Source organism: Salmo salar, chromosome ssa24 (assembly GCF_905237065.1).
Source record: "Salmo salar chromosome ssa24, Ssal_v3.1, whole genome shotgun sequence".
Lineage (NCBI taxonomy): Eukaryota > Metazoa > Chordata > Actinopteri > Salmoniformes > Salmonidae > Salmo > Salmo salar.
Genome location: NC_059465.1, coordinates 43801186 through 43872919, shown reverse-complemented (window position 1 = coordinate 43872919; position 71734 = coordinate 43801186). Strand labels below are relative to the sequence as shown.

Below are 71734 nucleotides of genomic sequence, written 5' to 3'. Positions count from 1 at the left end.
GAGACAGATGGGAGAGAGATGGGAAACAGATGGGAGAGAGATGGGAGAGAGATGAGAAACAGATGGGAGAGAGATGGGAGAGAGATGGAGACAGATGGGAGAGAGATGGGAGAGAGATGAGAAACAGATGGAGACAGATGGGAGAGAGATGGGAAACAGATGGGAGACAGATTGGAGACAGATGGGCGACGGAGAGAGATGGAGAGAGATGAAGAGAGATGGAGGCAGATGGAGAGAGATGGAGAGAGATAGGAGACAGATTGAGAGAGATAGGAGACAGATGGAGAGAGATGGAGAGAGATGGAGAGAGATGGAGAGAGATAGGAGACAGATTGAGAGAGATAGGAGACAGATGGAGAGAGATGGAGAGAGATAGGAGACAGATTGAGAGAGATAGGAGACAGATGGAGAGAGATGGAGAGAGATGGAGAGAGATGGAGAGAGATGGAGAGAGATAGGAGACAGATTGAGAGAGATAGGAGACAGATTGAGAGAGATGGAGACAGATTGAGAGAGATAGGAGACAGATTGAGAGAGATAGGAGACAGATTGAGAGAGATAGGAGACAGATTGAGAGAGATAGGAGACAGATTGAGAGAGATGGAGAGAGACTGGAGATAGATGGGAGAGAGGGGAAGACAGATGGGAGACAGATGGGAGAGGATGGGAGACAGATGGGAGACTAATGGAGAGAGATGGGAGACAGATGGGAGAGGGGGGAAGACAGATGGGAGACAGGTGGGAGAGAGGGGGAGGTGGAAGAGAGCAAGACAAGGGGCTGTCTGCTAGGGGTAAGGGAGAGGGGTAGTAGGGACTACTGGGGTAGGAGCTAGGGGCTGTCTGCTAGGGGTAAGGGAGAGGGGTCCTACTGGGGTAGGGGCTAGGGGCTGTCTGCTAGGGGTAAGGGAGAGGGGTAGTAGGGACTACTGGGGTAGGGGCTAGGGGCTGTCTGCTAGGGGTAAGGGAGAGGGGTAGTAGGGACTACTGGGGTAGGAGCTAGGGGCTGTCTGCTAGGGGTAAGGGAGAGGGGTCCTACGTTGTGGTAGGAGCTAGGGGCTGTCTGCAAGGGGTAAGGGAGAGGGGTCCTACGTTGTGGATAGGAGCTAGGGGCTGTCTGCTAGGTGATAAGGGAGAGGGGTCCTACGTTGTGGTAGGAGCTAGGGGCTGTCTGCTAGGGGTAAGGGAGAGGGGTCCTACGTTGTGGTAGGAGCTAGGGGCTGTCTGCTAGGGGTAAGGGAGAGGGGTCCTACGTTGTGGTAGGAGCTAGGGGCTGTCTGCTAGGGGTAAGGGAGAGGGGTCCTACGTTGTGGTAGGAGCTAGGGGCTGTCTGCTAGGGGTAAGGGAGAGGGGTCCTACGTTGTGGTAGGAGCTAGGGGCTGTCTGCTAGGGGTAAGGGAGAGGGGTCCTACGTTGTGGTAGGAGCTAGGGGCTGTCTGCTAGGGGTAAGGGAGAGGGGTCCTACGTTGTGCTGAGCCGTCTGTAGGTGTTCCTCCCGACAGATCTTCTTCAAGCTCCAGTTCCTCCTCATCGCCCAGAGAGCTCTGTAGCTCCTCCCCTTCCCCTGAGGCCAATGCCCCCGTCACATGGCTCAGCCCTGCTGAGAACGTCACTGAGGATCCCAGGACACCTAGAGCGCTGAAAACTACAACCAGACCACACCAGTCAAACGCAGAGCACTGAAAACTACAACCAGACCACACCAGTCAAACGCAGAGCACTGAAAACTACAACCAGACCACACCAGTCAAACGCAGAGCACTGAAAACTACAACCAGACCACACCAGTCAAATGCAGAGCACTGAAAACTACAACCAGACCACACCAGTCAAACGCAGAGCACTGAAAACTACAACCAGACCACACCAGTCAAATGCAGAACACTGAAAACTACAACCAGACCACACCAGTCAAACGCAGAGCACTGTAAACTACAACCAGACCACACCAGTCAAACGCAGAGCACTGAAAACTACAACCAGACCACACCAGTCAAATGCAGAGCACTGAAAACTACAACCAGACCACACCAGTGAAACGCAGAGCACTGAAAACTACAACCAGACCACACCAGTCAAATGCAGAGCAATGAAAACTACAACCAGACCACACCAGTCAAACGCAGAGCACTGTAAACTACAACCAGACCACACCAGTCAAATGCAGAGCACTGAAAACTACAACCAGACCACACCAGTCAAATGCAGAGCACTGAAAACTACAACCAGACCACACCAGTCAAATGCAGAGCACTGTAAACTACAACCAGACCACACCAGTCAAATGCAGAGCACTGAAAACTACAACCAGACCACACCAGTCAAATGCAGAGCACTGAAAACTACAACCAGACCACACCAGTCAAATGCAGAGCACTGAAAACTACAACCAGACCACACCAGTCAAACACAGAGCACTGAAAACTACAACCAGACCACACCAGTCAAATGCAGAGCACTGAAAACTACAACCAGACCACACCAGTCAAACACAGAGCACTGAAAACTACAACCAGACCACACCAGTCAAACGCAGAGCACTGAAAACTCCAACCAGAACACACATATCAAACTGCACACACAACAGTATATGTAAATCATGTACACTAAATAATTGTGCTACACTCATTATGCAAAAGAAAGAAAGAAAAAAGTAATCTATAACTAGACCACACCAATCAGACACAGACCAGAGTACTGAAAACTACAACTAGACCACACCAATCAGACACAGACCACAGTACTGAAAACTACAACTAGACCATACCAATCAGACACAGACCAGAGTACTGAAAACTACAACTAGACCATACCAATCAGACACAGACCAGAGTACTGAAAACTACAACTAGACCATACCAATCAGACACAGACCAGAGTACTGAAAACTACAACTAGACCACACCAATCAGACACAGACCAGAGTACTGAAAACTACAACTAGACCACACCAATCAGACACAGACCAGAGCACTGAAAACTACAACTAGACCACACCAATCAGATACAGACCAGAGCACTGAAAACTACAACTAGACCACACCAATCAGATACAGACCAGAGTACTGAAAACTACAACTAGACCACACCAATCAGATACAGACCAGAGCACTGAAAACTACAACTAGACCACACCAATCAGACACAGACCAGAGCACTGAAAACTACAACTAGACCACACCAATCAGATACAGACCAGAGCACTGAAAACTACAACTAGACCACACCAATCAGACACAGACCAGAGCACTGAAAACTACAACTAGACCACACCAATCAGACACAGACCAGAGCACTGAAAACTACAACTAGACTATACATATCAAAAACAGACCAGAGTACTAAAAACTACAACTAGACCACACCAATCAGACACAGACCAGAGTACTGAAAACTACAACAAGAACTTCCCCAATCATACATAGCAACCAAGGCTGCACGCAGACCAAGCGAGTCACACAGACAGTGCAGACTACAACCCAATAACACACACAGTAGACTAGGGCACTCAATACTTCCATTTGGCATCAGACAAACAGACCCAAAGAGCAGAAAACAAGAGCTGAACATTCTTTAACTTTGACCTAAATAGGATAAGCATACCGTCCAGGCTTCTGACAAGTCTTAACATGTTTTGAAACATTTCTCTCTTCTCTCTGTTTCAATCTGCATATCTCTTTCTCTCTATCTCTCTCCTCAGTCCATCACTCTACTTCCCTCTAAACACAAGGCTTCTGTCCTCTACTTCCCTCTAAACACAAGGCTTCTGTCCTCTACTTCCCTCTAAACACAACTCTTCTCTCCTCTACTTCCCTCTAAACACAACTCTTCTCTCCTCTACTTCCCTCTAAACACAAGGCTTCTCTCCTCTACTTCCCTCTAAACACAACTCTTCTCTCCTCTACTTCCCTCTAAACACAACTCTTCTCTCCTCTACTTCCCTCTAAACACAAGGCTTCTCTCCTCTACTTCCCTCTAAACACAACTCTTCTCTCCTCTACTTCCCTCTAAACACAAGGCTTCTGTCCTCTACTTCCCTCTAAACACAAGGCTTCTGTCCTCTACTTCCCTCTAAACACAAGGCTTCTGTCTTCTACTTCCCTCTAAAAACAAGGCTTCTGTCCTCTACTTCCCTCTAAACACAAGGCTTCTGTCCTCTACTTCCCTCTAAACACAAGGCTTCTGTCCTCTACTTCCCTCTAAACACAAGGCTTCTTTCCTCTACTTCCCTCTAAACACAAGGCTTCTCTCTAAACCAGCTCACCCTTCTATCCATTCCTGCTCAAACTAAACATAACACAACAGCCAATCATGATATTGTAATTACAAGCCCAGTCTACTTACCCAAACACAGCAGAGAGGAGAGGATGAGAGTGTTCATGTCCTAGGAGTGTGTGTGAGTGGTTGTGTTGGCGCGTGTTTGTTCCCGACAGACAGACAGTGAGTGTGTGTGTGTGTGTGTGTGTGTGTTTGTGTGTTCTGCGCTGACAGACTAGTCTTCTGTCTCTCCTTCCTCTCCTTCTTATGGGTTGGTTGGCTGCTTTTATAGACAACGCCTCAGTGGAGTGTGTGTGTGTGTGTGTGTGTGTGTGTGTGTGTGTGTGTGTGTGTGTGTGTGTGTGTGTGTGTGTGTGTGTGTGTGTGTGTGTGTGTGTGTGTGTGTCTTTCAGTAATGTAATGATTAACTTGCCCAAACTTTGGGGATGTATTAATGCAGGTCATGTTCTTTACACTTGGCTTCCGTTGGGAATAATAATGAGCAAGATCCTCACACTTTGTTCCATACAGTCAACACACACACACACACACACACACACACACACACACACACACACACACACACACACACACACACACACACAACAATTTTTGTATTCTGTCCAGTCACTACATGTCATTAACACACAAAAATAAACGTTCCACTTCCACTTTCGCTAATGTTCCTACCTTCGGGCCTTGTCTCTTTCGCTAATGTTCCTACCTTCAGGCCTTGTCTCTTTCGCTAATGTTCCTACCTTCGGGCCTTGTCTCTTTCGCTAATGTTCCTACCTTCGGACCTTGTCTCTTTCACTAATGTTCCTACCTTCAGGCCTTGTCTCTTTCGCTAATGTTCCTACCTTCGGGCCTTGTCTCTTTCGCTAATGTTCCTACCTCCGGGCCTTGTCTCTTTCGCTAATGTTCCTACCTTCGGGCCTTGTCTCTTTCGCTAATGTTCCTACCTTCAGGCCTTGTCTCTTTCGCTAATGTTCCTACCTTCGGGCCTTGTCTATTTCGCTAATGTTCCTACCTTCAGGCCTTGTCTCTTTCGCTAATGTTCCTACCTTCGGGCCTTGTCTCTTTCGCTAATGTTCCTACCTTCAGGCCTTGTCTCTTTCGCTAATGTTCCTACCTTCGGGCCTTGTCTCTTTCGCTAATGTTCCTACCTTCGGGCCCTGTCTCTTTCACTACATATATTTGCTGAGGGTCAAGCCCATTGAATAGAGCCATAAAAGACTAAACAACAGCTGCATAATCTTTCCACAGACACACACACACACACACACACACACACACACACACACACACACACACACACACACACACACACACCTGTAGAGTCATTGTCGTTGTAGAGGTCAAACAAGGGGCTGTAATATTATAGTGTTGTCCAGGCGATTGAAAGTTGTTTGATAAGTCATTAGGGATGTAATGTATCCCATATTCGACCTGATCTTTTACAGAACATTATGTGTAATTGCTTTGACGACATTCTGGGAAAGTATACAATACGTTTTCTTTCATGTGATCTTCAGGGTTGTGAGTGTGGGTTACATTACCTTGTTCCCAGCAAACTGACAACATTCCCAGGACATTAGTTAACGTTCCCATTAAGTTGTAGTTAGGGTTTGATCAAACATTAGGTTGATAACGCTCCAAAAACATTCAAATAATGTTTTTGATGTTTTTTTGATGTTTTTTTCTTCAGACAATGTTTTAAATTAAAAATCCTTGGAATGTTCAGAAGTTATTTACTAAAATGTTGTTAATAAAATGCAACAACCGCCACAAACCATTCCCCTAATTCAGAGGGTTAAATGCGGAAGACACATTTCAGTTGAATGCTGACTAGGTACCCCCCCTTTCCCCCAAGGTTCCTTTTTAAAAAAAAAAACTTTTATTTAACAAGGCAAGTCAATTAAGAACAAATTCTTATTTACAATGACGGCCAACCCCGGCCAAACCCTAACCTGTGCGCCGCCTTATGGGACTCCCAATCATGGCCGTTTGTGATACAGCCTGGAATCGAACCAGGGTCTGTTGTGACGCCTCTAGCACTGAGATACAGGGTAATAAAGGAAATTATATATATATATATATATATAAAAAATATATGTGTATATATATGTATGCCTTTATGTATGTATTTTTATATATATGTGAATGTATGTATGTGTAAGTACATATCTATATATAAGTGGCAGGTAGCCTAGTGGTTAGAGCGTTGGACTAGTAATCGAAAGGTTGCAAGATTGAATCCCCTGAACAGACGAGGTAAAAATCTGTCATTCTGCCCCTGAACAAGGCAGTTAACCCCACTGTTCCTAGGCCGTCATTGAAAATAATAATTTGTTCTTAACTGACTTGCCTAGTTAAATAAAGTTAAAAAATATGTGGGGCGTTGTAAGTGATGCAGACAATTACATTGATGGAAGCTTTAAAGCTGATCTACCCCTAAAAAACAATAAAACTAATTTTTAAAACAATATGACTGTAAGGTTTTAACTTTAGGATAACCTTCAGGGCCACAGATAGAACAACGAGCCAGACGTTTCACTGGATGGATAAATCAGAAGAATCCGGTTAGCATCCGGTTGGCATCCGGTTAGCATCCGGTTGGACCTCGCTACATATTCGTCGCCAGACCCACTGGCTCCAGGTCAGCTATAAGTCTCTGCTAGGTAAAGCTCCGCGTTATCTCAGCTCACTGGTCACCATAACAACACCCACCCGTAGCACGGCTCCAGCAGGTAAATCTCACTGGTCATCCCCAAAGCCAACTCCTCCTTTGGCCGCCTTTCCTTCCAGTTCTCTGCTGCCAATGACTGGAATGAATTTCAAAGATCACTGAAGTTGGAAACTTATATTTCCCTCACTAACTTTAAGCATCAGCTATCTGAGCAGCTTACCGATCACTGCAGCTGTACATAGCCCATCTGTAAATAGCCCACCCAACTACCTCATCCCCATATTGTTTTTATTTACTTTTTTTTGCTCTTTTGCACACTACATGCTCATCATCATCTGCTCATCTATCACTCCAGTGTTAATCTGCTAAATTGTAATTACTTTGCTACTATTGGCCTATTTATTGCCTTACCTCCTCACGCCATTTGCACACACTGTATATAGATTTTTATATTGTGTTACTGACTGCACGTTTGTTTATTCCATGTGTACCTCTGTGTTGTTGTTTGTGTCGCACTGCTTTGCTTTATCTTGGCCAGGTCGCAGTTGTAAATGAGAACTTGTTCTCAACTAGCCTACCTGCTTAAATAAAGGTGGAATAAATAAATACAATTTAAAAAAATTCCACTCACTACCAAATATGGTTATGAGAGGAAACCCTGTGGCCAGGAGTGGAAGAAGACGGGTGAATTTTGGCCGACATTCTGAAAATGTTTCTCATCATTTTAAACATTTGATCTCAATACTAAAATCTGTTCCTAACAGAGTAAGACTACATTTTGTAGACTTTACCCTTTGCCAGAGTTTAAATAAATTCTGTTGTTTAGAAGGAGTGCAAAGGGACAATTGAGTTATTGCACACGCCCACTTCACAGAGTAGGCGTTTCCTAACGCAAATATATACAAATACATGTTAGAAAGGGCCAATAGGATCTCGCTAGCTCGTGCTTGGCTCTGCCCACCTCTTTGCTTGTTCTTCCCCACGTTTATTAATTTGCTCCGATTGGAAATGACAGGTTGTGGTCTGTCCTTGGTTAGTTACACAAATCTTTGACAGGGTGTGGTGGGGGGGGGGGGGGGGTGCTGTTCAGTTTGCTTGATGTGATAATTTATGACCTGCAGCGATAATAGAGTGAGGGTGTGGATACTTCGTTACCTTGTTGTGTCTGTCTTCTCTGTTTCCCTCCATTCCTCTCTGGATGGAATCCCGGTGGATAGAAACCCTGGGAATGTTGGCCATGCAGGCAGCATTGCACTGTGGTCCGCCGTGACATGGATAGATTCCCGTGACGGAATATTCACCAACCTTCCGAAGAGAATGTTAGGAATACCTGACATGTCATTGAGGAGAGGTCAGAGACAGTGCTTATTGGTAACTATGACAGCAGTCTGGGAAAAAAAAGAGCATAACACAATAACAGAGATCTAGAGATCTAAACATCATGAAGGTAACTAGTTATAGAAGCACCCCGTATTAGAGTCCTAGAGATCACATCATTATAACAATACTGGAGGTAGATACTACGCCTCACAAGTCCTCAACTGGCAGCTTCATTAAATAGTACCTGCAACATATTAGTTGCAAAAGGGTTTTCTAATGATCAATTAGCCTTTTTAAAATGATAAACTTGGATTAGCTAACACAACGTGCCATTGGAACACAGGAGTGATGGTTGCTGATAATGGGCCTCTGTACGCCTATGTAGATATTCCATAAAAAATCAGCTGTTTCCAGCTACAATAGTTATTTACAACATTAACAATGTCTGCACTGTATTTCTGATCAATTTGATGTTATTTTAATGGACAAAAAAATGTGCTTTTCTTTCAAAAACAAGGACTGTTGTCTTTTGTGTCTGTTGTGTATTTTTATATTGTAGGAAAAGAGACCAAGGTCTCAATATGTCTTCTCTGTCATATTTTTATTTATTTAAATAAACATCATTTGTACAAATTAGCATAAAATAACTCACTAACAATAACTCTTGAACCTGTTACATGCTTTTTCCCCCATTGATAATTCCAATTTGGATGTTAGCACGTCGGGGGAACTGATCGGGTGTGTGTGTGTGTGTGTGTGTGTGTGTGTGTGTGTGTGTGTGTTATCCCCGTGCTGGCGTGACATCTCGTTAGTCAGAAGGTGTTTCACAGGTGATACTTAAGAGCAGCTGGCCCAGTGCTCCAGATGGTATGAGAGATCTTGATAACACTGTATTTTTTTTTTTAAAGTTGATAAAACCAAAACTTTGTCTTGTATCTCCCCAGGTTTTTAGTTTAGTCCACTTATTTTTCCTCCATATTATACATTGGTGTGGGTCTTTGTTTTTGTCTGTGTTGTCTGAGGTAAATTTGGGTGTCATTTGGATCCCACTTTCCTGTTGCTTAGCAACATTCAGTGGACCCCCCCCCCCCCCCGTGAGTGTCTTTCAGAACCTGATATTTTATTTTTGGGGAACGTAACAAACCGTTCAAGCTAGATACACCAAAACAACTTTCACATGCTCAGGCTATCCTAAAATTTAAATTCTTTACTTTTTAAAATCAACTAAATGATTTAGTTGATTTAATGTATGCCGTCCTTTTAGGGACAACGTGAGCGCCTGTTATCTATCTGGGCCAGGTCCAAACGTGATCTGGTACCGACAGAATCAGCACCTCCTGGTATAGTCCAAAAGAGAATGGAGGGAGGGAAGTAGTAGCGGTGTGACTGTGGGTAGTCATATATTCTCATAACTATTTCACCCAAGCAAGGTTTTACGTCATAGAATATTCATACATTAGCATGAAAAAAAAAGAACTCAACAACAGTAACTGTTCAACTGCAAATTCTTTTACTTTTTTAATCAAACTTTTAGCGTTTTGTGTGTTGAAATCCAGGTTTACCCATCCAGAGGTATGTACGTGTGTGTGTGAACTAATGATTATGTGAGTTAATGGTCACTCATTAACATGGTGTGTTTGTCTAATGAGCCATTTACTACAGGTCATTACCTCTGGACAATGTAATGAGGAGGAAGGGGTGTGTGTGTGTGTGTGTATATATATATATACGCTTGCGTGTACAGTAATCAACCGAATCGCCAAATAAAAGGCTAACCCGTGGCATAACTGGAGTTCCTGAATTATGCCATGTGTTGCCGAATCTTAGCTGTCAGTCAAAAGCCGCAAAAAGGGAAACTAAAGTGTAAGTTTATTCATTTATTCTGTGTGGTTAAGGGTTAGCGATAAGGTTAGGCTTCAGTTTATGATTTCATTCTGTGTGGTTAAGGTTTGGATTGAGACTTAAAACAAATAAAACAACAAGCAACCTTCTGAGCCTTGCGGCTTATAACCCCCCCCCCCCCACCATCCCACCATCCACCACCCCCACCACCATCCCCCACCATCCACCACCCCCACCACCACCACCATCCCCCCCCGCCATCACCACCATCCCCCCCCGCCATCACCACCATCCCCCCACCATCCACCACCCCCACCATCCCCCCGCCATCACCACCATCCCCCCACCATCCCCCCCCGCCATCACCACCATCCCCCCCACACCATCCCCCCCACCATCCCCCCACACCATCCCCCCCACACCATCCCCCCACCATCCACCACCCCCACCATCCCCCCCCACACCATCCCCCCACCATCCACCACCCCCACCATCCCCCCCCACCATCTACCACCCCCACCACCATCCACCACCACCCCCACCATCCACCACCCCCACCATCCCCTCCACCATCCACCACCCACCCCCCACCACCATCCACCCCCCCGCCATCACCACCATCCCCCCACCATCCCCCCCACACCATTCCCCCACCATCCCCCACCATCCACCACCCACCCCCCCACCATCCACCCCCACCACCATCCACACCCCCCCCACACCATCCCCCCCACCATCCCCCCCACACCATCCCCCCACCATCCACCACCCCCACCATCCCCCCCACCATCTACCACCCCCACCACCATCCACCACCACCCCCACCATCCACCACCCCCACCATCCCCTCCACCATCCACCACCCACCCCCCACCACCATCCACCCCCCCGCCATCACCACCATCCCCCACCATCCCCCCCACACCATTCCCCCACCATCCCCCCACCATCCACCACCCACCATCCACCCCCACCACCATCCACCACCACCATCCACCCCTCCCCACCATCCCCCCCACACCATCCACCACCCACCCCCCCCACCATCCCCCCACCCCACCATCCACCCCCCCCACCATCCACCCCCCACACCATCCACCACCCACCCACCCCCCCATCCACAACGCAAATAGCAAGTCTGTTAGAAGATAACAGGCGCTCACGTTGTCCCTAAAGGACGGCATAGCTTCCGCATTTGGGCCAGGTCCAAACGTGATCTGGTACCGACAGAATCAGCACCTCCTGGTATAGTCCAAAAGAGAATGGGGGGGGGGGGGGAAGTAGTAGTGGTGTGACTGTGTGTAGTGGTGACCAGATATAGAACATATCTAGACCCACATATATTCTCATAACTATTTCACCCAAGCAAGGTTTTACGTCTGCCATTTTTCTTGTGTACATTCCTGTTGTAGTGGAATGTGGAGAATATTTACTTACTCTGAAGTGTTGAGTTATGATTTCATCACATCAGACTTCTAGGATTTCATAACATAGCTGAAGTTTCAGACGGGGGACGGGGGGGGTCCAACCAGAGTTAAGCACACGGGAAAAACAGTAACATACTCTATCTTCTTTCCATTGAATACAAGCGTCAATAGTCAAGCTCCAACTACTCCAGGAATTTTCATCTTGATCTTCTAAGCCCCAACTTCTACAGAAACTCCAGAAATCACACCCTTGATTGATGCCCTGCAGACACCTCGCTCTCGCCTTGATTCTGGTGAGGCACAAGGCAGTCACCTCGCTCTCGCCTTGATTCTGGTGAGGCACAAGGCAGTCACCTCGCTCTCGCCTTGATTCTGGTGAGGCACAAGGCAGTCACCTCGCTCTCGCCTTGATTCTGGTGAGGCACAAGGCAGTCACCTCTCTCGCCTTGATTCTGGTGAGGCACAAGGCAGTCACCTCTCTCTCCTGGATTCTGGTGAGGCACAAGGCAGTCACCTCGCTCTCTCCTTGATTCTGGTGAGGCACAAGGCAGTCACCTCGCTCTCTCCTTGATTCTGGTGAGGCACAAGGCAGTCACCTCGCTCTTTCCTGGATTCTGGTGAGGCACAAGGCAGTCACCTCTCTGTCCTTGATTCTGGTGAGGCACAAGGCAGTCACCTCTCTCTCCTGGATTCTGGTGAGGCACAAGGCAGTCACCTCTCTCGCCTTGATTCTGGTGAGGCACCAAGGCAGTCACCTCTCTCTCCTGGATTCTGGTGAGGCACAAGGCAGTCACCTCGCTCTCGCCTTGATTCTGGTGAGGCACCAAGGCAGTCACCTCTCTCTCCTGGATTCTGGTGAGGCACCAAGGCAGTCACCTCTCTCTGTCCTTGATTCTGGTGAGGCACAAGGCAGTCACCTCGCTCTCTCCTTGATTCTGGTGAGGCACAAGGCAGTCACCTCGCTCTCTCCTTGATTCTGGTGAGGCACAAGGCAGTCACCTCTCTCTCCTGGATTCTGGTGAGGCACCAAGGCAGACACCTCGCTCTCTCCTGGATTCTGGTGAGGCACAAGGCAGTCACCTCTCTCTCCTTGATTCTGGTGAGGCACAAGGCAGTCACCTCGCTCTCTCCTTGATTCTGGTGAGGCACAAGGCAGTCACCTCGCTCTCGCCTTGATTCTGTAGCCGTCACTTTCTTCACCATCTTGGCAACATCAAAATGGATCTCCCAGGTACATCACAGCATTCCTACTACAAACTGTGAAGTAGATCAGTCGTGAGCAGTAGGCTTACTAGACACTGTTTAAACACTGATTCTAGCTCTCTTTAGCCATCCCTTAGTGACTGTAGTCCATCCAGTATTCTCATCACCGTGATCCTCATCTTTGCTAGCACCATCATATTAAAAACTCAGCATCCGCTTCCGCCATTCTCTCTAGCTCCGAAAAACAAAATACATTTTGTATGGATTTTAAAAAATAAATGTAAAAAACGCACGCTGCTCCCAAAATAAAACTCCCAAGTCACACAAGTGAAATATTTGGCTGCATTTGGTCACACTTCAGAGCCCTGGCTGTAGAAGTGTTTGTTTATGTTCAGAGCTAAAAGGACCAAGGATGAGATTCAGATGGCCTAAAGACACAACTAGAAAGAAGAGGACAAGTTTTATTAGAAATTTCATAAATAAGAAAAAAAAACTAATATTTGTATAATTTAAAATACTGCATATAAAGTTCAATATAGCCCAAAACTGGATCAAACCAAACAGGATAGTAAGCTATTCTAACACGAAGGAGACTGCCATGCAAAACTTACTCCTGACAAAAATACATTTTCAGTTTGAGACACACACACACACACACAGTAGAAATGCTGGAGTTGTCTTCAGTAGGCACAGCACGGAAGAAACGTGAGTGAAACATTTTCCTTTACAAAACAGTTTTAAAATGTTTTCCCATTGCGTGCCCTAAGTAACAGAATTACAGTATATTATATAACATAATGATTGAACATATGGCTGCTGTCAAACACACACATCACGCCATCTGCACCTCCTGGTACGTCTGCTGTTTCTGTTGCGGTGGACATCTATTTCTCTTGTACCTGGAACAGTAGGAACAGAAATTACACACACAGACACACAGACACACAGACACACAGACACACAGACACACAGACACACAGACACACAGACACACGAGGCTGGTGGGAGGAGCTATAGGAGGATGGGCTCATTGTAATGGCTGGAATAGAATCATTGGAACGGAATCAAACAGGTTCCATACATTTGATGTGTTTGATAACGTTCCATTTCAGCCATTACAATGAGCCATCCTCTAGCTCCTCCCACTAGCTTCCTCTGACACAGATGCATGCTCTCTCTCTCTCTCTCCCCTCCCCCCCCCTCCACTGTCTCTCACCATCGGCAGAAGAAGTAGAAGGCTCCAACGACGCCTATAAACAGAAGCCCCCCACATACCACCATCAGGATGACATGCTCTTCTTTCATTGGCTGAAACACCATCTCCAGGTGAGCACACCTGGGCCCGTAGTAACCCCTCTCACACCTGGAGAGAGAGGGACATGTCACACACACACACACACACACACCTGGAGAGAGAGGGACATGTCACACACACACACACCTGGGTCCGTAGTAACCCCTCTCACACCTGGAGAGAGAGGGACATGTCACACACACACACACACACACACACACACACACACCTGGAGAGAGAGGGACATGTCACACACACACACACCTGGGCCCGTAGTAACCCCTCTCACACCTGGAGAGAGAGGGACATGTCACACACACACACCTGGGCCCGTAGTAACCCCTCTCACACCTGGAGAGAGAGGGACATGTCACACACACACACACACACACACCTGGAGAGAGAGGGACATGTCACACACACACACCTGGGTCCGTAGTAACCCCTCTCACACCTGGAGAGAGAGGGACATGTCACACACACACCTGGAGAGAGAGGGACATGTCACACACACACACACACACACACCTGGAGAGAGAGGGACATGTCACACACACACACACACACCTGGAGAGAGAGGGACATGTCACACACACACACCTGGGCCCGTAGTAACCCCTCTCACACCTGGAGAGAGAGGGACATGTCACACACACACACACACACACACACACACCTGGAGAGAGAGGGACATGTCACACACACACACCTGGGTCCGTAGTAACCCCTCTCACACCTGGAGAGAGAGGGACATGTCACACACACACTCCATCCCATTACTGAGCACCCCCCACACACAATACAGAGCTGTATCACAAAACACACACCAGGTAAACTACACCTCTATGTGATAATAAATCAGACATTTATTTTTTTCTATCTTACTTGCAGTGGTGTTCGTTGAGATCCAACAATAGGAGACATTCTCCGTTGAGACAGTAGCTCTCCACACTGGAGTCACATTTCTGGCTCATCACCTTCTCCATGTGAGGACGGGACTGCTCCTGGTCTGGATAAAAACACCAACCAAAATCAGCCATAGATTTAGATCCTTCAAAATAATACTACTACTATGGTCAGTCAGTAGTGCCAGTCCTGGAAGAGTCTACCTGCTGTTGTTTCTGCCTCACAGTGGGAGGAAGCAGGGCTGGTTGGGGCTGGCTGTGTGGAGGAGAGGACATCTGTAGAATGTACATCAGGCCAGACCAACAACAGAGCTGTGTGAGAGACAGACAGAGAGAGAGAACAAACAAAATACCCTTTTAGCAAAGCAGTTATACCCTCCATCCTTCACATCACCCCACGGGCCATGGCTGTTATACCCTCCATCCTTCACATCACCCCACGGGCCATGGCTGTTATACCCTCCATCCTTCACATCACCCCACGGGCCGTGGCTGTTATACCCTCCATCCTTCACATCACCCCACGGGCCATGGCTGTTATACCCTCCATCCTTCACATCACCCCACGGGCCATGGCTGTTATACCCTCCATCCTTCACATCACCCCACGGGCCGTGGCTGTTGTCTGATCTCTACTTGATGAATGTCATCCTGAAACTCTTAATTAAAGGATTGAGTTAAATTCATGTTTTATTTTACCATGCAGGCCAATTAAAATAACTTATTATTTACAATGATGGCCTGGCAATGACCGTTACTGTGCCCAGCCTGTCATTCTATCCATATGACGGAGGAGAGAAGTTGATGTGAACGTGCCTGGCACATGGAGCTTGGCACTGCCAGTCTATGCCAAGCAGATGGGGTATTGTGTTGCCAAAAAGGACCCGGGCGTTAGCATGGATGCCAGTCTATTTCTGCCCTCTTGCCAACTCCTGATGAAATTGTCATGTTTAGCATGAGAAGATATGTAAACAGACTGGTACAGTAGCTACCCCGACATGGCTCTGTTTGTCAACACCACATTCCTGACACATGGCGTAATGTCTCCATCCCCAAGGCACCAGAAATGCAGGTTGGCATTTATTGGGATGACTCATGTAGTGAAGGCATCTCTGTAGATTGGCCACTAGAAGGCACTGCCAAAAAGTTACAATATCTGATTTTAAAAATCCAACCTTAACCACGTCGCCAACCCGGATGCCTAATCCTACATTTCTGATTTCATTCATTTTTACCATATGGTAGGGCATCCAATCAAAAAGGCATTTGATTGAAAACCCATCATCGGACAAAATGGTTAAGACATGTTAATTGTGTATGAACTCCTCTAAGAAAAATGGATTCAAATCATAATCCGTTGAACTCGTCATCTTTCTCAAATCCGGAAGACATAAAACAATAGATTTTGGAGACTTGACATGCAGTTCATCAACTACACTGAACAAAACAAATATATATATATATATATATATATATATATATATATAAATAAAACGCAACATGTAAAGTGTTGGTTCCATGTTTCATGAGCTGAAATAAAAATTCCCAGAAATGTTCCATATGCAGAAAAAGTGTAATCTCTCAGATTTTGTGCACAATTTTTGGGGGGTTTCTACATCTGTTAGTGAGCATCCAAAAACCTGACAGGTGTGGCATATCAAGAAGCTGATTAAACTGCATGATCATTACATAGGTGCACCTTGTGCTGGGGACAATAAAAGGCCACTAAAATGTGTAGTTTTGTCACACAACACAATGCCACATGTGTCAAGTTTTGAGGAAGCGTGCAATTGACATGCTGACTGCAGGAATGTACAGCGGAGATGTTGCCAGAGAATTGAATGTTCACTTCTCTACCATAAGCCGTCTCCAACCTCATTTTAGAGAATTTGGCAATACGTCCAACCGGCCTCAACCGCGTGTACGGCGTTGTGTGGGCGAACGGTTGATTGATGTGCCCCATGGTGGAGGTGGGGTTATGGTATAGGGCAGGCATCAGTTACAGACAACGAACACAGTTGCATTTTAGCAATGCCAATTTTACTGCACAGAGACACTGAGCTCCTGAGGTCCATTGTCGTGCCATTCATCCACCACCTCATGTTTCAGCATAATAATGCACGGCCCCATGTCGCAAAGGATCTGTACACATTTCCTGGAAGCTGAAAATGTCCCAGTTCTTCCATGGCCTGCACACTCACCAAAAATCATGGGTTGGGATGCTCTGGATCGACAGCGGGTTTCCAGTTCGCGCCAAAAATCCAGCAACTTCGCACAGCCATTGAAGAGGAGTGGGACACCATCCCATAATCAACAGCCTGATCAACTCTATGCAAAGGGAAATGTGTCGCGCTGATTTTTAGAAGGTGTCTGTGACCAACAGATTCATATCTGTATTCCCAGTCATGTGAAATCCATAGATTAGGGACTAATGAATTTATTTCAATTGACTGATTTCCTTATGATCTGTAACTCAGTAAAATCTTTATATTTTTTTGTTCAGTGTATTACAGAGCTCGGTGCTTATTATGGGATGTATTAGTAGGACTTCGTAACCTATTACATGAAGAATCATATTTTGTCTCAGTAAAATGTATTAGGAAGTGAAATTGCAACAGCAAAGCACATTTTTCACCCACTCCGGGCAGACACCCAGGGCTGTCCAACCCTCTTCCTGTAGATCTGTGGGTTCTCAGTCCAACCCTTATGTAACACACCCGTTTCTACTAATTAGCTGCTCAACAAGACCTTATCTGCTAAATTAGGGTTGGACTGAAAACCTACAGGGCGGTAAATCTCCAGGAAGAGGGTTGGCCAGCCCTGCCCTAGATATACAGTACCAGTCCAAAGTTGGACACACCTACTCATACAAGGGTTTCAAATTTGAGATTCTTCAAAGTAGCCACCCTTTGCCTTGACAGCTTTGCACACTCTTGGCATTCTCTCAACCAGCTTCATGAAGTATTCACATGGAATGCATTTCAATTAACAGATGTGCCTTGTTAAAAAGATAATTTGTGGAATTTCTTTCCTTCTTAATGCGTTCGAGCCAATCAGTTGTGTTTTGACAAGGTAGGGGTGGTGTACAGAAGACAGACCTATTTGGTAAAAGATCAAGTCCATATTATGGCAAGAACAGGTCAAATAAGCAAAGAGAAATGACAGTTCATCATTACTTTAAGACATGAAGGCCAGTCAATGTGGAAAATGTAAAGAACTTTGAAAGTTTCTTCAAGTGCAGTCGCAAAAACCATCAAGCTCTATGATGAAACTGGCTCTCGTGAGGACCGCCACAGGAAAGGAAGACCCAGAGTTACCTCTGCTGCAGAGGATAAGTTCATTAGAGTTACCAGCCTCAGAAATTGCAGCCCAAATAAATGCTTCAGAGTTCAAGTAACAGACACATCTCAACATCAACTGTTCAGAAGAGACTGTGTGAATCAGACCATCATGGTCGAATTGCAGCAAAGAAACCACTACTAAAGGACACCAATAAGAAGAAGAGACTTGCTTGGGCCAGAAAACACGAGCAATGAACATTAGACAGGTGGAAATGTGTCCTTTGTTCTGAAGAGTCCAAATGTTTGGTTCCAACCGCTGTGTCTTTGTGAGACGCAGAGTAGGTGAACGGATGATCTCTGTATGTGTGGTTCCCTCCATGAAGCATGGAGGAGGAGGTGTGATGGTGCTTTTCTGGAGACACTGTCAGTGATTTATTTAGAATTCAGGGCACACTTAAACAGCATGGCTACCACAGCATTCTGCAGCGATACACCATCCCATCTGGTTTACGCTTAGTGGGACTATCATTCGTTTTTCAACAGGACAATGACCCCAAACACAGCTCCAGGCTGTGTAAGGGCTATTTGACCAAGAAGGAGAATTGGAGTGCTGTATCAGATGACCTGGCCTCCACAATGACCAGACCTCAACCCAATTGTGATGGTTTGGGATGAGTTGGACCGCAGAGTGAAGGAAAAGCAGCCAACACAGTGCTCAGCATATGTGGGAACTCCTTCAAGACTGTTGGAAAAGCATTCCAGGTTAAGCTGGTTGAGAGAATGCCAAGAGTGTGCAAAGTTGTCATCAAGGCAAAGGGTGGCTACTTTGAATAATCTAAAATATATTTTGATTTGTTTAACAGTTTACTACGTGATTCCATAGTTTTGATATGTTCACTATTATTCTACAATGTAGAAAATAGTAAAAATAAAGAAAAACCCTTGAATGAGTAGGTGTTCTAAAACTTTTGACTGGTACTGTAGACAATTTTGACTTTGCAGCTGGCCCATCTAGCGGAAAACGCTCAGTTCTGCCTCCAGGGAAAGACTCATGACTATAAAGGTCAGCCTGCAACAATAGAATAGAATAGAATAGAATAGAATAGAATATGCCTTCGTCAGACAGCCAGACAGACTGTGAGAAAGTATTGTAACCAGGTAACAAAATACAGTACCATAGTAGCCAAAACAAATCGACAGGTAAATATTTCTCTGCTCTCCCTGTGACCATGGCAACCAACATATTTTTTAAACAGCTGAGTTGGTGAGGCCAATAAAAAACAGAGGCATTATGATAATACCCACTTGTCACACAATGGTTGAATCAACGTTGTTTCCACATCGTTTAAATGAGGTTGAAGCAACGTGGAATAGATACTGATTTGACGTAGGTGCCCGGTGGGTAGGTTGTTATGAGCAGAGAACACCGGAAGAAATATAAAACTTTTTTTTTTTAAATCACAGAATTATTGCAATGTTTGTTTATGTGTAAATGAATCCCATAAGGGATGGGTTGCCAACATGCGATTTTGACAAGAAAATTTAATTTATTCATTCATTCAAATGTCATTAATTTATAACATCAGGTAGATGGGTTAAATGGAATGAGCATGTTTAATGTAACAGTGTGGACGCACAACAAGCCTTGTTGTATGTATCGTTTATGTAGCCAGTCCATCCCCACAGTTCCATTTGAGACAGGAATGTCTCAGAGAAGTCCTAGGTATGAGGAAGCACACTTCTACAGTACACCATGCTCTGAGACGTGATGTAGTCCCCTATGGCGTCTACCAGTCTATACAGCCATGTCGCAAAGCAATGGATTAGTATACATCACTGCATTCTTACAAGATTAGGGTGTTAGGCTATTTCACTTTTCACACCTTCAAAAAAAAATAGTTTTTTTTATTTCTCTATATCTATTCTTTTCTAGAAACAACTCGTTTAAAAAGTGCGCAGTCAGGGGACATACAATCCCATAGGTTGAAGCTATTCGTTTTCTGACGCGCCTCTCGTACTTTTACACAGTTGCGTTATACTCGTCCATTTACCTGAGACTAAATGTAACTTTTAAAAAATACAACTTTAAGCCATTAACTCACCGAGAAATGAGAGCAGGATGGCCGGTTGTGGGTTCCTCATTGCTGTTTTAGCGGTCAGAGATGGAGAGAGACCGTCGCAGAGAGGATGGGCCGCTTTTAAGTGGGTCATGCAGGAAACCCAATCTGCGGGTAGACAGGTATGCACCTATCGTGGTGGACTACGGGCATTTCCGACCTGTCAAATACATCTATTACCACGGGCTCAAAACCAGACAAGTAACCACATTAGTCCTCTGCTGTTCCGGATAAAAAGACACTGTAAACAATCAGGTTTGGTTTAATACAGCCACCATGGACAACCTGCTTTGCTTTTATTCATATATCCTTTACAAAAAAGCTTTTATTGGCCTAGACCTCCAGTATCATTTACGGTAAAGAGGCCAGTAAACTAGATCAAACGCTCTTAATGTCAAACCTGCCATTCAAAGGTCCTTTTCATTTACAAAGAAATGTCGAATACGGATTATTGTGGTATGTTGATTACAAGGTTTGGTCTGGGAATCAGGTGTTAGGATAGGAGATGTAGAATCTTTATTGTCCATTTGGTGAGATCATAGTTTTTATATATCCCCCCTGTCATTTTGAATCGTGAATAGCTAGCTCCCTGTGTGTTTATGCTAGAGATTTACCCTTTATTGTACTGGATGCCATTCAATCCACTCTTTCAGACGTTATAACGTTTGCACCTTTTCCATAACATGGGGCTTGTGAAAGAATACTTTTTCTACACATGAGAGGATCCGGACAACAAATCGTCTGTAAAAACCGTGTGAGTTACAAACGAATATTTCACCAATATCGTAAAGGTGAGACTCACAAGCGCGACAGTCGGTTGTTTGGCTCTATGACATCCACACGATTTACGGCAGTCGTCTGAACGCTTTGTAGCACAAATCCTCATTTAGAAGAGGTCCTTTCACAAAATCAACTGTCCAGATCAAACCTTGGGAGCTACAAACTAATATGTCACCCATAATAAAAGGGGATACTCTCACGAACATGACGGTGTTCGATTATCTGCTCTACACCGCAAACAAGCTTCAGGGGAGTTTATCTGAATTTAACCCAGGACCCGGATGTCCAAATTGCAAAAAAGTGAATAGGGGGTAAAATGAGCCCAAAATAACGTGACAAAACATGGGTATTTTATCACCTGAATTTTCTTATATCTCTCAGATAAGGGACAGACACTTCAAAATCTTGTTCCTTATGATTTATTTTTTGACTGTTTTGCCTTTTCTGAATGTGTTATTCAATGTGTTTCTATGGGCTATAGCAGTAAAGGCCAAATTAAATGTTTCGTCCCCCCCTAAAAGTATATATTTTTTTTTTATACCCAGAAAGGGACTAAAATTCTAAATGCTAAATCATACATTTAATGACCATCTTAAAACAATTACATATGTTAGCTTAGTAGTTATTGTTATCTAAGGGCTTAGACCTACAGGGGTTTAAAAGTATTTTGATTGAAATCTCTATAGACTACTGTTTAACATCCAACTGCCCCAAAGCCTTTGATTTTGGATGAGTCCCAAATGGCAGTGTGTGTGTGTTTGTGTGTGTGTGTGTGTGTGACATTGTAAGCTCGCCAAATTCATGAACTGTGTACCCTTCATTTTTCACTTAGTTTGCGACCAGAATAAGACGTCATAAAAATATATTGTATTGATGTCTTTTCAACCAGGTTTTGCACACTGAGACTGGTTCTTTGGCCATCCCAAAGAACCAGACAACCCTTTTTGGTTCCAAGTAGAACCCTTTTGAGATCCATGTGTAACCCACTGTGGAAAGGGTTCAACATGGAACAAAAGCGGGTTCTTCAAAGGGTTCTCCTATTTGGACAGCCAATTAACCTTTTTAGGTTCTAGATACTGTAGCACCTTTATTTTCGGAGAGTGTAAGATTAGGCAGTCATGGGAAGCTGACAAGCATGTCTCCTGGGGAATCGAGTCTCAGTGAGACCAGATGCAGAGATGAAACATTAATGATCATCAGCATGGCTAGTACAAACCTAGCTATTACAAAGCTGGCTATTAGGAATCAATACACATTGAAGATAAGAGTGTCAAACAGAACACAAAAAAACAAACATTCAAGGATCCCTGATGAATCAAACGTTTCACATCCATATTGGAGGGGTACACGTTTCAAGAATTATGCTTGCTTACAATGTCTCTCACACACACACACACACACACTCTCTCTCTCTCTCTCTCTCTCTCTCTCTCTCTCTCTCTCTCTCTCTCGCTCTCTCTCTCTCTCTCTCTCTCTCTCATCAAAATGTCAAAATGTTAGCTGGATAGCTACAACCAATGCCTACAACAGGTCACAATTAAAGCGTACCATGTCCATGGAGGATTAGCCAGAGTGATAATGTTAGCTAGCTAAAATTAGTCAGTTAGCTAACGTTAGCTAGCTAGCTAGCAAATCTTTTCTTGATGTTCTTCTCCCCAACAAACCACCACTTTACTTACAGAAAACAAGAATGCAGGAAAACAGGGACCACCACTTAGCAGTCAAATCTTTTAGAAGTTTTCTGTTAACACTTCCTTTTAATGGGTCCTTGTTACAGTGTAATTACACTGTAACAAGTATTATAGTTACAATATAATAACAATATGTAAATGATAGTAGTCGTGGTCTGTAATTACAGAAGTGTAACAATGAATGCTTGTTACCATGCTTGTTACAAATGGGCAGATTTCTACTAAATTTCACCAACTTATTTTTTTTTTCTCGCTTCTTCTCAGCTGCATTCAATTGATTTAACAACCTGTGGAAAAAAAAAAGGTTTGGATCTCTTGTGGATACACTGGTTGTTCTGATGTTCTGTGGGTTTTGTAAAGGTCTTCCTGAGACATTTCAGTCTCTCACTTTAGAGAACGGAAGGGAGTTGGGCTGCTGTCTTATAATTTACGATGGGCATGAGGTCATAACCACCCACAACCCCCCATCAATCCCTCTATACCTCTTCCCCCTCTCTGTAGAACTGTGATCCACTGTAACCTGATCCTCACAGGCCAGTCATGACAAAGAATAAGACGCTATTTCAAAGCATGTAATGTTTGCCTAAGTACATCCAAGTGGGACAATAAACACATTAGTACACAATAGAGTACATGTAATATTTGCACAAGTACAATGAAATTACTAGTTGTTACACAGGATGTATCTAGTTCAAATGAAGTGTCTCTTGAGAGGTGAAGTTACTTTGTCATTATAGTGTACCTACAAAAGTACATTTCAGAAGCTGACGATTAGATTGTCAGGATCTGTAAATGCCATCGACATCGTTTTTCAGAGTAGCCCAATTTGGTTGAAAACCATGGACATAGCAACCCTGCTTGCCTTCCTAAACATTGCTTCTTTAAATTATTTTTTTTTTTTAAACTTTGGTAAAGGGAGTCCACTCTCTAAATATTTTAGTTTTGAGAAAAGAAAAGTGTATTGAGATCAAATGGTTCATTGATGAGAACATCTTGAGAATGTTCCATCTCGCTCCAAACTCTTCCCCCTGCCAGCCACTGAGCTTCCCGTCCCCACCATATTCGGCGGGGAGAGGAAACTCCAACCAGATGCTTGACATTTATACTTCTGGTGAAACATCTGGGCCATTTGTTCTACAGTTCATTCGGAAAGTATTCAAACACCTTCACTTTTTCCATTACAGACTTATTCTGAAATTGATTAAATTAATCATTTTCCTCATCAGTCTACACACAATACAAAATAATGACAAAGCGAAGAAAAAAAACAGGTATTTAGACATTTTTGCAAATGTATTAAAAATTAAACTGCCTCTGATGGGAAAATGAGCATATGGTTTTTTTTTTTTATGCAGATTTTAGAATATTTGTTATGAAAATCTGTTGCCAAATGTATGGAAACGTAGCTATAGCCACCCTAAAGACTCTGGCAAGTTCTCTAGTCCAGTGTCACTGTGATTATGCCTGCACATCATGGTTCACCAGCAGCCCCAAACCTCCAAATAATAAGCGACCAGCCAAAACGAGCTGGTCAGAATTGTACTTAAACTCCCGTCTCACACTCATCTGGAGGTCCAGCATTTTAAGCAGCTAGGCTAGCTATCTGTAGAATAAATTAATCTTGGTCTGGTCCACAGAATTAGCATGGACTCAGCCCCCAGATATCTATCCAACTTTTTTTATATTTCTTACCAGAGCCAGAGACTCTAATATTCACAGTTTTTTAAATATGAGTCTATCTGGAAAGAACAGATGTGTATATACTGTATACCAGCGCTGTTGAGTAGAACACCACAGAAACTCCAAGCCATACCAACCATAACCACTTTAAAAAGAATGTAACAAGCTGACGACTGTGTGAACAGTAGAACTTGATTTTATCCAGCTCTGTAATGTATCTGTAATGTGTCTCTGTAATGTATCTCTGTAATGTATCTCTGTAATGTGTCTGTGTCTCTGGAATGTGTCTGTATCTCTGTAATGTGTCTCTGTAATATGTCTGTATCTCTGTAATGTGTCTCTGTAATGTGTCTCTGTAATGTGTCTGTATCTCTGTAATGTGTCTGTGTCTCTGTAATGTGTCTGTCTCTGTAATGTCTCTGTCTCTGTAATGTGTCTCTGTAATGTGTCTGTAATGTGTCTGTGTCTCTGTAATGTGTCTGTATCTCTGTAATGTGTCTCTGTAATGTGTCTGTATCTCTGTAATGTGTCTGTGTCTCTGTAATGTGTCTGTATCTCTGTAATGTGTCTGTATCTCTGTAATGTGTCTCTGTAATGTGTCTGTATCTCTGTAATGTGTCTCTGTAATGTGTCTGTATCTCTGTAATGTGTCTCTGTAATGTGTCTGTGTCTCTGTAATGTGTCTGTGTCTCTGTAATGTGTCTGTATCTCTGTAATGTATCTCTGTAATGTGTCTGTATCTCTGTAATGTATCTGTATCTCTGTAATGTGTCTCTGTAATGTGTCTGTATCTCTGTAATGTGTCTCTGTAATGTGTCTGTATCTCTGTAATGTGTCTCTGTAATGTGTCTGTATCTATATAATGTGTCTGTATCTCTGTAATGTGTCTGTATCTCTGTAATGTGTCTGTATCTCTGTAATGTGTCTGTATCTCTGTAATGTGTCTGTATCTCTGTAATGTGTCTGTCTCTGTAATGTGTCTGTATCTATATAATGTGTCTGTATCTCTGTAATGTGTCTGTCTCTGTAATGTGACTGTATCTCTGTAATGTGTCTGTATCTCTGTAATGTGTCTGTGTAATGTGTCTGTATCTCTGTAATGTGTCTCTGTAATGTGTCTGTATCTCTGTAATGTGTCTCTGTAATGTGTCTGTATCTCTGTAATGTGTCTGTGTCTCTGTAATGTGTCTGTATCTCTGTAATGTGTCTCTGTAATGTGTCTCTGTAATGTGTCTGTATCTCTGTAATGTGTCTCTGTAATGTGTCTGTATCTCTGTAATGTGTCTGTATCTCTGTAATGTCTCTGTAATGTGTCTGTATCTCTGTAATGTGTCTGTATCTCTGTAATGTGTCTGTATCTCTGTAATGTCTCTGTAATGTGTCTGTATCTATGTAATGTGTCTGTATCTCTGTAATGTGTCTGTATCTCTGTAATGTGTCTGTATCTCTGTAATGTGTCTGTATCTCTGTAATGTGTCTGTATCTATATAATGTGTCTGTATCTCTGTAATGTGTCTGTATCTCTGTAATGTGTCTGTATCTCTGTAATGTGTCTGTATCTCTGTAATGTGTCTGTAATGTGTCTGTATCTCTGTAATGTGTCTGTATCTCTGTAATGTGTCTGTATCTCTGTAATGTGTCTCTGTAATGTCTCTGTATCTATATAATGTGTCTGTATCTCTGTAATGTGTCTGTATCTCTGTAATGTCTCTGTAATGTGTCTGTATCTCTGTAATGTGTCTGTCTCTGTAATGTGTCTGTAATGTGTCTGTATCTATATAATGTGTCTGTAATGTGTCTGTATCTATATAATGTGTCTGTATCTCTGTAATGTGTCTGTATCTCTGTAATGTGTCTGTAATGTGTCTGTATCTCTGTAATGTATCTCTGTAATGTGTCTGTATCTATATAATGTATCTCTGTAATGTGTCTGTATCTATATAATGTGTCTGTATCTCTGTAATGTGTCTCTGTAATGTGTCTGTAACTCTGTAATGTGTCTGTATCTCTGTAATGTGTCTGTATCTCTGTAATGTATCTCTGTAATGTGTCTGTATCTCTGTAATGTGTCTTTAAAGTGTCTGTATCTCTGTAATGTGTCTGTAATAGTCTGTATCTCTGTAATGTGTCTGTAATGTGTCTGTATCTCTGTAATGTGTCTGTATCTGTAATGTGTCTGTATCTCTGTAATGTATCTCTGTAATGTGTCTGTATCTCTGTAATGTATCTCTGTAATGTGTCTGTATCTCTGTAATGTGTCTGTATCTCTATAATGTGTCTGTGTCTCTGTAATGTGTCTGTGTCTCTGTAATTTGTCTGTAATGTGTCTGTATCTCTGTAATGTGTCTGTATCTCTGTAATGTGTCTGTGTCTCTGTAATGTGTCTGTGTCTCTGTAATGTGTCTGTGTCTCTGTAATTTGTCTGTAATGTGTCTGTATCTCTGTAATGTGTCTGTATCTCTGTAATGTATCTCTGTAATGTGTCTATCTCTGTAATGTGTCTGTATCTCTGTAATGTGTCTGTGTCTCTGTAATGTGTCTGTGTCTATATAATGTGTCTGTATCTCTGTAATGTGTCTGTATCTCTGTAATGTGTCTGTATCTCTGTAATGTGTCTGTATCTCTGTAATGTGTCTGTCTCTGTAATGTGTCTGTATCTATATAATGTGTCTGTATCTCTGTAATGTGTCTGTCTCTGTAATGTGACTGTATCTCTGTAATGTGTCTGTATCTCTGTAATGTGTCTGTGTAATGTGTCTGTATCTCTGTAATGTGTCTCTGTAATGTGTCTGTATCTCTGTAATGTGTCTCTGTAATGTGTCTGTATCTCTGTAATGTGTCTGTGTCTCTGTAATGTGTCTGTATCTCTGTAATGTGTCTCTGTAATGTGTCTCTGTAATGTGTCTGTATCTCTGTAATGTGTCTCTGTAATGTGTCTGTATCTCTGTAATGTGTCTGTATCTCTGTAATGTGTCTGTATCTCTGTAATGTGTCTCTGTAATGTGTCTCTGTAATGTGTCTGTATCTATGTAATGTGTCTGTATCTCTGTAATGTGCCTGTATCTCTGTAATGTGTCTGTATCTCTGTAATGTGTCTGTATCTCTGTAATGTGTCTGTATCTCTGTAATGTGTCTGTATCTCTGTAATGTCTCTGTAATGTGTCTGTATCTCTGTAATGTGTCTGTATCTCTGTAATGTGTCTGTATCTCTGTAATGTGTCTGTATCTCTGTAATGTGTCTGTATCTCTGTAATGTGTCTGTATCTATATAAAGTGTCTGTATCTCTGTAATGTGTCTGTATCTCTGTAATGTGTCTGTATCTCTGTAATGTGTCTGTATCTCTGTAATGTGTCTGTGTCTGTAATGTGTCTGTATCTCTGTAATGTGTCTGTAATGTGTCTGTATCTCTGTAATGTGTCTGTAATGTCTCTGTATCTCTGTAATGTGTCTGTATCTCTGTAATGTGTCTGTATCTCTGTAATGTGTCTCTGTAATGTCTCTGTATCTATATAATGTGTCTGTATCTCTGTAATGTGTCTGTATCTCTGTAATGTGTCTGTCTCTGTAATGTGTCTGTATCTATATAATGTGTCTGTATCTCTGTAATGTGTCTGTCTCTGTAATGTGACTGTATCTCTGTAATGTGTCTGTATCTCTGTAATGTGTCTGTGTAATGTGTCTGTATCTCTGTAATGTGTCTCTGTAATGTGTCTGTATCTCTGTAATGTGTCTCTGTAATGTGTCTGTATCTCTGTAATGTGTCTGTGTCTCTGTAATGTGTCTGTATCTCTGTAATGTGTCTCTGTAATGTGTCTCTGTAATGTGTCTGTATCTCTGTAATGTGTCTCTGTAATGTGTCTGTATCTCTGTAATGTGTCTGTATCTCTGTAATGTGTCTGTATCTCTGTAATGTGTCTCTGTAATGTGTCTCTGTAATGTGTCTGTATCTATGTAATGTGTCTGTATCTCTGTAATGTGCCTGTATCTCTGTAATGTGTCTGTATCTCTGTAATGTGTCTGTATCTCTGTAATGTGTCTGTATCTCTGTAATGTGTCTGTATCTCTGTAATGTCTCTGTAATGTGTCTGTATCTCTGTAATGTGTCTGTATCTCTGTAATGTGTCTGTATCTCTGTAATGTGTCTGTATCTCTGTAATGTGTCTGTATCTCTGTAATGTGTCTGTATCTCTGTAATGTGTCTGTATCTATATAAAGTGTCTGTATCTCTGTAATGTGTCTGTATCTCTGTAATGTGTCTGTATCTCTGTAATGTGTCTGTGTCTGTAATGTGTCTGTATCTCTGTAATGTGTCTGTAATGTGTCTGTATCTCTGTAATGTGTCTGTAATGTCTCTGTATCTCTGTAATGTGTCTGTATCTCTGTAATGTGTCTGTATCTCTGTAATGTGTCTCTGTAATGTCTCTGTATCTATATAATGTGTCTGTATCTCTGTAATGTGTCTGTATCTCTGTAATGTCTCTGTAATGTGTCTGTATCTCTGTAATGTGTCTGTCTCTGTAATGTGTCTGTAATGTGTCTGTATCTATATAATGTCTCTGTAATGTGTCTGTAATGTGTCTGTATCTATATAATGTGTCTGTATCTCTGTAATGTGTCTGTATCTCTGTAATGTGTCTGTAATGTGTCTGTATCTCTGTAATGTATCTCTGTAATGTGTCTGTATCTATATAATGTATCTCTGTAATGTGTCTGTATCTATATAATGTGTCTGTATCTCTGTAATGTGTGTCTGTAACTCTGTAATGTGTCTGTATCTCTGTAATGTGTCTGTATCTCTGTAATGTATCTCTGTAATGTGTCTGTATCTCTGTAATGTGTCTTTAAAGTGTCTGTATCTCTGTAATGTGTCTGTAATAGTCTGTATCTCTGTAATGTGTCTGTAATGTGTCTGTATCTCTGTAATGTGTCTGTAATGTGTCTGTATCTCTGTAATGTGTCTGTATCTGTAATGTGTCTGTATCTCTGTAATGTATCTCTGTAATGTGTCTGTATCTCTGTAATGTATCTCTGTAATGTGTCTGTATCTCTGTAATGTGTCTGTATCTCTATAATGTGTCTGTGTCTCTGTAATGTGTCTGTGTCTCTGTAATGTGTCTGTGTCTCTGTAATTTGTCTGTAATGTGTCTGTATCTCTGTAATGTATCTCTGTAATGTGTCTGTATCTCTGTAATGTATCTCTGTAATGTGTCTGTGTCTCTGTAATGTGTCTGTGTCTCTGTAATGTGTCTGTATCTCTGTAATGTGTCTGTATCTCTGTAATGTGTCTGTATCTCTGTAATGTGTCTGTATCTCTGTAATGTGTCTCTGTAATGTGTCTGTATCTCTGTAATGTGTCTGTAATGTGTCTGTATCTCTGTAATGTATCTCTGTAATGTGTCTGTATCTATATAATGTATCTCTGTAATGTGTCTGTATCTATATAATGTGTCTGTATCTCTGTAATGTGTGTCTGTAACTCTGTAATGTGTCTGTATCTCTGTAATGTGTCTGTATCTCTGTAATGTATCTCTGTAATGTGTCTGTATCTCTGTAATGTGTCTGTATCTCTATAATGTGTCTGTGTCTCTGTAATGTGTCTGTGTCTCTGTAATGTGTCTGTGTCTCTGTAATTTGTCTGTAATGTGTCTGTATCTCTGTAATGTGTCTGTATCTCTGTAATGTATCTCTGTAATGTGTCTGTATCTCTGTAATGTGTCTGTATCTCTGTAATGTGTCTGTGTCTCTGTAATGTGTCTGTGTCTCTGTAATGTGTCTGTATCTCTGTAATGTGTCTGTATCTCTGTAATGTGTCTGTATCTCTGTAATGTGTCTGTATCTCTGTAATGTGTCTCTGTAATGTGTCTGTATCTCTGTAATGTCTCTGTTAAGTGTCTGTGTCTCTGTAATGTGTCTGTGTCTCTGTAATGTGTCTGTATCTCTGTAATGTATCTCTGTAATGTGTCTGTATCTCTGTAATGTGTCTCTGTAATGTGTCTGTATCTCTGTAATGTGTCTGTATCTCTGTAATGTGTCTGTGTCTTTGTAATGTGTCTGTAATGTGTCTGTATCTCTGTAATGTGTCTGTATCTCTGTAATGTGTCTCTGTAATGTGTCTGTGTCTCTGTAATGTGTCTGTATCTCTGTAATGTGTCTGTATCTCTGTAATGTGTCTCTGTAATGTGTCTGTATCTCTGTAATGTGTCTGTATCTCTGTAATGTGTCTGTATCTCTGTAATGTGTCTCTGTAATGTGTCTGTGTCTCTGTAATGTGTCTGTATCTCTGTAATGTGTCTGTATCTCTGTAATGTGTCTGTATCTCTGTAATGTGTCTGTATCTCTGTAATGTATCTCTGTAATGTGTCTGTATCTCTGTAATGTGTCTGTCTCTGTAATGTGTCTGTATCTCTGTAATGTGTCTGTATCTCTGTAATGTGTCTGTATCTCTGTAATGTCTCTGTAATGTCATTGTATATGTATTTATGTCCACAACTTTATCATGCGATCTCAGTCACTTGAAAAAATATTTGTTGTGTGTGTGTGTGTGTGTGTGTGTGTGTGTGTGTGTGTGTGTGTGTGTGTGTGTGTGTGTGTGTGTGTGTGTGTGTGTGTGTGTGTGTGTGTGTGTGTGTGTGTGTGTGTGTGTGTGTGTGTGTGTTTGTGTGTGTATGTGTATTTTTATTTTTTGACTGAGAAATAAAATGAAAAATCAGTCAATCCAAACTGTACAGCGGCCATTTGATGAATGGAAAGAGACACCTGTTACAAAAACACCATAAAGTTTAATGACATTCTGAGTCAAGCCAAGCCTTTGATCCTGGGTAAAGCCTACAAGGTAGGGAGGGATGTATTTTCTGTTTGTCAAGATTTACATCGTTTTCGTTTTCAACACCACAATAGACTTGGATATTGAAGCGCACAAAGCCGGTAGGCTTTCTTTATTGGTTGTGTGGTGCATTGGCACAGAAACCTGTTGTTGGAAAATTCGTTGCATATATTTTATATTATAAATATGGCATCAGAATGTTGAAAATCAGATTTCCCCCCTTAGCTGATCGTTGTCTGCAGACGGCTCTGTGACGTAGGCCTAAGGAAACAGGAAGGGAGAGTGAAAACCCTCCACCTTCTGGCTCATAGCCCTGCGCTGCAACGACTGTAACACAAACGCATGCTTAAAGTGGCAACGTCGATATCCCCGTTTATAAACAGAGGGTCGTTATTGTTATTTTGTCGTCGTAAATTCTACGAGGTGGGGGGGGGAGCAAATCTTTTTACGGTATATTTTTGGAGTGACAACAGGTGCATGTTAGCACCAGGTATAAACGGGGCTGTAGAGTCCTTCTATAGGGAATATGGTGCCATTTTGTACCACTCTTTCATCCTGACCTGGCTGACTGTTAGTGTCCCTGCTGTTTTAGGAATCTTTTCAATCGGTTGTAATTCTAATACCTGGTGGTTAAATGAGGCAACATGTAGACCTCTCTCATGTAATTGGTGATGTTGACTTCTTTATGAAAAATCACCATCTTCAGACAACAGGGATCAGATTTTATAGACATTTGTTACAAAACAAACCCCATTAAATACATGTACACATACATTATTTTTTATTTTTAATAATAACTTATTTTAGATATTTAAATAAATAGCCTCAATTTGATTTGGGAAGTCTTTGTTGGTTATGGAATTGTTGGGACAGCAAAACAAGACGAGGTTGGTGGTGATGATGATGATGATGATGATGGTAATTATGATGCTGATGATGAAGATGATGATGATGATGGCGGTGGGGATGATGAAGACGGGGATCAAACTGAGTTCTCCGAGCCACCGTAGGTCTTGTAGAGAAGGGGCTGTTTTTCACACCTAGAACGAGAGAGAGAGAAAAGGAGGTCGAGACAGAAAATTTAAAGTGAGACAAACGATAGAAATCCCGGTATTATATCTTACACATATTTAAATGTTGTGTTCTGTGTGAGGTTTGTTTCTGCGTTACCAATGTTTCCAAAAGACAGTTCTGTCTCAACTTGCTCTGCTTCTATGTCCTCATATTGTCTAGAAGAGACATGCCTCTCTGATTAAAGGAAGCAATTATGTCAGCTCTATTCATGATATTTCTATGTTCTGTATGTCAGTGGTGTCATGCACTTATTAATATTATTAGGAGGTGCCAGAAGCACATGAGGATAGATGGGAGGTGGTCCGTAGGGGGTTGATCGACCGTAGGGGGTTGATGTGAAGGACAGAGTCACATCGAGCGTAGGGGGTTGAGGTGAAGGACAGAGTCACATCGACCGTAGGGGGTTGATGTGAAGGACAGTCACATCGACCGTAGGGGGTTGATCGACCGTAGGGGGTTGATGTGAAGGACAGAGTCACATCGACCGTAGGGGGTTGATGTGAAGGACAGAGTCACATCGACCGTAGGGGGTTGTTGTGAAGGACAGAGTCACATCGACCGTAGGGGGTTGAGGTGAAGGACAGAGTCACATCGACCGTAGGGGGTTGATGTGAAGGACAGAGTCACATCGACCGTAGGGGGTTGAGGTGAAGGACAGAGTCACATCGGCCGTAGGGGGTTGATGTGAAGGACAGAGTCACATCGACCGTAGGGGGTTGAGGTGAAGGACAGAGTCACATCGACCGTAGGGGGTTGATGTGAAGGACAGAGTCACATCGACCGTAGGGGGTTGATGTGAAGGACAGAGTCGATGTGAAGGGGTACGGGGTTATTGAGGTAGATATGTAGATATAGGTAGGGCTAAAGTAACTCGGCAACAGGACAGAGTCGATGTGAAGGGGTACGGGGTTATTGAGGTAGATATGTAGATATAGGTAGGGCTAAAGTAACTCGGCAACAGGACAGAGTCGATGTGAAGGGGTACGGGGTTATTGAGGTAGATATGTAGATATAGGTAGGGCTAAAGTAACTCGGCAACAGGACAGAGTCGATGTGAAGGGGTACGGGGTTATTGAGGTAGATATGTAGATATAGGTAGGGCTAAAGTAACTCGGCAACAGGACAGAGTCGATGTGAAGGGGTACGGGGTTATTGAGGTAGATATGTAGATATAGGTAGGGCTAAAGTAACTCGGCAACAGGACAGAGTCGATGTGAAGGGGTACGGGGTTATTGAGGTAGATATGTAGATATAGGTAGGGCTAAAGTAACTCGGCAACAGGACAGAGTCGATGTGAAGGGGTACGGGGTTATTGAGGTAGATATGTAGATATAGGTAGGGCTAAAGTAACTCGGCAACAGGACAGAGTCGATGTGAAGGGGTACGGGGTTATTGAGGTAGATATGTAGATATAGGTAGGGCTAAAGTAACTCGGCAACAGGACAGAGTCGATGTGAAGGGGTACGGGGTTATTGAGGTAGATATGTAGATATAGGTAGGGCTAAAGTAACTCGGCAACAGGACAGAGTCGATGTGAAGGGGTACGGGGTTATTGAGGTAGATATGTAGATATAGGTAGGGCTAAAGTAACTCGGCAACAGGACAGAGTCGATGTGAAGGGGTACGGGGTTATTGAGGTAGATATGTAGATATAGGTAGGGCTAAAGTAACTCGGCAACAGGACAGAGTCGATGTGAAGGGGTACGGGGTTATTGAGGTAGATATGTAGATATAGGTAGGGCTAAAGTAACTCGGCAACAGGATGGATAAACAGTAACAACAGTGTATGTGATGAGTCAAACGAGTTTTTGTGGGAAAAGAGTCAGACAGATCAACATGTCAAAAGGTTAAATGTCCCTTTTTACCTGTTCAATTGTCATTTTAATTAATGATGCACATTGATTTATTTATAACTTTTATGCCTTAGGAGTTTAGTACAATTGTTACACTCCTTGCCAGCAGGCATGCCAGTGTCGTGTCTTTGGCTATGCCGGATTAAGTGATATGACATGCTAACCTATAAAATTCTTTCTCTAATTAATATTACCTGATTAAGCTAATCATGTAAATGTAATTAACTAGAAAGTCGGGGCACCACGGAAGAACGTTTATAGAGCCGTTATCTTCCGAATAAACTCTTAAAATACTTAGTAATACTTTACATCGGTAGCAGTCAATATTAACCCTTATCTTATTTTCAGTCTCATAATGAAAGTTGTAAATTCTTGGTTATCTTCACGAACCCTGGCTAACAAGTTGAATCAGCAATACCAAATTGGGTTTAATTATTTATTTACTAAATACCTAAATAATCACACAGAATTACATATACACAGAATACAAATTATGTCATACAGAAAACGTCCTGGTGGACGGAACCTGTATGATGGCTGGTTACACAAAGGAAAGGGGGTTGGGCTTGAATGAAAGAGCGGGAAGATTTAGGAACGAAGAAACAGCAGCTATGCTATCGTAAATACATTATCTTATGCATTACTAAATTACCGCCCATTTGGAAAAGGAAAATGCAATAAATATTTACTCTGAGCTGCGCTTCGGTATATTGGTCGTAGATGCTGGCCGGGTTGGCCAACAGATCTTCCTGTCCTCGGAAGAATGTCTCTGGTGATAAATTGGATACGTGGTGGTATCTTCATCCGTCTGTTAGACTGGATCCGTCGTCCGTCCTTTCCTAGCCCCCGTCTACAGCGGCCGCTGCTAACTCAACGACTAGGAAGTATCACTTCTGTAGTGAATAAGCTCAAAGTTCATACCATTCGCCACGAAAGCTCACGCCGAGGTTGGCTTAGTTCTGTACTTGACGTGTGTCCTTCTAACGTAGAGGCTGCAGACCTCACGTACTGGAACATGTGGTTATCTTTTCATCAAAGGCTTATATAGTGGAGAGGGGGAAGGATGTGTTTCATCGTTTATAACCCCTGTCTCTTCACAGGGGTGGGCCACTGATCAAGCAGGGCACTTTCCTTATGAAAACCCAATTCTCTCATTTGGAAGCTAAAATTACATTTAATCTCCTAACAAACAATTTCAATATCAAACATTTCAATTGCATAACAATTCCATGTGACTCTGATAACTAGAGGGTGTATACTTTCCCAGGTACAGTTTATGTCGTCCTGTCATCAGTCATAATGTCTCAGATGACAACCGAACTAACATCCATACTCATTATGTTCCAAAGCATATTTCCAACTGGTTTTATTACCAAAATATGGTTCCTTTCCCCATTTGTTTGATGTTCCCAGACTCTCTATATTTAACAGGACAGCAGTCCTTCAGGACAGCAGTCCTTCAGTAGGGTCAGAGAGGGGAAGGGAGAAAGGTATTTATGGGGGGGGGGGGGGGGGTCATAAACCTTACCCACAGGCCAACGTCATGACACCAGGTAAGATAGTTAGATAAGCTACTCTAACTTGATTGATAGCCTGAAATGGCTTGGTATCTAGTTATGAGGTTGGTAGATTGGGAACCTATTTAGCTGGCCAGCTAAACCCAACTTCATGAAATTAATAATGGGCTAGCTAGTATTACAGACGAACAAGAAAACAACATATTAATCAAGAAGGAATAAATACCTACAGTTGCTTGATCAAATTAATTTACAAACATACCTTCTGCGAGTCCATACGTGCATTTGTGCCCCCTACGGGCATGACGCGTCTGCTACACTCTGCTATACGTAACCTGTTGACGCTGTATTACTCCACAAATCTCTCATTATCTTTCCGTCTCTCTTCGTCTGTCTTCCCCTGTCTCTGTAGTAGCCCCTGACAGGTGGTCTGTGTGTGTGTGTGTTTTATTTACTGTGAGTTGCTTACCTTCTCTTGATGCAGCAGTAGAGACCGATAGTGAGGCAGCACACTAACATGGCCACACCCACGCAGATGGCAATCACCTCCTCTGTTGTGGCTAACTCGCACAGCGTCGCCTGGTGGACCAACAGACCACAGCGAGCTCCGCTGTAGGAAGCATCACACCTACACACAGAGAGAGAGAGAGAGAGAGAGAGAGAGAGAGAGAGAGAGAGTTGACGAGCTCAGTTAGTTTGAAGTAACTGTATTTGTGTGTGTGTGTGTGTGTGTGTGTGTGTGTGTGTGTGTGTGTGTGTGTGTGTGTGTGTGTGTGTGTGTGTGTGTTGTCTTACGTGCAGGCAGGGGTATTGCTGTCAGGGGGGTACATGCACTGTCCGTTCAGGCAGTAGTCAGAATCCTCATCTTTACAGGGTCTTGACATCCTCAGAACACGAGGTTCCTCCATATCACTACCTGCAATCAATCAGTCAATCGATCAGATCAATCAATCAGATCTTTATTAAAGAACAACAACAGACTGGTCATGTAGCAGCTTTGATCTAAAGCCCTTAACCCTTCCATCCAGTCTATCCAAGGTGGGGTGTGGAGCGTAGCCAGGAGCAAGTGAAACAGGTTTCTGAATCCTGAACAAACTGGAAGGCTCTCGTTTGTTGTGAAGGGTAAAACTCTGTAGTACATGCAACAAAAAAAACTAAAGTGGTCCTTCCAGTTTGTTCAGGATTAGAATACCTGTTATTTTTTTCCCAAGAAGCACCTGTGTCCCCAACCTTTAAACTCACACTAAACCTTCTTCCCCATGTCGTTTGGAGCATTAAGACACAGAATGGCTGTTTCTATCCTATAAATCACCATTTACAGGCAGCGTGGAGATTTTGGATTCTGCGCGGTCCGGGCTGAGTGTCCATTGTGTTGGTTGAAGGTTGTCTGAACGTTTTGCTGACTGGATCCCTGTGGAGAGGAGAAGCAACACTGCAACCAGTGTGGTGGAGTCTGTGGGACGGGAAGAAAGGAGATAAATGAAGGGTTTTCCCTCACACCTTTAAATGTTATCCTTCTATACCAACACAATTACACTGCTCTAAAGTTGTTAAAGAATCGAATTATCGGAATCCTTAGTAGGGTACATTTTACATTTTAATAAGTTAGCAGACACTCTCATCCAGAGCAACTTACAGTAGTGAATGCATACATTTCATATTTTTTGTTTGTTTTTGTACTGGTACCCCGTGGGAATCGAACCCACAACCCTAGCGTTGCAAACACCATGCTCTACCAACTGAGCCACACGGGACACAGGACTGATCAGGTACTTCCTGATCTGACCGGTGAAAGCTAGCACCTGTCCAGACACTTGTCAGATTAGTGATTAGGCTTGACAATTTCTAGGCTAGATGAAAGATTGGTTTTAATCATGTTATTTTTAACTAGGCAAGTCAGTTAAGAACATATTCTTATTTACAATGACCAGTGGCGGTTCTAGACCATTTCAACTGGAAGGGGGGCCAAGCTGGGGCCAGTTGTACTGTTAGAGGGGCCAGTTACATTAGACCATGGGTGTCAAACTTTGGCCCGCGGGGTAATTATATTTGGCCCGCGAGACAATACCAAATTACTACTAGAGCTGGCCCGCCGGTATTATACAGCGCATTCACCGCTAATACTACGAATCCCATAATGCTCTGCTGTTGTTTTCGCGCGCCAATCAGGACAGGACCCAGAAACGCCCTCTCTGTGACAGTAGTCATAGCAACATAGACGCTACAACTGTCAGCGCGCTATCCCTTCCCAAAAATGGCGAAAAGAAAGGCAGAAAACAGGAGCTTTCTGGACAAGTGGGAGGCAGAATATCTGTTTACATATGTAAAAGACAAACCTGTTTGTCTTGTTTGTGGAGTCAACGTGGCTGTAAGTAAGGAGTACAACATTAGACGACACTATGAAACGAAATGTTACGGAGTCTAGTTGATAGGTAATCGACTAGCCGGACTGTTCCCCGGACTCCGCGTGTAGGGATTTGTACAATGCATGAACAAGGCTATTGAACTAGACATTGGTGTCTGTCTTTATTACTTTATCCAATATATCATACTGAAACATGGTATCAGAAGTGGCTCGAAAACCATACGTTTGTTATTTTTGTAGCTAAGTACAGTATAGGCGCGGTTACGTTCCATATGCGAACACACGCCGATTCCTACTCACAACACTGATCAACTAGTTGTTAGCTGGTTAGCTAGCATCACTACCTACCTCGATGACTGAAGGCAAAGAAGTCTCCTATTCCATCGCTATGGCAGCGAACATTCCGCCACCTAATCCCATGGTTCTCACAGGGGACTGGAATACTAATTGGGACAATTTCAGGGATGAATTCGAGGACTATGCGCTGGCGACCGGTCTACATGAGAAACCCAACGAGGTACAAGCGGCAACTCTGAGGAGTTTAATGGGCAGCGAATGCAGGCATATCTACCGGCACAATCTCACCCTCACAGCGCGACAACAGTGTGATGCAAAGGCTATATTGGATGCATTGGAGAATTACTTCAAACCCGCCAGAAACGTAATTTACGAGCGGTTCGTTTTCGGAAGCTGCAAACAGGTAGAGGGTGAGTCAGTACACAACTTTGTAACCCGTTTGAGAGAAAAATCCGCCACTTGTGAATACGGGGGATTGAAAGATGAATTGATTCGTGACAAAATAGTACTGGGAATTGCAAATGAGGATACACGCCGGCGTCTACTGAGAGAGAGAGGCTTAACATTAGTAACTGCCATCAAAATGTGCCGCACTGCTGAAGTCACTGACATGAGAATGAGAGCAATGGAAATCGAAACCCCACGCTCCGACGTTGACACTGTTCACGCTGTTGCTAGGCAGACATTCAGGCAAAACCAATCAAGGCAGAGTAATTCACCACGAACGGTGAACACAGAGAGCCCAGTAGCATGTAAATACTGTGGGAATACACACACACGTGGCAAAGAGCACTGCCCTGCCTATGGAAAACCATGCAGAGCTTGTGGAACTAATAATCACTTTGCAAAAAGTGTGTCTCAAAAGCAAAAGAAGGGTGAGCGAGGGCAAGATTCACTGTGTTGATGATGTCACTCAATGTTCAGAGCTGAACAGTGAAAGTGACGTTTACATGCATGAATCCATTGGGGCTGTACACTCAAGAGGGAAGAAATGGTTCGTGACACTACGATTACACAACAAGCAACAACAATGTCAACTGGATTCCGGTGCAACATAATGAGCTACAAAAGACAAAATCAATCTGGCACCTGACACACATCTATTGCCCAGCGATACTAGACTAAAGCTGTACTCAGGAGAGCTAATGAGCTCTATGGGCACCTTTGAGACCGAATGTGTTATTCGGGGACGCAAACACAAGCTGGAGTTTGAGATTGTGAAAACCAGTCAACATCCTCTCCTCTCAGGCTCTACATGCGAACGCCTGGGACTGATGCAGTTCACTGTACCAAATGACCTGCACATTGTGGATCATGTCCAGCATGGACCCCTGTCCAAAGAACAACTACTCAGCAGATATGACGATGTATTCAACATGCCTGTTGAATCAGTGCCTGGTGAGGTACACTTTGAAGTGGATGAGAGCATCACTCCAGTCCAGTGTGCTCCTCGCAATGTGCCCATTGCAATGAAAGTGGCTGTGAAGGCCCAGCTGGACAAGTATGAGGCCGATGGCCACATGACATCTGTGACCGAACCAACTGACTGGATCAGCAATATGGTCATAGTGAAAAAACCAGAGAAGCTGAGGGTCTGCATCGACCCAAAGCATCTGAACCAAGCATTAAAACGATCCCACTACATCATGCCGACACTAGAGGATGTCCTCTACAAGCTTCCCAAGGCCAGGATTTTCACCTTGGTGGATGCCCGAGATGCATTCCTTCAATGCAAGCTGGACGAAGAAAGCAGCTTCATGACTACCTTCTGGACCCCCTGGGGTCGGAAACGCTGGCTCAAGCTCCCGTTTGGTGTCTCAGTGGCACCTGAGGTATACCAACGCAAGCAGCACGAGTTACTGGCTGGGTTCAAGGGCATTGAACCCATCGCTGATGATGTCCTGATCGTAGGCTGTGGTGACACAGACAATGAAGCAGAACGCGACCACGATGTGAAGCTCCTGGCACTGATGGAGCGCTGTCGAACAGTTAAGCTTCGTCTTGGCCTGAAGAAGCTACAGTTCAAGGTGAAAGACGTCCACTTCCATGGCCACATTCTTTCGGCAAAAGGCCTGAAGCCGGACCCAGACAAGGTCCGAGCGATCCTCGACATGCCAAACCCATCTGATGCAAAAGGAGTACAGCGTCTCATCGGTTTTGCAAACTATCTTGCAAAGTTCATGCCACACCTATCAGCAGTCTGTGAGCCTCTGCGCCGGTTGCTGGACAAAGACACACCATGGCACTGGCTACCCAAGCACGAGGCAGCGGTGCAGGAGATGAAATCTCTGGCTTCATCCATGCCAGTGTTGCGCTACTACGACGTCACGAAGCCTGTCACGATCCAGAGTGACTCCAGTCAAAGGGGACTTGGATGCTGCCTTATGCAGGAAGGCCAACCCGTTGCGTTTGCCTCGAGAGCGTTCACCCCCACCTAACAGAACTATGCACAAATTGAGAAAGAGTGCCTCAGCATCGTCTTCTCTTGCCAGCGATTCCATCACTACTTGTATGGTCGAGAGCTGGTCACCGCTGAAACTGACCACAAACCACTCATTGCCATATTCAGTAAACCTCTCCTCAACGCGCCCAAGAGGCTTCAAAGCATGCTCCTGACTCTGCAAAACTACAGCCTGAAGGTCATTTACAAGCCAGGACCAGAGATGTACATCAGCGACACACTGAGCAACGGCACAATGTACAGGCAGAGGCACTGCCTATCAGCGGCAGGCCATCTGTTCGCTACAGCAGGAACAACAAGATGTTCAACAGATCAATCAGGCAGACTACTTAAACGTCACAGATCACCGCCTAGCCCAGATCAGGCAACACACTGACAAGGACGAACACCTACAATCACTGAAGTCCATGGCTCTCGCAGGTTGGCCATACCTGAAAGAGGAGACACCTTTCACAGTGAGAGAATACTGGACCTTTCGAGATGAGATCAGCGTGCAAAATGGCGTCTTGTTCAGAGGTCAGAAGGTCATTATTCCCAAATCACTACGTCCAGAGATGCTTACCCGCATACACTCCAGTCACGTTGGAGGTGACGCATGCTACCGCCAGGCTCGTGAAACATTATACTGGCCAAACATGCAAGCAGAAATTAAAGACTTTGTCAGCAACTGTACCACGTGCAACGAGTACGCTCATGAACAGCAAAAGGAAACCATGATGTCACACGAACTGCCCACAAGGGCCTGGCAAATCGTCAGCATGGACTTATTCAGCCACAGACAAAAGGACTATCTTCTCATTGTGGATCACTACTCTGACTTTTGGGAAATTGAACTGCTCCCTGACTTGTCTGCAGAGACGGTCATAAAGCGCTGCAAGGCGCAGTTTGCCAGGCAAGGTCAGCCTGACAAGGTAATCACGGACAATGGCCCACAATTCACTGCACAGTTCAAGCGTTTCGCCTCAGAATGGGAGTTTGACCATGTAACCTCCTCTCCAAGACACCCAAAAGCAAATGGCAAGGCAGAGTCAGCTGTCAAGATTGCAAAAAACCTGTTAAGCAGGGGCGCCGCGACAGCAACGACCCATGGAAAGCGATCTTACAGTGGAGGAACACACCCACCGAAAACATGGACAGCAGCCCAGCACAACGCCTTCTGTCCAGACGTCTGAAGACTACCATCCCCGTAGCTAACAAGCTACTTGAGCCCTGCGTCATGGTTGGCGTCACGGACAAACTGCGTCGCAGAAAGCAGCTCGCTAAGTGCTTCTACGACCGGACTGCTCGAGACCTACCAGAACTGGAGGTGGGTGAAACGATAAGGATGAAACCGCTGCCGGGAGAACACACAGGACTTTGGAGGCTGGGCACGTGCCTACAGAGAGTTGCACCACGCTCTTACCTGGTGGATGTTGGTGGCTCCCTCTATCGTCGCAATCGGGTGGATCTGCGCGTAGCAGAGCGGACAAACCAGAACACGCCATACACTCACCTAGATGAGATGGATCACAGTCCAGGCCTAAGGGTAAGAGGTGCAGAATTGAGACATGAGCCAACTGAAGGTGAGGCTTCTACCCCACCAAGCTCTCCAGCTCGTGGCCCTAATCCTACCCCTGTCAGAGCCAATACTTACTCACGGGTGGGTCGGCTGTGCAAGCCACCGGACAGGCTTACTCTGTAAGCAAGAGACTGTTTATAAAAATAAACATTTAAAAATTAAAAAAAAATTAAAAAATTAAATTAAATAAAATAAAGAAAAAAGAAAATTTAAAAAGAAAGGAAGATGACAACTGAAGTAAAAAGAAAATGTCATGCGTTCTTAATTGTTATGACTTGATTGTTAAGAATTTAATGTTATGCTGTTATGTTTGCACTTTCTATTGAAAAGGATGATGTTACGGAGTCTAGTTGATAGGTAATCGACTAGCCGGACTGTTCCCCGGACTCCGCGTGTAGGGATTTGTACAATGCATGAACAAGGCTATTGAACTAGACATTGGTGTCTGTCTTTATTACTTTATCCAATATATCATACTGAAACACGAAACACCATGACAAATACAAGGACCTGGACATGACTCAAAGGAGCCAGAAAGTAGAGGAGATGAAAAGAAGTTTGGTTTCACAACGGAATATGTTCAAAAAAGCCACATCACAAAGTGAGGCTGCTGTAAAGGCTAGTTATATAGTGGCAGCAGAGATCGCAAAATCAGCCCGGCCCTTTAATGAGGGAGAGTTCGTGAAAAAGTGCATTATGAAAGTTTGTGACCTCGTATGCCCAGAGAAAAAGCAAGCATTTTCAAACGTGAGCCTGAGCAGGAACACAGTAGCTGATTGCACATGTGATCTTGCCACCAATCTGTATGACCAGCTGATGGAAAAGATTTCGTTGCGTTCTCCCTCGCTGTGGATGAGAGCTGCGACGCATCTGATACTGCTCAGCTGTCAGTCTTCATCCGTGGAGTATTATCATTTTATTTGTAAAATTATTAGCCAGTGGAAAAAGTTTATTTTGGTATTTAAATCAGAAGGCTGCGAATAGAAAAGAGGCATACGATTTTTATTAAAATTTAATTTATTTAATAAATGAATGCCATTGATGTGTTTTTTCATTTGAAATTTGATTTTGCATGTCTCCACTATTAAATTATATATTGTATGGTAATAAGCGATGCTTGTTCCATATTCAATGTTAAAGCAAAACTTGTTTGGGTCCATATTAAAAGGTTCATTTGTTCAATGTTGGCCCGCGACTTTGTTCAGGTTTTACATTTTGGCCCACTGGGTATTTGAGTTTGACACCCCTGCATTAGACGTTATTGTTGTCATATCGTTTTCTTCACTGCATTGCAGGCAAAAGACCATGTTCCACATTGCCACTGTCTAATAACGGACAGTGGCAACCCCCCCACAGAACCACTAGTGACAATGACAGCCTACCAGGGAACAGTGGGTTAACTGCCTTGTCCAGAGGCAGAACGACAGATGTTTTACCTTGTCAGCTCAGGAATTTGATCCAGCAACCTTTCAGTTACTGGCCAAACACTTTAACCACTAGGCTATCTTCCGCCCCAAGATCTCCCCCCCCAAAAAAATAATAATAAAAATATATTTTTTAAAAACACAACATTGAAAAGCACAGAACAAACACAGTCAAAAAAGGAGACTATGTTAATCAGTATGTTTATCCTGGCACAGGAGCTGTTCAAAATGGAGGAGCTGTTCAAAATGGAGGAGCTAAAATGGAGGAGCTGTTCAAAATGGAGGAGCTGTTCAAAATGGAGGAGCTAAAATGGAGGAGCTGTTCAAAATGGAGGAGCTGTTCAAAATGAAGAAGCTGTTCAAAATGAAGGAGCTGTTCAAAATGAAGGAGCTGTTCAAAATGAAGGAGCTGTTAAAAATGAAGGAGCTGTTCAAAATGGAGGAGCTGTTCAAAATGGAGGCGCTGTTCAAAATGGAGGAGCTGTTCAAAATGGAGGAGCTGTTCAAAATGAAGGAGCTGTTCAAAATGAAGGAGCTGTTTCAAATGAAGGAGCTGTTCAAAATGAAGGAGCTGTTTCAAATGAAGGAGCTGTTCAAAATGGAGGCGCTGTTCAAAATGGAGGAGCTGTTCAAAATGAAGGAGCTGTTTCAAATGAAGGAGCTGTTCAAAATGGAGGCGCTGTTCAAAATGGAGGAGCTGTTTCAAGTGAAGGAGCTGTTTCAAGTGAAGGAGCTGTTCAAAATGAAGGAGCTGTTCAAAATGAAGGAGCTGTTCAAAATGGAGGAGCTGTTCAAAATGGAGGAGCTGTTCAAAATGGAGGAGCTGTTCAAAATGGAGGAGCTGTTCAAAATGAAGAAGCTGTTCAAAATGAAGGAGCTGTTCAAAATGAAGGAGCTGTTCAAAATGAAGAAGCTGTTCAAAATGAAGGAGCTGTTCAAAATGAAGGAGCTGTTTCAAATGAAGGAGCTGTTCAAAATGAAGGAGCTGTTTCAAATGAAGGAGCTGTTCAAAATGGAGGCGCTGTTCAAAATGGAGGAGCTGTTCAAAATGGAGGAGCTGTTCAAAATGAAGGAGCTGTTCTAAATGGAGGAGCTGTTCAAAATGGAGGAGCTGTTCAAAATGAAGAAGCTGTTCAAAATGAAGGAGCTGTTCAAAATGAAGGAGCTGTTCAAAATGAAGGAGCTGTTTCAAATGAAGGAGCTGTTCAAAATGGAGGCGCTGTTCAAAATGGAGGAGCTGTTCAAAATGGAGGAGCTGTTCAAAATGAAGGAGCTGTTCTAAATGAAGGAGCTGTTCAAAATGAAGGAGCTGTTTCAAATGAAGGAGCTGTTCAAAATGAAGGAGCTGTTCAAAATGGAGTAGCTGTTCAAAATAAAGGAGCTGTTCAAAATGGAGGAGCTGTTCAAAATGGAGGAGCTGTTCAAAATGAAGAAGCTGTTCAAAATGAAGGAGCTGTTCAAAATGAAGGAGCTGTTCAAAATGGAGAAGCTGTTCAAAATGAAGGAGCTGTTCAAAATGGAGGAGCTGTTCAAAATGGAGGAGCTAAAATGGAGGAGCTGTTCAAAATGGAGGAGCTAAAATGGAGGAGCTGTTCAAAATGGAGGAGCTGTTCAAAATGAAGAAGCTGTTCAAAATGAAGGAGCTGTTCAAAATGAAGGAGCTGTTCAAAATGGAGGAGCTGTTCAAAATGAAGGAGCTGTTCAAAATGAAGGAGCTGTTTCAAATGAAGGAGCTGTTCAAAATGGAGGCGCTGTTCAAAATGGAGGAGCTGTTTCAAGTGAAGGAGCTGTTGAAAATGAAGGAGCTGTTCAAAATGGAGTAGCTGTTCAAAATGAAGGAGCTGTTCAAAATGGAGGAGCTGTTCAAAATGGAGGAGCTGTTCAAAATGAAGAAGCTGTTCAAAATGAAGGAGCTGTTCAAAATAAAGGAGCTGTTCAAAATGAAGAAGCTGTTCAAAATGAAGGAGCTGTTCAAAATGAAGGAGCTGTTCAAAATGAAGGAGCTGTTCAAAATGAAGGAGCTGTTTCAAATGAAGGAGCTGTTCAAAATGGAGGCGCTGTTCAAAATGCAGGAGCTGTTTCAAGTGAAGGAGCTGTTCAAAATGAAGGAGCTGTTCAAAATGGAGTAGCTGTTCAAAATGAAGGAGCTGTTCAAAATGGAGGAGCTGTTCAAAATGGAGGAGCTGTTCAAAATGAAGAAGCTGTTCAAAATGAAGGAGCTGTTCAAAATGGAGAAGCTGTTCAAAATGAAGGAGCTGTTCAAAATGGAGGAGCTGTTCAAAATGGAGGAGCTAAAATGGAGGAGCTGTTCAAATGGAGGAGCTGTTCAAAATGAAGAAGCTGTTCAAAATGAAGGAGCTGTTCAAAATGAAGGAGCTGTTCAAAATGGAGGAGCTGTTCAAAATGGAGGCGCTGTTCAAAATGGAGGAGCTGTTCAAAATGGAGGAGCTGTTCAAAATGAAGGAGCTGTTCAAAATGAAGGAGCTGTTTCAAATGAAGGAGCTGTTCAAAATGGAGGCGCTGTTCAAAATGGAGGAGCTGTTTCAAGTGAAGGAGCTGTTCAAAATGAAGGAGCTGTTCAAAATGGAGTAGCTGTTCAAAATGAAGGAGCTGTTCAAAATGGAGGAGCTGTTCAAAATGGAGGAGCTGTTCAAAATGAAGAAGCTGTTCAAAATGAAGGAGCTGTTCAAAATGAAGGAGCTGTTCAAAATGCAGAAGCTGTTCAAAATGAAGGAGCTGTTCAAAATGAAGGAGCTGTTCAAAATGAAGGAGCTGTTCAAAATGAAGAAGCTGTTCAAAATGGAGGAGCTGTTCAAAATGGAGGAGCTGTTCAAAATGAAGAAGCTGTTCAAAATGAAGGAGCTGTTCAAAATGGAGGAGCTGGTCAAAATGAAGGAGCTGATCAAAATGAAGGAGCTGTTCAAAATGAAGGAGCTGTTCAAAATGGAGGAGCTGTTCAAAATGTAGAAGCTGTTCAAAATGAAGAAGCTGTTCAAAATGAAGGAGCTGTTCATAATGAAGGAGCTGTTCATAATGAAGGAGCTGTTCATAATGAAGGAGCTGTTCATAATGAAGGAGCTGTTCAAAATGGAGGAGCTGTTCAAAATGAAGAAGCTGTTCAAAATGGAGGCGCTTTTCAAAATGAAGAAGCTGTTCAAAATGAAGGAGCTGTTCAAAATGGAGGAGCTGTTCAAAATGAAGGAGCTGTTCAAAATGGAGGAGCTGTTCATAATGAAGGAGCTGTTCAAAATGAAGAAGCTGTTCAAAATGAAGGAGCTGTTCAAAATGAAGAAGCTGTTCAAAATGGAGGAGCTGTTCAAAATGGAGGGGTTGTTCAAAATGAAGAAGCTGTTCAAAATGAAGGAGCTGTTCAAAATGGAGGAGCTGTTCAAAATGAAGGAGCTGATCAAAATGAAGTAGCTGTTCAAAATGAAGGAGCTGTTCAAAATGGAGGAGCTGTTCATAATGAAGGAGCTGTTCAAAATGTAGAAGCTGTTCAAAATGGAGGAGCTGTTCAAAATGGAAGAGCTGTTCAAAATGAAGGAACTGTTCAAAATGAAGAAGCTGTTCAAAATGGAGGAGCTGTTCAAAATGAAGGAGCTGTTCAGAATGAAGGAGCTGTTCAGAATGAAGGAGCTGTTCAAAATGAAGGAGCTGTTCAAAATGACGGAGCTGTTCAAAATGGAGGAGCTGTTCATAATGAAGGAGCTGTTCAAAATGGAGGCGCTGTTCAAAATGAAGGAGCTGTTCAAAATGGAGGAGCTGTTCATAATGAAGGAGCTGTTCAAAATGGAGGAGCTGTTCAAAATGGAGGAGCTGTTCAAAATGAAGAAGCTGTTCAAAATAGAGGCGCTTTTCAAAATGAAGAAGCTGTTCAAAATGAAGGAGCTGTTCAAAATGGAGGAGCTGTTCAAAATGAAGGAGCTGTTCAAAATGAAGGAGCTGTTCAAAATGGAGGAGCTGTTCAAAATGGAGGAGCTGTTCATAATGAAGGAGCTGTTCAAAATGAAGAAGCTGTTCAAAATGGAGGAGCTGTTCAAAATGGAAGAGCTGTTCAAAATGAAGGAGCTGTTCAAAATGGAGGAGCTGTTCAAAATGAAGGAGCTGTTCAAAATGGAGGATCTGTTCAAAATGGAGGAGCATTTCAAAATGGAGGAGCTGTTCAAAATGGAGGCGCTGTTCAAAATGAAGGAGCTGTTCAAAATGAAGGAGCTGTTTCAAATGAAGGAGCTGTTCAAAATGGAGGAGCTGTTCAAAATGGAGGAGCTGTTCTAAATGGAGGAGCTGTTCAAAATGGAGGAGCTGTTCAAAATGAAGGAGCTGTTTCAAATGAAGGAGCTGTTCAAAATGGAGGCGCTGTTCAAAATGGAGGAGCTGTTCAAAATGGAGGAGCTGTTCAAAATGAAGGAGCTGTTCAAAATGAAGGAGCTGTTCAAAATGAAGGAGCTGTTTCAAATGAAGGAGCTGTTCAAAATGAAGGAGCTGTTCAAAATGGAGTAGCTGTTCAAAATAAAGGAGCTGTTCAAAATGGAGGAGCTGTTCAAAATGGAGGAGCTGTTCAAAATGAAGAAGCTGTTCAAAATGAAGGAGCTGTTCAAAATGAAGGAGCTGTTCAAAATGGAGAAGCTGTTCAAAATGAAGGAGCTGTTCAAAATGGAGGAGCTGTTCAAAATGGAGGAGCTAAAATGGAGGAGCTGTTCAAAATGGAGGAGCTGTTCAAAATGAAGAAGCTGTTCAAAATGAAGGAGCTGTTCAAAATGAAGGAGCTGTTCAAAATGAAGGAGCTGTTCAAAATGAAGGAGCTGTTCAAAATGGAGGAGCTGTTCAAAATGAAGGAGCTGTTCAAAATGAAGGAGCTGTTTCAAATGAAGGAGCTGTTCAAAATGGAGGCGCTGTTCAAAATGGAGGAGCTGTTTCAAGTGAAGGAGCTGTTGAAAATGAAGGAGCTGTTCAAAATGGAGTAGCTGTTCAAAATGAAGGAGCTGTTCAAAATGGAGGAGCTGTTCAAAATGGAGGAGCTGTTCAAAATGAAGAAGCTGTTCAAAATGAAGGAGCTGTTCAAAATAAAGGAGCTGTTCAAAATGAAGAAGCTGTTCAAAATGAAGGAGCTGTTCAAAATGAAGGAGCTGTTCAAAATGAAGGAGCTGTTCAAAATGAAGGAGCTGTTTCAAATGAAGGAGCTGTTCAAAATGGAGGCGCTGTTCAAAATGCAGGAGCTGTTTCAAGTGAAGGAGCTGTTCAAAATGAAGGAGCTGTTCAAAATGGAGTAGCTGTTCAAAATGAAGGAGCTGTTCAAAATGGAGGAGCTGTTCAAAATGGAGGAGCTGTTCAAAATGAAGAAGCTGTTCAAAATGAAGGAGCTGTTCAAAATGGAGAAGCTGTTCAAAATGAAGGAGCTGTTCAAAATGGAGGAGCTGTTCAAAATGGAGGAGCTAAAATGGAGGAGCTGTTCAAATGGAGGAGCTGTTCAAAATGAAGAAGCTGTTCAAAATGAAGGAGCTGTTCAAAATGAAGGAGCTGTTCAAAATGGAGGAGCTGTTCAAAATGGAGGCGCTGTTCAAAATGGAGGAGCTGTTCAAAATGGAGGAGCTGTTCAAAATGAAGGAGCTGTTCAAAATGAAGGAGCTGTTTCAAATGAAGGAGCTGTTCAAAATGGAGGCGCTGTTCAAAATGGAGGAGCTGTTTCAAGTGAAGGAGCTGTTCAAAATGAAGGAGCTGTTCAAAATGAAGGAGCTGTTCAAAATGGAGGAGCTGTTCAAAATGGAGGAGCTGTTCAAAATGAAGAAGCTGTTCAAAATGAAGGAGCTGTTCAAAATGAAGGAGCTGTTCAAAATGCAGAAGCTGTTCAAAATGAAGGAGCTGTTCAAAATGAAGGAGCTGTTCAAAATGAAGGAGCTGTTCAAAATGAAGAAGCTGTTCAAAATGGAGGAGCTGTTCAAAATGGAGGAGCTGTTCAAAATGAAGAAGCTGTTCAAAATGAAGGAGCTGTTCAAAATGGAGGAGCTGGTCAAAATGAAGGAGCTGATCAAAATGAAGGAGCTGTTCAAAATGAAGGAGCTGTTCAAAATGGAGGAGCTGTTCAAAATGTAGAAGCTGTTCAAAATGAAGAAGCTGTTCAAAATGAAGGAGCTGTTCATAATGAAGGAGCTGTTCATAATGAAGGAGCTGTTCATAATGAAGGAGCTGTTCATAATGAAGGAGCTGTTCAAAATGGAGGAGCTGTTCAAAATGAAGAAGCTGTTCAAAATGGAGGCGCTTTTCAAAATGAAGAAGCTGTTCAAAATGAAGGAGCTGTTCAAAATGGAGGAGCTGTTCAAAATGAAGGAGCTGTTCAAAATGGAGGAGCTGTTCATAATGAAGGAGCTGTTCAAAATGAAGAAGCTGTTCAAAATGAAGGAGCTGTTCAAAATGAAGAAGCTGTTCAAAATGGAGGAGCTGTTCAAAATGGAGGGGTTGTTCAAAATGAAGAAGCTGTTCAAAATGAAGGAGCTGTTCAAAATGGAGGAGCTGTTCAAAATGGAGGAGCTGTTCAAAATGAAGAAGCTGTTCAAAATAGAGGCGCTTTTCAAAATGAAGAAGCTGTTCAAAATGAAGGAGCTGTTCAAAATGGAGGAGCTGTTCAAAATGAAGGAGCTGTTCAAAATGAAGGAGCTTTTCAAAATGGAGGAGCTGTTCAAAATGGAGGAGCTGTTCATAATGAAGGAGCTGTTCAAAATGAAGAAGCTGTTCAAAATGGAGGAGCTGTTCAAAATGGAAGAGCTGTTCAAAATGAAGGAGCTGTTCAAAATGGAGGAGCTGTTCAAAATGAAGGAGCTGTTCAAAATGGAGGATCTGTTCAAAATGGAGGAGCATTTCAAAATGGAGGAGCTGTTCAAAATGGAGGCGCTGTTCAAAATGAAGGAGCTGTTCAAAATGAAGGAGCTGTTTCAAATGAAGGAGCTGTTCAAAATGGAGGAGCTGTTCAAAATGGAGGAGCTGTTCTAAATGGAGGAGCTGTTCAAAATGGAGGAGCTGTTCAAAATGAAGGAGCTGTTCAAAATGGAGGAGCTAAAATGGAGGAGCTGTTCAAAATATAGGAGCTGTTCAAAATGAAGGAGCTGTTCAAAATAGAGGCGCTGTTCAAAATGGAGGAGCTGTTCAAAATGAAGGAGCTGTTCAAAATGAAGGAGCTGTTCAAAATCGAGGCGCTGTTCAAAATGGAGGCGCTGTTCAAAATGGAGGCAATATTCAAAATGGAGGAACCGTTCAAAATGAAGGAGCTGTTCAAAATGAAGGAGCTGTTCAAAATGGAAGTGCTGTTCAAAATGAAGGAGCTGTTCAAAATGGAGGAGCTGTTCGAAATGTAGGCGCTGTTCAAAAGGAAAGAACTGTTCAAAATGGTGGGAAAGGTCCAAAACTGTTGAAGAGCTGTATCGAGAACAACTGTATCCTAACAATACTGCAGTTCAGAAGCAGAATGCTATTCTCCCTGCTCCACAAAACACTCACATACGCTACGTCACACGACTTTGGGATTTTGACATACGCTGTGTTTGTTTAGATTCAAAATCATACAATTAAATTATGTATAGTCTACTGCAGTATATTTCTATAGATAAAGTCATGTAGATAAAATATACATAAAATACAACATATAACTCTGACCAGTACTATGGTGTTTTCCTGCCATGATAGTGACAAACAACATTTATATTTTTGTTAATTGTACTAGCTACCATGGTACACAAATGAACCATGGTAGTAGAATGAAAATAAAACATACCATGGTTTTGTACTAGAAGCACGTAGTGAAACATGAACGCATAGTAGTTGTTTACAATGTATTATGATGGTCTGTTTCCCACAGGATGTGGAGGTCCTGGCCTGATTACACATGTTCTGTGGTTGTGAAGCCGGTTGGATGTACTGACAAATTCCTCTAAAACGACGTTGGAGGCGGCTTATGGTAGAGAAATGAACATTCAAATATCTGGCAATAGCTCTGGTGGACATTCCTGCAGTCAGCATGCCAATTGGATGCTGCCTCAACTTGAGACATATGTGGCATTGTGTTGTGTGACAAAAAACTGCACATTTCAAAGTTGCCTTTTATTGTCCGCCAGCACAAGGTGCACCTGAGTAATGATCATGCGGTTTAATCTTCTTCTTGATATGCCACATCTGTCAAGTGGATGGATTATCTTGGCAAAGGAGAAATGCTCACTAATAGGGACGTAAACAAATTTGTGGCATAAACACAAACATTTTACAGAAATAAACTTTTTGGGTGTATGAAACATTTCTGGGATCTTTATTTCAGCTCATGAAACATGGGACCTTTCCATGTTGCGTTTATATTTTTGTTTTGTGTAAATTCATCAATGTACAGTGCATTCGGAAAGTATTTACTTTTTCCACATTTTGTTACATTACAGCCTTATTCTAAAATGGATGAAATAAAATGTATTTCCTCATCAATCTACACACAATACTACATAATGACAAAGCAAAAACAGGTTTTTAGACATTTTTGCAAATGTATTGAAAATGAAAAAGCAGAAATATCTTATTTACATAAGAAGGGCCTTGGTCAGGGAGGTGACCAAGAACCCGATGGTCACTCTGACAGAGCTCCAGAGTTCCTCTGTGGAGATGGGAAAACCTTCCAGAAGGACAACCATCTCTGCAGCACTCCACCAATCAGGCCTTTATGGTAGGGTGGCCAGATGGGAGCTACTCCTCAGTAAAAGGCACATGAAAGCCTGCTTGGAGTTCGCCAAAAGGCACCTAACGGACTCAGACCATGAGAAACAAGAGTCTCTGGTCTGATGAAACCAAGATTTAATGCTTTGGCCTGAATGCCAAGCGTCACATCTGGAGGAAACCTGGCACCATCTCTACGGTGAAGCATGGTGGTGGCAGCATCATGCTGTGGAGATGTTTTTCAGTGGAAGGGAATGGGAGACTAGTCAGGATCGAGGGAAAGATGAACGAGCAAAGTACAGATAGATGCTTGATGAAAACCTGCTCTAGATCGCTCAGGACCTCAGACTGGGGTAAAGGTTCACCTGCCAACAGGACAACAACACTAAGCACACAGCCAAGACAACGCAGGAGTGGCTTTGGGAGAAGTCTCTGAATGTCTTTGAGTGGCTTAGCTAGAGCCAGAGCCCGGAAGATCTGCAGAGAAGAATGGGAGAAACTCCCCAAATACAGGTGTGCAAAGCTTGTAGCGTCATACCCAAGAAGACTCAAGGCTGTAATTGCTGCCAAAGTTGCTTCAACAAAGTACTGAGTAAAGCGTCTGAATACTTATGTAAATGTGATATTTCAATTTCAAAAATTGTAATACATTTTCAAAAATGTCTAAAGACGTATTTGGCCGGCAGGGATGTTCCTGTCCCATCATGCACTAGCGACACCTGTGGCGGGCTGGTCCCAATGCACGCTTACACGGTTGCCAGGTGTACGGTGTTTCCTCAGACACATTGGAGAGGCTGGCTTCCAGGTTAACCAGGTGTTGTGTCAAGAAGCAGGGCGGCTTGGCTGGGTTGTGTTTCGGGAGGATGCGTGGCTCTCAACCTTTCGCCTCTCCCGAATCCGTACGGGAGTTGCAGCGATGGGACAGGACAGTCACTACCAATTGGACACCACGAAATCGTGGAGAAAAATGTGTAAAAAAAAATAATAAAAAAAACACAAAAAAAGGGAATTCCCATGATCCACATCTACCATGGTATAAATCAGGCAATACCATGGTATTATTTAGATACAATGGTAGTAACATGGTAGTAACATCATACTTCAAGGCTAAAACCATCATACGTTTCCATGATTCAGACGTATACCATGTTATGAATGAAAATACCATAGTAGCACCATGGTATGAACATTGTTGATCTAGCCACAGCACTAATGAATGGTTTGTTGGCTGAGTAGGTTAGTCAAGTGTGTTAATGGATAGGGGAAAAAGGTAACATGTTACTTGACACCCAGCGGTATAAAGTACTTTAGTAAAAATACTTTAAAGTACCTCTTAAGTATATATTTTTTTTTGGGGGGGGGGTATTTGTACTTTACTTTACTATTCATATTTTTGACAACTTTTACTTTTACTTCACTACATTCCTAAAGAAAATAATATACTTTATACTCCATACATTTTCCCTGACACCCAAAAGTACTCGTTACATTTTGAATGATTAGCAGGACAGGAAAATTGTCTAATTCATACACTTGTCAAGAGAACATCCCTGGTCATTCCTACTGCCTCTGATCTGGTGGACTCACTAAACAGAGAACATCCCTGGTCATCCATACTGCCTCTGATCTGGAGGACTCACTAAACAGAGAACATCCCTGGTCATCCCTATTGCCTCTGATCTGGCAGCAGACTCACTAAACAGAGAACATCCCTGGTCATCCCTACTGCCTCTGATCTGGAGGACTCACTAAACAGAGAACATCCTTGGTTATTCCTACTGCCTCTGATCTGGTGGACTCACTAAACAGAGAACATCCCTGGTCACCCCTACTGCCTCTGATCTGGAGGACTCACTAAACAGAGAACATCCCTGGTCATCCCTACTGCCTCTGATCTGGTGGACTCACTAAACAGAGAACATCCCTGGTCATCCCTACTGCCTCTGATCTGGAGGACTCACTAAACAGAGAACATCCCTGGTTATTCCTACTGCCTCTGATCTGGAGGACTCACTAAACAGAGAACATCCCTGGTCATCCCTACTGCCTCTGATCTGGAGGACTCACTAAACAGAGAACATCCCTGGTTATTCCTACTGCCTCTGATCTGGAGGACTCACTAAACAGAGAACATCCCTGGTCATCTACTGCCTCTGATCTGGAGGACTCACTAAACACAAATATTTAGTTTGTAAATGATGTCTGAGTGTTGGAGTGTGCCCCTGGTTGTTAAAAAATGTGGGAATCAAACCCACAACCCTGGCGTTGCACACACCATGCTGGCGTTGCAAACACCATGCTGGCATTGCACACACCATGCTCTACCAACTGAGCCACAGGGAAGACTATGCACCTACACCAATGCTCTGTTTGCTGATGACTGGGCTGAATGTAGGAGCAGGACGAGACACCCTCTTTGTGACTGAGGACTGATGTAAGGGCACGTACAGTACATGATTGGCCTATCTGGCTTATTTGATTATGATGTCATAATGCCTCTTGACAGTGTCATAAATGGTATTTTCTTAGTCGGACACAGGAGGGTCACAGTGCATCAACAAACAAACACGACCGTAAAGAATTCACAACGACGACGACAACAACAACAAAGGATTTAAGAAACACATTTTCAATAAAATTTCAATAACATATAACGCAATATATATGTCTCAACAGGTGTAAATATATGGGTCATGACAGAGTTATGATCATATTATGACAGGTTATGACAAGTTATGTCAGCTGTTATGAGATATTATGACATGGTTAAGTGTTACCAAATTATGTGTTAGGACCGCAAAGACACACACACACACACACACACACACACACACACACACACACACACACTACACACACACACTACACAGTTGCAGGATACTCACCCATCACAGTCTGTTTTAGTCCTGATATCTTGTGGTTTTTCTAAGTGTGTGTGTGTGTGTTGTAGCCGTCCAGTGAACTTTAGCTAGTCTAAGAACTATCTTCTCCTCAGCTGTGTGGATTACAGTGAAAGTTCCGTACGCTTTATACCCTTTCAACACATTCCTGTCACAACTTGCACAACAAATGGCAGAACCAGAATTCTGGGGTAAAGAGTATCTCCTTTCCCCCAAATGGCTTGCTCGGCTGCTTCTTCCGTATCACTTCCTGTCCCATTGCACTCGGTTACCTGCATGCAGAGGCAGAGGCCTCTCCTCTTTGGCAGTTATTCAACAGGTATGCAGCCCCAGGGGGCAGGAGATGACACGCTATAATAAAAGCATTTCTTTGGAAGTGCAAGCACACACACACGGATGAAACGTGTTGTGTTGTCAGCCCACACAGGTCAAACATCATCTGGAGCTTACAGCACTTAAAGAAGTGTGTCTTTCTCTCTCTCTCCTCTCTTTCTCTCTCCTCTCTTTCTCTCTCTCTGTCTACCTCTTTCTCTCTCTCTCTCCCTGTCTCCCTCTCTCTCTCCTCTCTTTCACTCTCTCTCTCCTCTCTTTCTCTCTCCCTGTCTCCCTCTTTCTCTCTCTCTCCCTGTCTCCCTCTTTCTCTCTCTCTCCCTGTCTCCCTCTCTCTCTCCTCTCTTTCACTCTCTCTCTCTCCTCTCTTTCACACTCTCTCTCTCCTCTCTTTCACACTCTCTCTCTCCTCTCTTTCACACTGTCTCTCTCCTCTCTTTCTCACTCTCTGTCTCCCTCTTTCTCTCTCTCTCTCCCTGTCTCCCTCTCTCTCTCTCTCCTCTCTTTCTCTCTCTCTGTCTCCCTCTTTCTCTCTCTCTCTCCGTCTCCCTCTCTCTCTCCTCTCTTTCACTCTCTCTCTCCTCTCTTTCTCTATCTGTCTCTCTCTTTCTCTCTCTCTCCCTGTCTCCCTCTCTTTCTCCTCTCTTTCTCTCTCTCTGTCTCCCTCTTTCTCTCTCTCTCTCCTCTCTTTCTCTCTCTCTGTCTCCCTCTTTCTCTCTCTCTCTCCCTGTCTCCCTCTCTCTCCTCTCTTTCTCTCTATCCGTCTCCCTCTTCCTCTGATTCTCCGATCTCTCTTCCTCATTCTTTTCCTCTTTCCCTGACTCTTTCTCTACCTCTGACTCTGTCTCTACCTCTGACTCTTTCTCTCTCCCTGACTCTCTCTACCACTGACTCTTTCTCTCTCCTTGACTCTCTCTACCACTGACTCTTTCTCTACCCCTGACTCTCTCTACCCCCCTTTTCTCCCTAATTCATTTTTGTTCATAAACAGAAGTTGTAGTTCAGTCTGTCTCTCTAAAAAAAAAAAAGCAGTTGGAAAAAGTAGGAAGGAACCCCGTGGACTACACTCCGCTTTAGAATCATAATGTACAGATGTGCAGCTTGTGTTAAACATTTTTTTGCAGTCTATTCGTATTGGCATGGCAACACATGGAAACCATAACATTTGTATCTGACCATTTACGTAAGAATTTAGTTCTGGCTTAATCAAGATTACGTTTGGAGTAAATGTTCCCTTTTCAGTCAGTTAACTTCGGTACAACATACTATGGGAGAATCGTACTCTCGCGACTTCGGCTGAAGGATCTACAATCACACCAGACAAGGCCAATGAAATCCAAGCCTCGCTGGAAGCCCCAACCTTCCACAAGGTGATAAGCGTGAGGCTTAGATTCATTCCTTCCATTATTCCGTTCTCAGTTCACCTCAGTGTGAACAGAAACGATTCACATTACTAAAACAAAAAAAAGAAAAAAAAGACGGCTAACGCGACCATAACAAAGAAGGCTAACAACCCGAGTTCGTTTTTTTTTGCAACCATGAATAAAAAGATACTGACATTTGTTGTCTTGGTTGTCTCGGCTCGGTTCATGCTCAGACTGCCCTTCGCTCCATTTAGTTTGTATGCGAGACTATGGGACGGCTGTTCCCATGCTGGTTCTCTTTACAATTGTATAGCATTCTTTAGGGTGTCTTGGTGTTTCTGATAGTATGGAATGCTAACTATGATGCAGCTAGGCTAACTGCCTAAGGAATGCTAACTATGATGCAGCTAGGCTAACTGCCTAAGGAATGTTAACTATGATGCAGCTAGGCTAACTGCCTAAGGAATGCTAACTATCATGCAGCTAGGCTAACTGCCTAAGGAATGCTAACTATGATGCAGCTAGGCTAACTGCCTAAGGAATGTTAACTATGATGCAGCTAGGCTAACTGCCTAAGGAATGCTAACTATCATGCAGCTAGGCTAACTGCCTAAGGAATGCTAACTATGATGCAGCTAGGCTAACTGCCTAAGGAATGTTAACTATGATGCAGCTAGGCTAACTGCCTAAGGAATGCTAACTATCATGCAGCTATGCTAACTGCCTAAGGAATGCTAACTATCATGCAGCTAGGCTAACCTAGGCCAATATGCCCCAAAAAACATGCAGGCAAATTAATCTCTACACATCGAAATAATTCTTCAAACATTCAACCTCCAGCTGCGTACCCCCTCTAGCACCAGGGTTAGCACACTCTCAAATGTTGTTTTTTGACATCATTGTAAGCCTGCTACACACACACACACACACACACTATACAATACATTTATTAAACATAAGAATGTGTGTGAGTTTTTGTCACAACCCGGCTCGTGGGAAGTGACAAAGAGCTCTTATAGGGACCAGGGTGCAAATAATAATAATATAATAATACATTTTTCTCTTTATTTAACCATCTTACATATAAAACGTTATTTGTTCATCAAAGATTGTGAATAACTCACCACAGGTTAATGAGAAGGGTGTGTTTGAAAGGATTCACATAACTCTGCAATGTCGGGTTGTATTGGAGAGAGTCTCAGTCTTAAATCATTTTCCACACACAGTCTGTGTCTGTATTTAGTTTTCATTTTAGTGAGGGCTGAGAATCCACTGTCACATAGTACGTGGTTGCAAAGGGCATCGGTCTTAACAGCGCGATTTGCCAAGGCAGGATACTCTGAGCACAGCCCAATCCAGAAATCTGGCAGTGGCTTCTGATTAAATTCAATTTTCACAGAATCGCTTGTTGCAATTTCGATGAGGCTCTCTTGTTCAGATATCGGTAAGTGGACTGGAGGCAGGGCATGAAAGGGATAACGAATCCAGTTGTTTGTGTCCTCCGTTTCGGTAAAGTACCTGAAGTAATTGTGCACCCAACTCACTCAGGTGCTTCCCGATATCACATTTGACATTGTCTGTAAGCTTGAGTTAATTTGCACACAAAAAATCATACAATGATGGAAAGACCTGTGTGTTGTCCTTGTTAATGCAGACAGAGAAGAGCTCCAACTTCTTAATCATAGCCTCAGTTTTGTCCCGCACATTGAATATAGTTGCGGAGAGTCCCTGTAATCCTTGATTCAGATCATTCAGGCGAGAAAAAACATCACCCAGATAGGCCAGTCGTGTGAGAAACTCATCATCATGCAAGCGGTCAGACAAGTGAAAATTATGGTCAGTAAAGAAAACTTTAAGCTCGTCTCTCAATTTTAAAAAAACGTGTCAATACTTTGCCCCTTGATAACCAGCACACTTCTGTATGTTGTAAAAGCGTTACATGGTCACTGCCCATATCATTGCATAACGCAGAAAATACACAAAAGTTCAGGGGTCTTGCTTTAACAAAGTTAACCATTTTCACTGTTGTGTCCAAAACATCTTTCAAGCTGTCAGGCATTCCCTTGGCAGCAAGAGCCTCTCGGTGGATGCTGCAGTGACCCAAGTAGCGTAGGGAGCAACTGCTTACACATGTGTTACCACTCCACTATGTCTCCCTGTCATGGCTTTTGCTCCATCAGTACAGATGCCAACATGAGCAGCAGCTACGTTTGGCTACATACATGGAATTCCCCCGAGAGAGTAACGGTTAATGTGATTGGATGTTAATTATTTGACTAGGCTACCTGTATTTGACATTGTGTTGTTATTTCGCTGAACACCAGATGGATTAATTGAACACTAGAAAGTTAAAAAGAAAAATTGGCAGTGAAACGAGGCGAGAAAAAAAACTCACCCGTTGGATAAAATATAAATGGACTGTTTAAAAATGTGAAAAAAAAAAAACAAATATATATATATATATATATATTTATATATTTTTTAAAATGTGAATCACATTTTTATTTGGTTTACCCCCGACGGCATTGCGCGTACCCCGAGTCTGAGAATACGTGTCCTATGAGATTCTTAGTGATACAAATTTTCGGCAATTGGTTTCATTACTGGGAATTAGATTAAATTCCGAATTGCCCCAGTCTGTCCCTTTTTACAGCTGGGTTAAAAGGTGCTGTGGCACCGATACCATTGACAACCTTTATGACAGTGGGTTTCCCCTGTGTCTATTTTTAAAGATCCACTAGGCAGAAATCGCTACACCATTTCCTGGTTGCTAAAATTCAAAATAGTTTGCCTAATTTTAGTGACAAAAAAACAAGCAAGTGTAGTGTAGAGAATAATTGTATCATCTCAACTGTTGTGAAATATATTTTCCATAACCAAAAAATATTGTATTTTCAGCTATTTGAAGCTGATGTACAAAAGCAAAAGACGCAAAAACTAAACTAATACATGCAGTCCAAGCTGGTTACTGGGACGCATCCAACCACCTAAACCGAGTGAGTCTTGTTGTGACAGAAGGGCTATTCACTGATTGCCAGAGCCCTCGAAACCTATAGTGGACCAGGCTTTCGTGCACAAAGACAGTTATGTCAAACCAAAGTTCCACAGTGTTCGGCAGGGCCGATGTAGATCTTTATGCATCACGAAAAGGAAAAAACGCGCAGTGTCGTCTATTTTTCTCGATGTTATTGCTACCATTCAGTCTACAAGGGTGCCCTCCACGAGAGGGCTGTATGTGTATAAGTGGAAAGCGTTTGAGATCTGGTGCCAAGATAAAGGACTTGTTCCTTTTCAGTGCTCTGTGAGGGGACAGCCTTGTGTTCCTATAGGAGTTTTTTTGGAGCAGGGGGCAGTCATTCTCCACGTTAAACGTGTACATGGCCACTATCTCAGCGTGTCATGTGGGAATTGACGGAGTCTCGCCGGGGGCCCACCCCCTGGTTGTGTGGTTCCTGAAAAGGTGTACGTGGTCTCAGCCCGGTCTCTAAACTCTAAAATATTAGGAAGGTGTTCTTCAGTGTACTTCCCCATAGTTGTACCGATAGTTGACTGACTGAAAAGGGGATTATGATTGTAACTACTGTTCCCTGAAAGAGGGAAACGAGGTACAACACCTGTTTGACCCCTCGACGCCTGTCCCTGTCCTCGGGTTCCCACCAGCGCGCCAATAATATTGTGAATGTATCGACTGTGAAGTGTGAATTTTTGTATTAGTAAATGACGATCCTTTTGATGAAAGGGTTTTCTGATGTTGATATGTGCCGTAGACTATTATTATAAATACAATGCAATGAAGTGTGGTACAGTATGTTCCAGGGAGGGCCTTAGTGAATATAATCACCTGTTTTTTGGAATTATCTTCTTTTTTTTTTTGACCGCCCCCGGTCCTAACTATCAGCAGTTTTTGTCTTGATAGTTATGAGGTGGAGGCGTGACGTGAGTCTGTTATACCCACAACCTGAGTCTTATGGGGGAGAATCTCAATAGCGTTTTCTTGATTCCTTGCATGCTCTCTTCCTCGCCTCCATCTCAAAACCCATTTTGACGAGAAGGTCATAGGTCATCCAATGAGTTTTGAGTGAGGTGAGAGGACGAGAGGATGAGAGGAATCAAGGAAATGCAATTGAGATTCTCACATGATATAGACAGGTTTGCCTACTCCAATGCATTTTCTTTGCATTGAAAAGTAAAATTGTGAAGTTTGTAAATATCTCCCATTCCTCTAAAAAAAAAAATTTGGGGGGGAAAAGCTGTTGCTCAGCAACTCGCTGCCTTCCTGAAGACAAGTAATGTACGTGAGAAAAGCTCCAATCTGGTTTAAGACCCCATCATTCTTGATATGACTGAGTTCTAATCGCGCCTGACTCTTAACGAACAAGTGGAATTATGAACAGTGGTTTGTTCGTTATGTTCACCACTCTCTGAAACAGGCTCGAGGGGCTGAGACGTGAAACAAACTACCCCAGCTCGGAGTCGGTTCCGGGCTCAAGTAGGCAACTGGAGAACCCGCTGACCGCGTAGGCAACTAGAGAACCTGCTGACCGCGTAGGCAACTAGAGAACCCGCTGACCGCGTAGGCAACTAGAGAACCCGCTGACCGCGTAGGCAACTAGAGAACCTGCTGACCGCGTAGGCAACTCGAGAACCCGCTGACCGCGTAGGCAACTAGAGAACCCGCTGACCGCGTAGGCAACTAGAGAACCCGCTGACCGCGTAGGCAACTAGAGAACCCGCTGACCGCGTAGGCAACTAGAGAACCTGCTGACCGCGTAGGCAACTGGAGAACCTGCTGACCGCGTAGGCAACTGGAGAACCCGCTGACCGCGTAGGCAACTAGAGAACCTGCTGACCGCGTAGGCAACTAGAGAACCCGCTGACCGCGTAGGCAACTAGAGAACCTGCTGACCGCGTAGGCAACTAGAGAACCCGCTGACCGCGTAGGCAACTAGAGAACCTGCTGACCGCGTAGGCAACTAGAGAACCCGCTGACCGCGTAGGCAACTAGAGAACCTGCTGACCGCGTAGGCAACTAGAGAACCTGCTGACCGCGTAGGCAACTAGAGAACCCGCTGACCGCGTAGGCAACTAGAGAACCTGCTGACCGCGTAGGCAACTGGAGAACCTGCTGACCGTGTAGGCAACTAGAGAACCTGCTGACCGCGTAGGCAACTAGAGAACCTGCTGACCGCGTAGGCAACTAGAGAACCTGCTGACCGCGTGATTGTGAGATGCCGAACCTCACTAAAAATTAAACCCTGGTTAAGGGCCCTGCTTCTAGACCTTAGTAATGTTTTCGACACCATCGATCACCACATTCTATTGGAGAGATTGGAAACCCTAATTGGTCTACGCGGACAAGTTCTTGCCTGATTTTAGATCTTATCTGTTGGAAAGATATCAGTTCGCCTCTGTGTATGGTTTGTCCTCCGACAAATCAATGGTAAGTTTCGGTGTTCCTCAAGATTCCATTCTAGGACCACTATTGTTTTCACTATATATGCTACCTCTTGGTGATGTCATTTGGAAATACAATGTAAATTATCACTGCTATGCAGACAACACACATTTCAAAGAAACATGGTGAAGCCCCAACATTGCCTTCCCTGGAAGCCTGTGTTTCATCACATAAGGAAGTGGATGGAGGCAAAAAAAACTCGGACAAAACAGAGATGCTAGTTCTATGTCCCAAAGAGACAAAGAGATCTTCTGTTGAATCTGACAATGAATCTTGAATAAAACTGAAAGACCTCGGCGTTACTCTGGACCCTGATCTCTCTTTTGACCAACATATCAAAAAAATAGCAAAAATATGAAACTTGATGCAGAAAAGCTAATCCATGCTTTTGACACTTCAAAATTAGACTACTGCAATGATCTACTCTTTGGCTACCCGGATAAGGCACTAAATAAACTTCAGCTAGTGCAAAATACGACTACTAGAATCTTGCCAAGAACCACATCAAATAAAACTTTATTTGTCACATGTGCCGATATACGACATGTGTAGACCTTACCGTGAAATGCTTACTTTACAAGCCCTTAACCAACAGTGCAGTTCAAGAAAGAGTTAAGAAAATATTTACCAAATAAACAATATAAAAAGTAACACAATAAAATAACAATAACGAGGCTATATACAGGAGGTTCCGGTACTGAGTCAATGTGCGGGGATACAGGTTAGAGGTCATTTGATAATAAAGATAATAAACAGCGAGTAGCAGCAGTGTAAAAAACAAATGGGGGGGGGGGTCAATGTAAACAATCCAGGGGCCATTTGGTTAATTGTTCAGCAGTCTTATGGCTTGAGGGTAGAAGCTGTTAAGGAGCCTTTTGGTCCTAGACTTGGCGCTACGGTATCGCTTGCCATGCGGTAGCAAAGAAAACAGTCTATGACTTGGGTGACTGGAGTCTTTGACAATTTTTGGGGCTTTCCTCTGACACCGCCTAGTATATTGGTCCTGGATGGCAGGAAGCTTGGCCCCCAGTGATGTCCTGGGTCAAACGCACCACCCTCTGTAGCACCTAACGGTCAGATGCCAAGCAGTTACCATACCACTAGATGATGCAACCGGTCAGGATGCTCTCGATGGGGCAGCTGAATAACATTTTGAAGATCTGGGGACCCATGCTAAATCTTTTCAGTCTCCTGAGGGGGAAAATGTGTTGTTGTGCCCTCTTGACAACTGTCTTGGTGTGTTTGGACCATGATAGTTTGTTGGTGATGTGGACACCAAGGAACTTGAAACTCTCGACCAGCCCCGTTGATGTTAATGGAGGCTTGTTCGGCCCGCCTTTTCCTGTAGTCCACGATCAGCTGCTTTGTCTTGCTCACAATGAGGGAGATGTTGTTGTCCTGGAAACACACTGCCAGGTCTCTGACCTCCCTATAGGCTGTCTCATTGTTGTCGGTGATCAGGCCTACCACTGTTGTGTCGTCAGCAAACTTAATGAGAGTGTTGGAGTCATGTTTGGCCACGCAGTCATGGTTGAACAGGGATGTACAGGAGGGGACTGAGCACGCACCCCTGAGGGGCCCCAGTGTTGAGGATCAGCATAGCAGACGTGTTGTTGCCTTCCCTTACCACCTGGGGGACGGCCCGTCAGGAAGTCCAGGATCCAGTTGCAGAGGGAGGTGTTTAGTTCCAGACTCCTTAGCTTAGTGATGACCTTTGTGGGCACTATGGTGTTGAACGCTGAGCTGTAGTCAATGAATAGCATTCTCACATAGGTGTTCTTTTTGTCCAGGTGGGAAAGGGCAGTGTGGAGTGCGATTGAGATTGCATCATCTGTGGATCTGTTGGGGCGGTATGCGAATTAGAGTGGGTCTAGGGTATCCGTAATGATGCAGTTTATGTGAGCCAGGACGAGCCTTTCAAAGCACTTCATGGCTACCGATGTGAGTCCTATGGGGCGGTAATCATTTAGGCAGATTACCTTCGCATCCTAGGGCATCCGGGAGGATATTAAATAATTCACGAGAGAAATCAAGTCTAGAACTATGTGGGACACTGGGCTGAAGGGAGTTGTAGTTTTAGTTAAGCAACTGTTCAACGTAGGTCCTTCGCAGAAAAGTGGTAATTAATTACAATGACCATAATCCATTGCGCCCTGTTTTTTTCCGTCTTGGACAGAGATGGATATACTTTTACTCCTGCTACATTTGGTTAGATACACACAGCCCGTATGAGAGAGGAATGTACACAACACAACTAGGAGAGAGAGGGATAGAGACAGTTTGTGTCTTATCTACTTTGAAGAACTCGTCAAATGATTGTCAGACAGCTCTGCAGCATACTTAGCTAGCCTAGCTAAATAGGATTATTAAAGACTGTACAGTATGGGAAGAACAGAGATAATGTTGTCTGACTGACTGCTACTGCCTGAGCAGAGATGATAACTTTAAGGAATGAAAAATAATAAAGTCATTATGCACAACTGAAATATTGGATTATTTCATAGTAATTTCATATTTTTCTATGAATGTGTCTAGCCAATGTTTTGGCAATTGAATGTTCACTATATTTGGCTTTTTGGAATTTCCAGTAAAAAGCTCTGAAATAATTTTGTCATTATTTGATAATGCATTTAATGTTTAAAAAGAGTATCGAAACCGAAACACGTGATACATTATTTTATAGTCGAACTGAAACCGAACACTAATCACTAATCGCACTATTTTGTGACAAATGCTAATGTAAAAAGGTCTTTATAAAAGACATTTGATTGATTGATTCTTTAGAAGTTGTTTAGAAATGTGTGAGTAACTTAAGTAAAGTTACTAACATTTACAAATGTCGGCGTAATGATTAATAAATTATGAATGAACTATTTAATAAGCCATTATACATGCTTTATTGCCAGTTATTATAAAGTGCTACCGTTTTTTTTTTTTTTTGGCGGGGGAACACTGCTTTAAATTATTATGATATATATTTTTTTATATTTTTTTAAATCTTTATTTAACTAGGCAAGTCAGTTAAGAACAAATTCTTATTTAAAATGACAGGTGGGTTTACTGCCTTGTTCAGGAGCAGAATGACAGATTTTTACCTTGTCAGCTCGGGGATTCGATCTAGCAACCTTTCGGTTACTGCCCCAACGCTCTAACCACTAGGCTACCTGCCGCTGCAAATGACTAAAACTAAATCAAAACTGTTTAGATATCATTTCAATACGGCCCTCCGGATCTTGTTGAAGATCGAACGCAGCCCCCGGGGTAAGATGAGTTTGACGCCCCTGTGGCACATTCTAAGATCCGATATCGGTAATGTGTTTTCAGACCCTCCCTTGCTCGTATTCTCAGAGATCAAAATTGGTCAACTGTGATTTACCACCCCAAGATATCCATAACAACGTCTATTTGCGCCTAATAACCCGGATGGAAACTACAAGTGTAATGGCTGTGCACAATGCAATGGCGCTTACAAATATAGATCCTTCAAAACACCCTCAAACAAGGAAACAGATCCCAATCAAAGGTGTTATCATATGCTCCACTAAGGCAGTTATTTATCTGATGTGGGTAAAACTAAAAGTAAGAATCTCTGAGCATCGTAGCACCATAAGATGCCAAAAACTCGACGTACCCTGTTGAGGCCCACTTTTTTGGAAGCGAACCACTCTGTTTCGTCCCTTCGCTATATCGGCATCGAACACGTCAACCTCTCCATTTTATTGTTAAAACGAGAGTCTGCTTGGATCATTCATTTAAAGACCCTCGCTCCCTTCGGTCTCAACGTAGACTTTGATCTGAAGCTTTTTGTTGATGTTGTGATCATGGTATCCATTGTAAATGTTTGTAGGCCTGTGTAGCCAAATTCTATGATATTCATTCATGCTTTTTTTTTATGTGTTCTATTTATATCTGTAAATCAACTAAAGAAATCAAGCCACACCCGGCCATGATTACAGACACCTGTGTGTGTCCTTTTAAACTGTATAAACTAGTGACCGGCAATGTCTGTCATTATACCCTGATGAAGAAAGCTTGTTTGTCCAAACGTTGGTTATAAAAATTATTGCATCTGATCTCCGAGAGTGTGAGGCTCTCCTTTTCCTTTTCAAATGAACTACAATGACCATAATCCATTGCACATCTACTTGTTCAGTCTGTTTTTATTTTACGCCTGATATACGAAAGACGCTGAAGAATGCACAATCGTGACGGGATATTGTCACGTCCTGACCATAGTAAGATGTTAGTTTCTATGGTAGAGTAGGTCAGGGTGTGACAGGGGGTGTTTTTCTATGTTTTGTATTTCTATGTTCATGTTCTAGTTTTGTATTTCTATGTTGGTTTTGTTTGGGATGATCTCCAATTAGAGGCAGCTGGTCCTCGTTGTCTCTAATTGGAGATCATACTTAAGTAGGGTTTTGTTTTCCACCTGGTGTTGTGGGATCTTGTTTTTGTATTGCTCAGTGAAGCCTGCAGAACGTGTATAGTGTTCTGAGTTTAAAAAATCAATATTTATCATGAGCACTCAACACGCTGCACCTTGGTCTATTCCTTTTGACGACTGTCACAGAAGATCCCACCACCAAAGGACCAAGCAGCGTGATCAGGAGTGGACCAGGGAGGACATTGTGAATGGAAAGGGATCCTGGACGTGGGAGGAGATCCAGGTTGGATGGGATCGCCTCCCATGGGAACAGGTGGAGGCAGCGAGAGCAGAACGGCAACGTTACGAGGAACGAGCATGGCAACGACGGAAGCACGAGAGGCACCCCCCCCAAAAAAAATTGCGGGGGGCACACGGGGAGTTTGGCAGAGTCAGGGTGGAGACCTGAGCCAACTCCCCGTGCTTACCGTGGGGAGCGAGTGAAGAAGCAAGCACCGTGTTATGCGGTGATGCGCACTGTGTCGCCAGTGCGCATTCACAGCCCGGTGCGATCTGTGCCCGCGCCCCGCATTCGCCGTGCTAGGTTGAGCATTCAGCCAGGAAGGGTGGTGCCGGCTCAGCGCTCCTGGTCTCCAGTTCGCCTTATCAGTCCAGGATATCCTGCGTCGGTGCTACGCACTGTGTCGCCAGTGCGCCTGCACAGCCCAGTTCGTCCTGTGCCAGCGCCCCGCACTTGCCGGGCTAAAGCAAGCATCCAGCCAGGACGGGTTGTGCCAGCCCTAAGCTCCAGACCTCCAGTGCGCCTCCACGGCCCAGTATACCCTGTGCCTGCTCTGCGCACCCGGCCTCCAGCGACGTTCCCTAGTCCGGAGCCTCCAGCGACGTTCCCTAGTCTGGTGAGACCTATTCCAGCTCCACGTACGAAGCCTCCAGTGATGATCCATGGCCCGGAGCCTGTAGGGATAATCCATGGAAAGAAGCCTGTAGGGATGATCCATGGCACAGAGAATGTAGAGATGATCCATGGCACGAAGCCTCCAGTGATGATCCATGGCACGAAGCCTCCAGTGATGATCCATGGCACGAAGCCTCCAGTGGTGATCCATGGCACAAAGCCTCCAGTGGTGATCCATGGCGCGGAGTCTGCAGTGATGATCCATGGCACGAAGCCTCCAGTGATGATCCATGGCACGAAGCCTCCAGTGGTGATCCATGGCACAAAGCCTCCAGTGGTGATCCATGGCGCGGAGTCTGCAGTGATGATCCATGACCCGGAGCCTCCTGAGACGGCCTGCAGCCCGGAGCCTCCAGCGACGGCCTGCAGCCTGGAGCCTCCAGAGATGATCCACAGTCCGGTGGCACAGAAGCAGAGGGTTCAGTGGGCAGAACGGGGGTTACGCCCTGAACCAGAGCCGCCTCCTCTGTTGGAGGATCCGCGGGATAAGGTTATGCACCAGAGCCATAGACATTAGTTACCCACCCTTTTTTTTTTGGGGGGGGGGGTGTTGTGTTTTTGTTTAGGTGCAGTCGGAGTCCGCACCTTTGGGGGGGGGGGGGGGTACTGTCACGTCCTGACCATAGTAAGATGTTATTTTCTATGGTAGAGTAGAGCAGGGTGTAACAGGGGGTGGTTTTCTACGTTTTGTATTTCTATGTTCATGTTCTAGTTTTGTATTTCTATGTTTTTGTTTGGTCCTCGTTGTCTCTAATTGGAGATCATACTTAAGTAGGTGGTTTTTCCAACTGGTGTTGTGGAATCTTGTTTTTGTATTGCTCAGTGAAGCCTGCAGAACGTGACGTTCGTGTTTCTTTGTTTATTGTTTTGTATAGTGTTCTGCATTAAAAATAAATATTTATCATGAGCACTCAACACGCAGCACCTTGGTCTACTCCTTTTGCCGACCGTCACAGATATAGAGAGCAGCTGTTGCTTCACCAGGTATCTCTACCTGAAAATACATGATCTAAGTGATTGATAGTTAATATTCAGCAGTCCTAAAATTATACCATATTTACTTTGAAGAACTACTACAATTGTGATTTTGTCAGACAGCAGTTCTGTAGAGATGAGATGAAGACTTGGAATTAAATAATAGTAACTCAATAAAACAAGATGTTATATATATATACAACAACTGAAATATTTTATTAAAGTAATGTGAATAACTGATGGTTCATAAGTGATGAGCAGTAATGGACAGTCACTACCATTGTCACGGTTGTCGTAGGATGAAGCGGACCAAAGGGCAGCGTGATTATTGTTCTACATATTTTATTGAACGGTGAAACTATGCAAATACATACAAAATAAACTGAACGAACAAAAACAACAAACCGTGATGAAGAGTTAACATACACGTACTCAATCTCCCACAAACCCAGGTGGGAAAAAGTACCTACTTAAGGATTATCTCCAATTAGAGACAACAATGACCAGCTGCCTCTAATTGGAGATCATCCCAAACAAAACCCAACATAGAAATACAAAACTAGAACATAACAACATAGAAAAACTAAACTAGAAAACCCCCGTCACACCCTGACCTACTCTACCATAGAAAATAACAGCTTGCTATGGTCAGGACGTGACAACCATCATGGGACTTTTATTAATTGTTTTATTCTGTGGTGTTTCAAAATAATTGAAACTGAAGTTTAAAAGGGTGATAATTGTTTTAAATAAATCAAACCAGCACTAGCAAACACAGATACACCTTATACTTAAATGCCAACCTAAACGGTGGGAATTCCACTTCCTGTTTGAATAATGAACACCACAAAAAAAAGTCACGCTTACATTTAAACACGTCTGAACACACACACACGGTACTTAGCCTAAGTTACTTCTACAGAAACCACAACACTACTGTGAAAACACCCTAACATTAATTACCCTCTTGTCCAGACTTCCTAACTGCTCCGGTAACTGCAACAACATGTACAACTTGTCACATGGGATGACGCTGGAGAGACGAAGCAGGTACGGGGAGTAAAACATTTAATAAAAGAACAGACATGGAACGAGACAGGAACAGCGTCAGACAAACTAATAATACAGACAAAAAACAATTAATGCTGCAGCGGGGGAACAGACCAAGGAAACTGACAAATATATGGGGAGGAAGTAAACAGGTGATGAGTGAGTCCAGGTGAGTCCAATATCGCCGATGCGCGTGACGAGGAACGGCAGGTGTGCGTGATGCAGGGCAGCCTGGCACCCTCAAGCGCCGGGGGGGGGACGTGACAGTACACCCCCCCCCACCCCTCTAGGGGCACCACCCGGCGTCCCACCTGGGCGAGCCAGCCGAGACATGGGTGCTGGGCAAGCCGGTTTGGGCGTGGGAGCCTGGCGTGCCGGCTGAGGCAAGACGCCAGTCGATCCCGCTGCAGCGAGGGAGGCGTGATGCAGGGGGAAGAGCGGGAGCAGACTAACACAACTAATATTAACCGTTGATCCTGAAATACACATTCCCCAGTCCACACACACACACACATTAACTCTCTGTGGACATGACAGTGGAAAATGGCTTCTATTCCCAGGGAGCACCCGTACATTAAAAAAATGTATGCAAGCATTACTCTAAAGCAGGGCTCTCCAACCCTGCTCCTGGAGAGCTACTATCCTGTAGGTTTTCACTCCAACCGTAATCTAGCTGCACCTGATTCTAATAATTAGCTGGTTGATAAGCTTAACCAGGTTAGTTACAACTGGGGTTTGGAGCGAAAACTTACAGGAAGGTAGTTCTCCAGGAACAGCGTTGGACACCCCTGCTCTAAAGCACTTTTAATAAAAGTGTCTCTGCTAAATTACACATATTATATTATTATGACTCTCAAATGCGAATCGACAAACAACAACAAAAACAGACATGTTGTGTTGGACTGGAGCGTCATCAACTAATGATGTCATCAACACATTTCCCTCTTAATTGTTTATTGAAAACTAAACCAAAATCTAAGTCAGCTGTGATGTCTGTATGACTGTGCATTTCTCTATAAAGCTCCACTGGCCCCAGTATGGCCTACCTCACCCAGGACCTCGCCTAGCACCTCGCCCCAGGTTAGGCATTCCAGAAACGGGGTGGGACCAACAACAAAGACTGGCTGTCTGGGTCTTCTGCCAAAGATGGAAGGGAGAGTCCCAGAATGTGTGTGTGTGTTGGCCAATAATTACGTCTTATAGAGGCCAGGAATGAGAAACAAGACCCAGCATGGCAAACGGCTTGATTACATACCTGATGTGGTGGGTGTGTGCGTTTATGTATGTGTGTGTCTGTGTGTAACCAAAACATTTTGCTCAAACAGAAGAGGGGAACTAACAAAGTCACTGACAACAACCAAAATGAAACAGGTGGGGGTTTAGGAGGGGTTCTGAAAGACACTCCTGGGGGTGTCCACTGAAAGTTGACTAGCAACAACAACTGGAACCTAAAAGACACACCCACCATGAGCACCCCACTAAATCTGCCCCAAAGAAATAAAAACACACCAAACTTAAAGACAGGAAGCAAACCAAAACGGCAGAGCAAAATGAAAACAGAGAAGATCAGATAGAGGATTGTTTTTCCTAGAAATCACATGGGGAGAGCCAACCTAAGGTGTTAAACCCCCCACATCTCTCAAGACAACTGGAGCACTGGGCCAGTCACTCTTAAATAACACCTGGGCCAGCAAAGGTGTAACACATACTGACTAACGAGGTGACACCAATCAGTGCGCCCAACGTGCTAACGTCCAACCTCAAAATATAAATGGACAAACCA

The 71734-nt window shown here is 43.4% G+C and overlaps 3 protein-coding genes across 8 annotated transcripts in view; all 3 read right to left on the bottom strand.

Moving 5' to 3' along the window:
* The window catches only part of LOC106585936 (pro-epidermal growth factor), a 13841-nt gene extending 9282 nt beyond the window's left edge, over window positions 1-4559 (bottom strand). The window contains exons 1-2 of one of the 2 annotated variants that reach the window (XM_045707041.1): window positions 4342-4559; window positions 1463-1642 (exon numbers count right to left, since the gene is read on the bottom strand). In XM_045707041.1, coding sequence (XP_045562997.1) covers window positions 1463-1642; window positions 4342-4378 — 217 coding nt within the window. In that variant the 5' untranslated portion in view covers window positions 4379-4559. The remainder of the gene's footprint in view (window positions 1-1462; window positions 1643-4341) is intronic. The other variant, XM_045707042.1, reaches the window with a different exon arrangement.
* An 8617-nt stretch (window positions 4560-13176) lies between these two features.
* On the bottom strand, window positions 13177-21367 carry ereg (Proepiregulin). Of its 3 annotated transcripts, none has more exons than XM_014172682.2 (6): window positions 21135-21364; window positions 20318-20492; window positions 15139-15246; window positions 14915-15038; window positions 13952-14098; window positions 13177-13634 (listed from the first exon to the last, which is right to left on the bottom strand). In XM_014172682.2, the coding sequence occupies exons 2-6, from the start codon at window positions 20424-20426 to the stop codon at window positions 13568-13570; spliced, it is 555 nt and encodes a 184-aa protein (XP_014028157.1). In that variant the 5' UTR covers window positions 20427-20492; window positions 21135-21364; the 3' UTR covers window positions 13177-13567.
* Window positions 21368-31243: 9876 nt separating this feature from the next.
* LOC106585940 (epigen) lies at window positions 31244-55704 on the bottom strand. 3 transcript variants are annotated; one of them, XM_014172691.2, is made up of 5 exons: window positions 55424-55704; window positions 37071-37204; window positions 36547-36667; window positions 36221-36379; window positions 31244-32347 (listed from the first exon to the last, which is right to left on the bottom strand). In XM_014172691.2, the coding sequence occupies exons 2-5, from the start codon at window positions 37117-37119 to the stop codon at window positions 32290-32292; spliced, it is 387 nt and encodes a 128-aa protein (XP_014028166.1). In that variant the 5' UTR covers window positions 37120-37204; window positions 55424-55704; the 3' UTR covers window positions 31244-32289. The 3 variants fall into 3 exon arrangements, with proteins under 3 accessions (XP_014028166.1, XP_045562693.1, XP_045562692.1); XM_045706737.1 differs by having other exon boundaries at window positions 37064-37204; window positions 55424-55702; XM_045706736.1 differs by lacking the exon at window positions 55424-55704 and adding an exon at window positions 42277-42501 and having other exon boundaries at window positions 37064-37204.
* Between the last annotated feature and the right edge of the window lie 16030 nt (window positions 55705-71734).

Excerpts from the sequence above, each read along its gene's own strand:
- ereg (XM_045706579.1), bottom strand. The coding sequence starts at position 20,426 with ATGACCCACTTAAAAGCGGCCCATCCTCTCTGCGACGGTCTCTCTCCA. Across the intron at positions 15,247-20,317 it reads CATCCTGCTCTCATTTCTCG|CTCTGTTGTTGGTCTGGCCT; the intron begins GTGAGTTAATGG and ends TCTCTCACACAG. Across the intron at positions 15,039-15,138 it reads TGAGGCAGAAACAACAGCAG|ACCAGGAGCAGTCCCGTCCT; the intron begins GTAGACTCTTCC and ends GTTTTTATCCAG.
- LOC106585940 (XM_045706736.1), bottom strand. The coding sequence starts at position 42,358 with ATGGCGTGTTCTGGTTTGTCCGCTCTGCTACGCGCAGATCCACCCGAT. Across the intron at positions 37,205-42,276 it reads GAGCCACCAACATCCACCAG|ACTCCACCACACTGGTTGCA; the intron begins GTAAGAGCGTGG and ends CCCGTCCCACAG. Across the intron at positions 36,668-37,063 it reads CTCCACGCTGCCTGTAAATG|GTAGTGATATGGAGGAACCT; the intron begins GTGATTTATAGG and ends GATTGATTGCAG.